This window comes from Hyla sarda, chromosome 5 (assembly GCF_029499605.1).
Source record: "Hyla sarda isolate aHylSar1 chromosome 5, aHylSar1.hap1, whole genome shotgun sequence".
In the NCBI taxonomy this organism is placed as follows: Eukaryota; Metazoa; Chordata; class Amphibia; order Anura; family Hylidae; genus Hyla; species Hyla sarda.
This window is the reverse complement of record NC_079193.1, coordinates 11258766-11326012: the sequence shown is the minus strand read 5'-3', so window position 1 is coordinate 11326012 and position 67247 is coordinate 11258766. Positions and strand designations below refer to the sequence as shown.

Genomic DNA, 67247 nt, shown 5'->3' with positions numbered 1-67247 from the left:
TTATAGTAGTTATATTCTTGTATATAGGAGCAGTATTATAGTAGTTATATTCTTGTATATAGGGAGCAGTATTATAGTAGTTATATTCTTGTATATAGGAGCAGTATTATAGTAGTTATATTCTTGTATATAGGAGCAGTATTATAGTAGTTATATTCTTGTATATAGGGGCAGTATTATAGTAGTTATATTCTTGTATATAGGAGCAGTATTATAGTAGTTATATTCTTGTATATAGGGAGCAGTATTATAGTTATATTTTTGCATATCTTGAAGGGTAACACATGCTCCAGCAATCCTATACAGGTAGGTATCGGACCACAATGCCTTCCTTTCAGGACTATTCAGCCTATTACAGTAATATGACAGGTAGAGCGATGGCCTCGGGCTTTGCTTTGTATATTTTGCTCTTTTAAGGTAATCACCTGAACTAATAAAATTCTTCTGTTGAACCGGAGACCGTGTCTATAAGAATGCGGATTCCTTTGCTTAATGTTATATGTAGAATGAATTTCATGATTCTCTTTGGAGAAGACACTATAATACCGCAGTGAGGACATGGAGAATGATGCTCCTACCTGGTAACATTATACACATACACGGTGAGATTGGGGCATTTCTCTGGGTACAATGATAATCTTGTTTCTAGATTTTTGTTCCTTAGCACATAATAGGACCACGTTACCATTACTGTAAGAAATACTAGCTGACCCAATTACACAGAGTACACAATCCCACCGCTGTGTTCCGGCCTCTATCTGTGCCAGGAGGCCATAGGTGTGGAGCCAGGAGGGCACAGAATGGGCAATGTAAGATGTGAATCATTCGGTGAGATGGAGTCACATTGCATTTCCCATCCTATTATATGAGGAGAGAAACTGAGAAAACAGAGAAGAAGAGAGGACAGGATCGGAAGAGAGGAGAGAAGAGGAAGAGGAGAGGATATGAGGGATGAAAGGAGAGGGAAGAGGAAAGGACAAGAATCAGAGAGTAAAAGACGGGAGAGAATGGGAGAAGAAAGGAGAGGACGGGAGAGGAGGAGACGGGATGGGAGAGGAGAAGAGAGGACAGAAGAGAAAAAGAGGATGGGAGAAGAGAGGACGGGAGAGAAAAAGAGGATGGGAGAAGAGAGGACGGGAGAGGAGAAAAGAGGACGGGAGAGGAGAAGGATGGGAGAGGAGGAGACAGGATGGGAGAGGAGAAGAGAGGATGGGAGAGGACGGGAGAGGAGAAGAGAGGACGGGAGAGGAGAAAAGAGGATGGGAGAGGAGGAGACAGGATGGGAGAGGAGAAGAGAGGACGGGAGAGGAGAAAAGAGGATGGGAGAGGAGGAGACAGGATGGGAGAGGAGAAGAGAGGACGGGAGAGGAGAAAAGAGGATGGGAGAGGAGGAGACAGGATGGGAGAGGAGAAGAGAGGACGGGAGAGGAGAAAAGAGGATGGGAGAGGAGGAGACAGGATGGGAGAGGAGAAGAGAGGACAGAAGAGAAAAAGAGGATGGGAGAAGAGAGGACGGGAGAGGAGAAGAGAGGACGGGAGAGGAGAGGAGAAGAGAGGACGGGAGAGAAGAAGAGAGTACAGAAGAGAAAAAGAGGATGGGAGAAGAGAGGACGGGAGAGGAGAAGAGAGGACGGGAGAGAAGAGAGGACGGGAGAGGAGGAGACAGGATGGGAGAGGAGAAGAGAGGACGGGAGAGGAGAAGAGAGGACGGGAGAGAAGAGAGGACGGGAGAGGAGGAGACAGGATGGGAGAGGAGAAGAGAGGACGGGAGAGAAGAGAGGATGGGAGAGGAGAAGAGAGGATGGGAGAGGAGAAGAGAGGATGGGAGAGGAGAAGAGAGGACGGGAGAGGAGGAGACAGGATGGGAGAGGAGAAGAGAGGACAGAAGAGAAAAAGGATGGGAGAAGAGAGGACGGGAGAGGAGGAGGAGATGGTGGGGTTACATAAGATAAGAATACCGCACCATGTACCAACTCATCTCTACTACCTCCATACACAACCAGCACTGCTCACACTCAGCCTTTACAACTGCGCCAAGGAAGTGTATTTATCCAGTGCCAGAGCAGCATTCGGATGCCAAGAAGCAGAACAATCCGCCCACAGTCCTCCTGTCTCCTCGCCCCATCAGAACCTACAGATAATGCAGCATCTTTCATGTTTGGGTTGTGTTCACATGTAAAATGATCTGCACAAATGGACATAAATGTGTCAAAGTACACAGGAGGCATCATCTATACTGCCACCTAGTGGAGAGGTTATCATACAGGAGGCATCATCTATACTGCCACCTAGTGGAGAGGTTATCATACAGGAGGCATCATCTATACTGCCACCTAGTGGAGAGGTTATCATACAGGAGGCATCATCTATACTGCCACCTAGTGGAGAGGTTATCATACAGGAGGCATCATCTATACTGCCACCTAGTGGAGAGGTTATCATACAGGAAGTATCATCTATACTGCCCCCTAGTGGAGAGGTTATCATACAGAAGGTATCATCAATACTGCCACCTAGTGGAGAGGTTATCATACAGGAGGCATCATCAATACTGCCACCTAGTGGAGAGGTTATCATACAGGAGGCATCATCTATACTGCCCCCTAGTGGAGAGGTTATCATACAGAAGGTATCATCAATACTGCCACCTAGTGGAGAGGTTATCATACAGGAGGCATCATCAATACTGCCACCTAGTGGAGAGGTTATCATACAGGAGGCATCATCTATACTGCCACCTAGTGGAGAAGTTATCATACAGGAGGCATCATCTATACTGCCCCCTAGTGGAGAGGTTATCATACAGAAGGTATCATCAATACTGCCACCTAGTGGAGAGGTTATCATACAGGAGGCATCATCAATACTGCCACCTAGTGGAGAGGTTATCATACAGGAGGTATCATCAATACTGCCACCTAGTGGAGAGGTTATCATACAGGAGGTATCATCAATACTGCCACCTAGTGGAGAGGTTATCATACAGGAAGTATCATCTATACTGCCACCTAGTGGAGAGGTTATCATACAGGAAGTATCATCTATACTGCCACCTAGTGGAGAGGTTATCATACAGGAGGCATCATCTATACTGCCACCTAGTGGAGAGGTTATCATACAGGAGGCATCATCTATACTGCCACCTAGTGGAGAGGTTATCATACAGGAGGCATCATCTATACTGCCACCTAGTGGAGAGGTTATCATACAGGAGGCATCATCTATACTGCCACCTAGTGGAGAGGTTATCATACAGGAGGTATCATCTATACTGCCACCTAGTGGAGAGGTTATCATACAGGAAGTATCATCTATACTGCCACCTAGTGGAGAGGTTATACAGAAGGTATCAATACTGCCACCTAGTGGAGAGGTTATCATACAGAAGGTATCAATACTGCCACCTAGTGGAGAGGTTATCATACAGGAAGTATCATCTATACTGCCACCTAGTGGAGAGGTTATCATACAGAAGGTATCAATACTGCCACCTAGTGGAGAGGTTATCATACAGGAGGCATCATCTATACTGCCACCTAGTGGAGAGTTTATCATACAGAAGGTATCATCAATACTGCCACTTAGTGAAGAGGTTATCATACAGGAAGTATCATCTATACTGCCACCTAGTGGAGAGGTTATCATACAGAAGGTATCAATACTGCCACCTAGTGGAGAGGTTATCATACAGGAAGTATCATCTATACTGCCACCTAGTGGAGAGGTTATCATACAGGAAGTATCATCTATACTGCCACCTAGTGGAGAGGTTATCATACAGGAGGCATCATCTATACTGCCACCTAGTGGAGAGGTTATCATACAGAAGGTATCATCAATACTGCAAGCTAGTGGAGAGGTTATCATACAGGAGGCATCATCTATACTGTCACCTAGTGGAGAGGTTATCATACAGAAGGTATCAATACTGCCACCTAGTGGAGAGGTTATCATACAGAAGGTATCATCAATACTGCCGCTTAGTGGAGAGATTATCACACAGGAGATATAATGACCCATCAATACTGCCACCTAGTGGAGAGATTATCACACAGGAGGTATAATGATCCATCAATACTGCCACCTAATGGAGAGATTATCATACAGGAGAAATAATGACCCATTAATACTGCCACCTACTGGAGAGATTATCATACAGGAGATATAATGATCCATCAATACTGCCACCTAGTGGAGAGATTATCACACAGGAGATATAATGATCCATCAATACTGCCACCTAGTGGAGAGATTATCACACAGGAGGGGAAATGCTACATCAATACTGCCACCTAGTGGAGAGGTTATCACACGGGAGGTATCATCAATACTGCCACCTAGTGGAGAGGTTATCACACAGGAGGTATAATGACCCATCAATACTGCCACCTAGTGGAGAGGTTATCACACAGGAGGTATAATGACCCATCAATACTGCCACCTAGTGGAGAGGTTATCACACAGGAGGTATAATGACCCATCAATACTGCCACCTAGTGGAGAGGTTATCGTAAAAAAAAATGCTTACATTGCATGTTGCATTACATTGCCCTTCATTCTTTCCCAGTACCTCCACAGTGATTCCTCATGTTATTACAACCTTGTATTCTCCTTCGTGTTTCACTTTGGGGATCGGGAACAATCCTGAGCTTGAAAACATTTACACAACCTCTCACAGCTGAGGATTTGTTACAATTGTAACCAGTCTGGTGAATCCGATGTCATCTCTATGAGAAACATTAGCTGTAAAATGTTATATAATCCCCAACCCTAATGAATAAATGGGTTGCTCAATGATGAATAAGAACATTCTTAATCAAAACCTGTATAGACCTAATACAGGAGGGTGAACTTGATGGACACTTTTGATCTTTTTCGACCTTAAAGGGGTACTCCGCTGCTCAGCATTTGGAACAAACTGTTCCGAACTCTGGAGCCGGCGTCGGGAGCTTGTGACGTCATAGCCCCGCCCCCTCATGACATCACGCCCCTCCCCTCAATGCAAGTCTATGGAAGGGGGCGTGACGCCTGTCATGCCCCCTCCCATAGACTTGCATTGAGGGGGCAGGGCGTGATGTCATGAGGAGGCGGGGCTATGACGTCACAAGCTCCCAGCTCCAGCGTTCGGAACAGTTTATTCCAAACGCTGAGCAGCGGAGTACCCCTTTAAGAACTATGTAGATAAAATGTAACGGACCTTCAATTGCGAGAAATATTAGGTAAAATATCGTTTTTCTTTAGTTTCTGGCTGTAAATAAGTGTGTGTCTATCCAGTCACTGTCAGCAAGCGGTGATCTTGAAAACAGAAAGAAAATAAAACACGATGGAGGCCATTTCTTGTTGTCTTTGTGCTATTTTTGTGGCGCAATTTGAGTGGTTTTCTTTATGATTTTTTTTTTGCACTATTATCATTATTATTTGTTGTTATTATTATTATTATTATTGTATTTATTATTAATATTATTGTTATTATTTATTGTTTTTATGATTATTATTTTTATCATTATTAAAAAAAAAATTTTTTTTTTATTTTTTTAGCACACTAAGCTAAAAAAAAAAATTATAAAAAATATAAAATAATGATAAAAATAATAATAATAAAAACAATAAATAATAACAATAATATGAATAATAAATAAAATAATGCGCAAATAGACTTATCGCATTTATATGTATGACTGGAGATATACAGGTATACTTTACTCCTTAGGATGTGGAGGGTCTGTTGTTGGGCGTCTTGTAAGGCAGTTTCCCCAACCAATGCTCTTCTAGCTGTTGAAAAACTAGCATGCCCAGAGTTGTAGTTTTGCAACAGCTGTAGGCGCTCTAGTGGTAAATCACTGCACTAGGGTAAAATAAATATGCGAAGTCTCCAGTTTCCAGTAGTTTATTAGGACATAAAAAAATAAATTAAAAAAAAAACATTTCTTAATGCATAAAAAATACAAAGAAAACGCCAACATGTTTTGAACTGTTACAGTTCTTACTCAGGGCATCATGATTAAGAACTATTAAAGTTCAAAACATGTTTGAGTTTCATTTTTTTTGTTTTGTTTTGTTTTTTATGGAGTAAGAAAAACCTTTCTTCTGCTTTTATTGATGTTCTAAGAAAACTTTTTTAATCTAGTGAAAGCGGGAAACGATTTGCCAATTTTCTTCTCTGCATTCATGATGGGGTGTTGCCCCGACGTGTGAACTCCGTGCTTCTAAGTAGATATCATCTAAATATATACAGTGGTCTCCAAACTGTGGCCCTCCAGCTGTTGCAAAACTACAACTCCCAGCATGCCCGGACAGCCGTTGGCTGTCCGGGCATGCTGGGAGTTGTAGTTTTGCAACAGCTGGAGGCACGCTAGTTGGAAAAACACTAGGGTGATCAGTATAGTCCAGACATGCTGGGAGTTGTAGTTTTGCAACAGTTGGAGGCACACTAGTTGAGAAACACTGCACTAGGGAGCTCAGTACAGTAGCTGGGCTGTCCGGGCATGCTGGGAGTTGTAGTTTTGCAATAGCTGGAGACATGCTAGTTGGGAAACACTGCACTAGGATGATCAGTACAGTCGCTGGGCTGTCCAGGCATGCTGGGAGTTGTAGTTTTGCAACAGCTGGAGACACACTAGTTGGGAAACTGCACTAGGGAGCTCAGTACAGTAGCTGGGCTGTCCGGGCATGCTGGGAGTTGTAGTTTTGCAACAGCTGGACACATACTAGTTGGGAAACACTGCACTAGGGAGCTCAGTACAGTCGCTGGGCTGTCCGGGCATGCTGGGAGTTGTAGTCTTGCAACAGCTGGAGACACGCTAGTTGGAAAACACTGCACTAGGATGATCAGTACAGTCGCTGGGCTGTCTGGGCCTTGCTGGGAGTTGTAGTCTTGCAACAGCCAGAGGTACGCTCATTGGGAAACACTGCGCTAGGGTGATCAATACAGTCGCCGGGCTGTCTGGGTATGCTGGGAGTTGTAGTCTTGCAACAGCTAGAGACACGCTAGTTGGGAAACACTGCATTAGGATGATCAGTACAGTTGCTGGGCTGTCTAGGCATGCTGGGAGTTGTAGTCTTGCAACATCTGGAGGCACACTAGGATAGGAGGCTCCTATCTACCTGTGCACCTTGCATTGCTCCCCCCCCCCCCCCCCCCCCCCCAGTCCCCTATCTCCAGTCTTTGCACTGACAGGCGGCTCCCTGCACCATCCCAGTTCAGCTCATTCCAACCTCCCAGGCGACAGCACATCCAAACTTACTGGAGACACTTCCCACCCTGGATACATGGGACCCTCACTCCTGACTGCAGGACGCTGATCCCGGGGGGCTCCCACATTCTGCACCTCAAGGTCAGTGATAAAGAAGGGGACTTCACCCTGTATAATGCAGCATTGTCCGCAGCCTTGATTTGCATTACACTGAGCCTGTCACATGGAGTGGGGGGGCTGCGGGGATCTATGCCCCTTTATACCGCGCTGGAGCAGAATACTGATGTGTGCGCTGCAGAGATTCCTCTATGGCGGTATATAAGGTCATTGCTATATGGGATGTTACGTCACCTTGGTGTATTAGCAGCAGGAATATATATATATTGTAGTGGACTCATCCTCAGTGATATATTGTATCTGTATATATATATATATATATATATATATATATATATATATATATATATTGTAGTGGACTCATCCTCAGTGATACATTGTATCTGTGTATATATATATATATATATATATATATATATAGTAGCGGACTCATCCTCAGTGATACATTGTATCTGTGTATATATATATATATAGTAGCGGACTCATCCTCAGTGATACATTGTATCTGTATATATATATATATATATATATATATATATATATATATATATAGTAGCGGACTCATCCTCAGTGATACATTGTATCTGTGTATATATATATATATATATATATAGTAGCGGACTCATCCTCAGTGATACATTGTATCTGTATATATATATATAGTAGCGGACTCATCCTCAGTGATACATTGTATCTGTATATATATATATATATATATATATATAGTAGCGGACTCATCCTCAGTGATACATTGTATCTGTATATATATATAGTAGCGGACCCATCCTCAGTGATACATTGTATCTGTGTATATATATATATATATATATATATATATATAGTAGCGGACCCATCCTCAGTGATACATTGTATCTGTGTATATATATATTGTAGTGGTCTCATCCTCAGTGATACATTATATCTGTGTGTATATATATATATATATATATATATATATATATATATATATATAGTAGCGGACTCATCCTCAGTGATACGTTGTATCTGTGTCTATGGGGTTGTGGATTTTTGCTGCACGCTCCATGTGCCGGCGTTCTCCGCAGCGACAGGTTCAGCAGCTATTAATGGAAAGAGATGTAGAAGGCGCTGAATTAGCTGCCCACCCGCATTGCTGACATTACACACTGCTATAAGTGTGCGGAGACACCAACTGCACTCATCTATGCCTCCAGCTGCCACAACTACAACTCCCAGCACTCCCTGCGACTGTACTGATCACCATAGTGCAGTGTTTCCCAACTAGCGTGCCTCCAGCTGTTGCACAACTACAACTCCCAGCATGCATAGACAGCCCAGCGACTATACTGATCACCCAAGTGTAGTGTTTTCCAACTAGCGTACCTCCAGCTGTTTCACAACTACAACTCCCAGCATGCCCGGACAGCCCAACAACTGTACTGATCACCCAAGTGTAGTGTTTTCCAACTAGCGTACCTCCAGCTTTTGCACAACTACAACTCCCAGCATGCCCGGACAGCCCAACAACTGTACTGATCACCCTAGTGCAGTGTTTTTCATCTAGAGTGCCTCCAGCTGTTGCACAACTACAACTCCCAGCATACCCAGACATCCCAGCAACTGTACTGCTCACCCTAGTGTAGTGTTTCCCAATTAACGTGCCTCCAGCTGTTGCACAACTCCAACTCCCAGCATGCCCGGGCAGCCCAGCAACTGTACTGATTACCCTAGTGCAGTGTTTCCCAACTAGCGTGCCTCCACCTGTTGCAAAACTACAACTCCCAGCATGCCCGGACAGCCTTTGGCTGTTCGGGCATACTAGGAGTTGTTGTTTTGCAACAGCTGGAGACACCCTGCTTGGGTAACAGTGATATAGGAGAACCCCACTCTTCTACAGGCTCGGATATTGCTTCATATCTGTACATCATAGTGTATACTGTATTATAGACAGTTGGGTAATATCACCCGCCAACCACCAGGGGGAACTACATCCTTCGCTGGGATTTGTAGTTTTGCAACAGCTGGAGGCACACTGCTTGGGGATACACTGATCTAGCAGAACTTCACTTCACTGCAGGCGGGATATTGCTTTGGATCTGTACATCATAGTGTATCCTATATTATAGACAGTTGGGTAATACCACTGATCCACCACTAGGGGGAATTACATCCCTCACTGTGATGTGCTTAAAGTAATTACACGAATTTAAAACAATAACAGAGCAGATTTCTTTAAAAAAAAAAAAAAAAACAGTGCCACCCCGGTCTTCAGGTTGTGTGTGGTATTGCAGCCCAGTTAAAGTAAATGGAGCAGAGTTGTAATACCACACTCAACCAGGTGTGATGCTGTTTTTTGGGGGGAAAAAATGTCCTATCCCTGAATAACCCCTGTAATAAAGAGTTTATGTTTCCATATCTTTTTGTAGCTTTGTGTATGGGGCGGGGACTAGACTTTTAGGATCACCATCAGAAAGAACGTTAGGGGTTAGGTTAGAAATTAGGAAAAAATATGCAAAGTCTGCAGCTTCCAGTAGTTTATTATAACATTAAAAAACATAAAAATAAAACCTTTTCTTAAAGCATAAAAAATACAAATGAAATGCTGACGTGTTTTGACCTTTTACAGTTCTTATTCATGGCACCATGTCAGGGGTTTACATATTTATTAATTTTTTTATAAAAATTGATCTTTTTCTGCTTTATTGATGTTCCAAAAAAAAAAAAAAAATGAAAATATTGCATTTTCTAATCTGCAAAAATCTGGAAACGTTGCCGATTTTTTCTCTCCATTTATCATTGTGAGTTTCCCCGACTTGTAAAGTCATCCGTGCTTCTAAATAGATATAATCAATTTCCTTCTAAACATATATTTAGAACAGTGGTCTCCAAATTGTGGCCCTCCAGATGTTGCGAAACTACAACGGCAATCCGGGCATGCCGGGAGTTTTAGTTTTTTGCAACAGCTGGAGGCGCCCCAGTAAAGAAACACTGCACTATGTAAAAAAAAATGCAAGTGGCTTTCAGTAGTTTATTAGGACATAAAAAAAACTGAAAAAAAAACTTTTCTTAATGTATAAAAAATTATAAATGAAACGCCGACGTGTTTTGAACTGTTTCAGTTCTTACTCATGGCACCATGAGTAAGAACTATGTTTCTTCAAAACATGTCGAGGTATTTTTATTTTATTTTTTTTATGGATTAAGAAAAATCTTTTTTCTGCTTTTGATAATGTTCTAAAAAAAAGAAAACTAAAGAATTTTTTTTTTTTAAATCTACTAATCTACTATAGAATTTTTTTAATCTTCTATAGTAAATATACGATATATTTACTTCTAAATATATACATAGAACACTGGTCTCCAAACTGCAGCGCTCCAGATGTTGCAAAACTACAACTCCCAGCCTTCCCAGACAGCCGTTGGCTGTCTGGGAAGGCTGGGAGTTGTAGTTTTGCAACATCTGGAGGGCTGCAGTTTGGAGACCACTGTTTCAGAAGATAAATTAATTCCCTGAGAAGTTTCTGTGGATTTGGTTGCGAGCTGACCTCCCTTAGTATTGTTTCCATTAGGATTACACTGGCATTAGAGAGCTCGGATACAGTTGGGTACAGTCCTTGGATACCTCACTCATCTCAATGTATAAAGGCACCCACTAAAATCAATGTCCGCCCATTGATTTCTGTCTACACGTGACGGCTACTCAATATGGGTCAGCGCTGCAAACAGATGCGCCATGTCGTATACATAAATACCTCATTTGCATAAATACATGCACGAATAAATTTATACATTTTCGGAATACTACTAATCATAGACCCCAATAAAAAATCAGGTTTACTCAATAAAGTGTTCTATAAAAAAAAGGCTTTCCCCATAATCAGAAATAGAGAGCAAAGGAAAAATACCAAAATATTCCTCCAAATATCTGTCAGATGTGAACGGTCAAATAAAAGCTTCACCGCCACATTGAGCAGAATGTACTGTAATGTGTCTAAGACCTTCATTGTGTGTCACCCAACACCCTCGGCCAAACATAGTGTCAGCTCAACCTGAGAGGCTCAATGTTATCAGCACCAAACAGGAGCGAAACCAGTGATGGGAGGGGATGAGAACCTAAGCACATAAGGAGACACACCGCCAAAATGTGCTGAAACCCTTCCGAGACCCCGGGTAACTATACACACTGTACATAGGACTATATAGTATGTCTCATAGTAGATAAGAATATAACTACTATAATACTGCCCCTATATACAAGAATATAACTACTATAATACTGCCCCCTATATACAAGAATATAACTACTATAATACTGCCTCCTATATACAAGAATATAACTACTATAATACTGCTCCTATATACAGGAATATAATTACTATAATACTGCTCCTATATACAAGAATATAACTACTATAATACTGCTCCTATATACAAGAATATAACTACTATAATACTGCCCCTATATACAAGAATATAACTACTGTAATACTGCTCCTATATACAAGAATATAACTACTATAATACTGCTCCTATATGCAAGAATATAACTACTATAATACTGCCTCCTATATACAAGAATATAACTACTATAATACTGCCCCCTATATACAAGAATATAACTACTATAATACTGCTCCTATATACAAGAATATAACTACTATAATACTGCTCCTTTATACAAGAATATAACTACTATAATACTGCCTCCTATATACAAGAATATAACTACTATAATACTGCTCCTATATACAAGAATATAACTACTATAATACTGCTCCTATATACAAGAATATAACTACTATAATACTGCCCCTATATACAAGAATATAACTACTATAATACTGCTCCTATATGCAAGAATATAACTACTATAATACTGCCCCTATATACAAGAATATTACTACTATAATACTGCTCCTATATACAAGAATATAACTACTATAATACTGCTCCTATATACAAGAATATAACTACTATAATACTGCTCCTATATACAAGAATATAACTACTATAATACTGCTCCTATATACAAGAATATAACTACTATAATACTGCTCCTATATACAAGAATATAACTACTATAATACTGCTCCTATATACAAGAATATAACTAGTATAATACTGCCCCCTATATACAAGAATATAACTACTATAATACTGCTCCTATATACAAGAATATAACTACTATAATACCGCTCCTATATACAAGAATATACCTACTATAATACTGCTCCTGTCACGATGCCGGCTGGCAGGTAGTGGATCCTCTGTGCCAGAGAGGGATTGGCGTGGACCGTGCTAGTGGATCGGTTCTAAGTCACTACTGGTTTTCACCAGAGCCCGCCGCAAAGCGGGATGGTCTTGCTGCGGCGGTAGTGACCAGGTCGTATCCACTAGCAACGGCTCAACCTCTCTGACTGCTGAAGATAGGCGCGGTACAAGGGAGTAGACAGAAGCAAGGTCGGACGTAGCAGAAGGTCGGGGCAGGCAGCAAGGATCGTAGTCGGGGGCAACGGCAGGAGGTCTGGAACACAGGCTAGGAACACACAAGGAAACGCTTTCACTGGCACAATGGCAACAAGATCCGGCGAGGGAGTGAAGGGGAAGTGAGGTATAAATAGGGAGTGCACAGGTGAACACACTAATTGGAACCACTGCGCCAATCAGCGGCGCAGTGGCCCTTTAAATCGCAGAGACCCGGCGCGCGCGCGCCCTAGGGAGCGGGGCCGCGCGCGCCGGGACAGGACAGACGGAGAGCGAGTCAGGTACGGGAGCCGGGATGCGCATCGCGAGCGGGCACTACCCGCATCGCGAATCGCATCCCGGCTGGAGACGGTATCGCAGCGCACCGGGTCAGTGGAGCTGCCCGGAGCGCTGCGGTAGCGAGAGAGAGGCGAGCGCTCCGGGGAGGAGCGGGGACCCGGAGCGCTCGGCGTAACAGTACCCCCCCCCTTGGGTCTCCCCCTCTTCTTAGAGCCTGAGAACCTGAGGAGCAGACTTTTGTCTAGGATGTTGTCCTCAGGTTCCCAGGATCTCTCTTCAGGTCCACAGCCCTCCCAATCCACCAAAAAGAACTTTTTTCCTCTGACCGTCTTGGAGGCCAGTATCTCTTTCACAGAGAAGACGTCAGAAGAACCGGAGACAGGAGTGGGAGAAACTAATTTGGGAGAGAAACGGTTGATGATGAGTGGTTTAAGAAGAGAGACATGAAAGGCATTAGGAATACGGAGAGAAGGAGGAAGAAGAAGTTTGTAAGAGACAGGATTAATTTGGCACAAGACTTTGAAGGGACCAAGATAGCGTGGACCCAGTTTGTAACTGGGGACACGAAAGCGGACATATTTAGCGGAGAGCCATACCTTGTCTCCGGGAGCAAAAATGGGGGGAGCTCTTCTTTTCTTATCGGCAAACTTTTTCATGCGAGATGAAGCCTGAAAAAGAGAAACTTGGGTCTCTTTCCATATGGTGGAAAGATCACGAGTCACTTCATCTACAGCGGGCAAACCAGAGGGCAAGGGAGTAGGGAGGGGGGGAAGAGGGTGACGGCCGTACACCACGAAAAATGGGGATTTGGAGGAAGATTCAGAGACTCTAAAGTTATACGAGAATTCGGCCCATGGTAGAAGATCTGCCCAATCATCCTGGCGGGAGGAAACAAAATGTCGTAAATAATCACCCAAGACCTGGTTAATTCTTTCTACTTGTCCATTGGATTGAGGATGATATGCAGAAGAAAAGTTTAATTTAATCTTGAGTTGTTTACAGAGAGCCCTCCAGAATTTAGACACGAATTGGACGCCTCTATCCGAGACTATTTGTGTGGGCAACCCGTGAAGACGAAAAATGTGTACAAAAAATTGTTTAGCCAACTGAGGCGCTGAAGGAAGACCAGGAAGAGGGATGAAATGTGCCATCTTGGAGAATCGATCAACGACCACCCAAACAACAGTGTTGCCACGGGATGGGGGTAGGTCTGTAATAAAATCCATACCAATCAGAGACCAAGGCTGTTCGGGGACAGGCAGAGGATGAAGAAAACCAGCGGGCTTCTGGCGAGGAGTCTTATCCCGAGCACAGACAGTGCAGGCTCGCACAAAGTCCACGACATCCGTCTCCAGAGTCGGCCACCAATAGAAGCGAGAGATGAGTTGCACAGATTTCTTGATGCCTGTATGACCTGCGAGATGGGAGGAGTGACCCCATTTGAGGATTCCGAGGCGTTGGCGTGGAGAGACGAAGGTCTTTCCTGGAGGAGTTTGCCTGATGGAGACTGGAGAAGTGGAGATCAGGCAGTCAGGAGGAATGATGTGTTGCGGAGAGAGTTCAACTTCTGAGGCATCCGAGGAACGAGAGAGAGCATCGGCCCTAATGTTCTTATCGGCAGGCCGAAAGTGAATTTCAAAATTAAATCGGGCAAAGAACAGAGACCACCTGGCCTGGCGAGGATTCAGCCGTTGGGCAGACTGGAGATAGGAGAGGTTCTTGTGATCGGTGTAAATAATAACAGGAAATCTTGATCCCTCCAGCAGATGCCTCCATTCCTCAAGTGCTAATTTAATGGCTAGAAGCTCTCGATCCCCGATGGAGTAGTTCCTCTCCGCCGGAGAGAAGGTCCTAGAAAAAAACCCACAAGTAACAGCATGCCCGGAAGAATTTTTTTGTAGAAGGACCGCTCCAGCTCCTACAGAGGAGGCATCAACCTCCAATAGGAAGGGTTTGGAAGGGTCAGGTCTGGAGAGCACGGGAGCCGAAGAAAAGGCAGACTTGAGCTGTTTAAAGGCGTCTTCCGCTTGAGGAGGCCAAGACTTGGGATTGGCATTTTTTTTGGTTAAAGCCACGATAGGGGCCACAACGGTAGAAAAATGTGGAATAAATTGCCTGTAATAATTGACGAACCCCAAAAAACGTTGGATAGCACGGAGTCCGGAGGGGCGTGGCCAATCTAAGACGGCAGAGAGTTTGTCTGGATCCATTTGTAGTCCCTGGCCAGAGACCAAGTATCCTAGGAAAGGAAGAGATTGGCATTCAAACAGACATTTCTCTATCTTGGCATAAAGTTGATTGTCACGAAGTCTCTGAAGAACCATACGGACATGCTGGCGGTGTTCTTCTAGATTGGCAGAAAAAATCAGGATATCGTCCAGATATACAACAACACAGGAGTATAAGAGATCACGAAAAATTTCATTAACAAAGTCTTGGAAGACGGCAGGGGCGTTGCACAGGCCAAAGGGCATGACCAGATACTCAAAGTGTCCATCTCTAGTGTTAAATGCCGTTTTCCATTCATCCCCCTCTCTGATGCGGATGAGATTATAAGCACCTCTTAAGTCCAGTTTGGTAAAGATGTGGGCACCTTGGAGGCGATCAAAGAGTTCAGAGATGAGGGGTAGGGGGTAGCGGTTCTTTATCGTGATTTTATTAAGACCGCGGTAGTCAATGCAAGGGCGTAGAGAGCCATCTTTTTTGGACACAAAGAAAAATCCGGCTCCGGCAGGAGAGGAGGATTTACGGATAAAGCCTTTTTTTAAATTTTCCTGGATGTACTCCGACATAGCAAGAGTCTCTGGGGCGGACAGAGGATAGATTCTGCCCCGGGGTGGAGTAGTGCCCGGGAGGAGGTCAATAGGACAATCATAAGGCCTGTGAGGAGGTAGAGTCTCAGCTTGTTTTTTGCAAAAAACATCCGCAAAGTCCATATAGGCCTTAGGGAGACCGGTTACAGGGGGAACCACAGAGTCACGGCAAGGGGTACTGGGAACCGGTTTTAGGCAGTCCTTGAAACAAGAGGGCCCCCAACTCTTGATCTCCCCAGTGGACCAATCCAGGGTTGGGGAATGGAGTTGAAGCCAGGGTAGTCCAAGGAGGATTTCGGAAGTGCAATTGGGGAGGACCAAAAATTCAATCTTCTCGTGATGAGGTCCGATGCACATTAGAAGGGGCTCCGTGCGGAAACGTATGGTACAGTCCAATCTTTCATTGTTTACACAATTGATGTAGAGGGGTCTGGCGAGACTGGTCACTGGGATGTTGAACCTGTTGATAAGAGAGGCCAAAATAAAATTTCCTGCAGATCCGGAATCCAAGAAGGCCATAGTAGAGAAGGAGAAGGCAGAGGCAGATATCCGCACAGGCACAGTAAGGCGTGGAGAAGCAGAGTAGACATCAAGGACTGTCTCACCTTTGTGCGGAGTCAGCGTACGTCTTTCCAGGCGGGGAGGACGGATAGGACAATCCTTCAGGAAGTGTTCGGTACTGGCACAGTACAGACAGAGATTCTCCATGCGGCGTCGTGTCCTCTCTTGAGGTGTCAGGCGAGACCGGTCGACCTGCATAGCCTCCACGGCGGGAGGCACAGGAACGGATTGCAGGGGACCAGAGGAGAGAGGAGCCGGGGAGAAAAAACGTCTTGTGCGAACAAAGTCCATATCCTGGCGGAGCTCCTGACGCCTTTCGGAAAAACGCATGTCAATGCGAGTGGCAAGATGGATGAGTTCATGTAGGTTAGCAGGGATTTCTCGTGCGGCCAGAACATCTTTAATGTTGCTGGATAGGCCTTTTTTAAAGGTCGCGCAGAGGGCCTCATTATTCCAGGATAATTCTGAAGCAAGAGTACGGAATTGTACGGCGTACTCTCCAACGGAAGAATTACCCTGGACCAGGTTCAACAGGGCAGTCTCAGCAGAAGAGGCTCGGGCAGGTTCCTCAAAGACACTTCGAATTTCTGAGAAGAAGGAGTGTATAGAGGCAGTGACGGGGTCATTGCGGTCCCAGAGCGGTGTGGCCCATGACAGAGCTTTTCCAGACAGAAGGCTGACTACGAAAGCCACCTTAGACCTTTCAGTAGGGAACTGGTCCGACATCATCTCCAAGTGCAGGGAACATTGGGAAAGAAAGCCACGGCAGAATTTAGAGTCCCCATCAAATTTATCCGGCAAGGATAGTCGTAGACCAGAAGCGGCCACTCGCTGCGGAGGAGGTGCAGGAGCTGGCGGAGGAGATGATTGCTGAAGCTGTGGTAGTAGCTGCTGTAGCATCACGGTCAGTTGAGACAGCTGGTGGCCTTGTTGCGCTATCTGTTGTGACTGCTGGGCGACCACCGTGGTGAGGTCGGCGACAACTGGCAGAGGAACTTCAGCGGGATCCATGGCCGGATCTACTGTCACGATGCCGGCTGGCAGGTAGTGGATCCTCTGTGCCAGAGAGGGATTGGCGTGGACCGTGCTAGTGGATCGGTTCTAAGTCACTACTGGTTTTCACCAGAGCCCGCCGCAAAGCGGGATGGTCTTGCTGCGGCGGTAGGGACCAGGTCGTATCCACTAGCAACGGCTCAACCTCTCTGACTGCTGAAGATAGGCGCGGTACAAGGGAGTAGACAGAAGCAAGGTCGGACGTAGCAGAAGGTCGGGGCAGGCAGCAAGGATCGTAGTCGGGGGCAACGGCAGGAGGTCTGGAACACAGGCTAGGAACACACAAGGAAACGCTTTCACTGGCACAATGGCAACAAGATCCGGCGAGGGAGTGCAGGGGAAGTGAGGTATATATATGGAGTGCACAGGTGAACACACTAATTGGAACCACTGCGCCAATCAGCGGCGCAGTGGCCCTTTAAATCGCAGAGACCCGGCGCGCGCGCGCCCTAGGGAGCGGGGCCGCGCGCGCCGGGACAGGACAGACGGAGAGCGAGTCAGGTACGGGAGCCGGGATGCGCATCGCGAGCGGGCGCTACCCGCATCGCGAATCGCATCCCGGCTGGAGACGGTATCGCAGCGCACCGGGTCAGTGGAGCTGCCCGGAGCGCTGCGGTAGCGAGAGAGAGGCGAGCGCTCCGGGGAGGAGCGGGGACCCGGAGCGCTTGGCGTAACAGCTCCTATATACAAGAATATAACTACTATAATACTGCTCCTATATACAAGAATATAACTACTATAATACTGCTCCTATATACAAGAATATAACTACTATAATACTGCTCCTATATACAAGAATATAACTACTATAATACTGCTCCTATATACAAGAATATAACTACTATAATACTGCTGCCTATGTACAAGAATATAACTACTATAATACTGCTCCTATATACAAGAATATAACTACTATAATACTGCTCCTATATACAAGAATATAACTACTATAATACTGCCTCCTATATACAAGAATATAACTACTATAATACTGCTCCTATATACAAGAATATAACTACTATAATACTGCTCCTATATACAAGAATATAACTACTTTAATACTGCTCCTATATATAAGAATATAACTACTATAATACTGCCTCCTATATACAAGAATATAACTACTATAATACTGCTCCTATATACAAGAATATAACTACTATAATACTGCTCCTATATACAAGAATATAACTACTATAATACTGCTCCTATATACAAGAATATAACTACTATAATACTGCTCCTATATACAAGAATATAACTACAATAATGCTTGTAGTGAGAAACAGCGTTCGGCACAGCCAACCGTGCAGCCTGATATTCGCCGGATTCCCCGGCGTCCTTGTCTCCCTGCACCTGCATGTTTTACTGCACGCCTAAGAAATAAAGAAGTTGACGCTAGCTGTCTGTGGTGAGTGCCGCTTATTTTCTATGCTCTCTCAAATGTTTGATAACTACAATAATACTGCTCCTATATATAAGAATATAACTACTATAATACTGCTCCTATATACAAGAATATAACTACTATAATACCGCTCCTATATACAAGAATATAACTACTATAATACTGCTCCTATATACAAGAATATAACTACTATAATACTGCATCCTATATACAAGAATATAACTACTATAATACTGCTCCTATATACAAGAATATAACTACAATAATACTGCTCCTATATATAAGAATATAACTACTATAATACTGCTCCTATATACAAGAATATAACTACTATAATACCGCTCCTATATACAAGAATATAACTACTATAATACTGCTCCTATATACAAGAATATAACTACTATAATACTGCATCCTATATACAAGAATATAACTACTATAATACTGCCTCCTATATACAAGAATATAACTACTATAATACTGCTCCTATATACAAGAATATAACTACTATAATACTGCTCCTATACACAAGAATATAACTACTATAATACTGCTCCTATATACAAGAATATAACTACTATAATACTGCCCCTATATACAAGAATATAACTACTATAATACTCCTCTTATATACAAGAATATAACTACTATAATACTGCTCCTATATACAAGAATATAACTACTATAATACTGCTTGTCACGATGCCGGCTGGCAGGAGGTGGATCCTCTGTGCCAGAGAGGGATTGGCGTGGACCGTGCTAGTGGACCGGTTCTAAGTTACTACTGGTATTCACCAGAGCCCGCCGCAAAGCGGGATGGACTTGCTGCGGCGGTAGTGACCAGGTCGTATCCACTAGCAACGGCTCAACCTCTCTGACTGCTGAAGATAGGCGCGGTACAAGGGAGTAGACAGAAGCAAGGTCGGACATAGCAGAAGGTCGGGGCAGGCAGCAAGGATCGTAGTCGGGGGCAACGGCAGGAGGTCTGGAACACAGGCTAGGAACACACAAGGGAACACTTTCACTGGCACAATGGCAACAAGATCCGGCGAGGGAGTGCAGGGGAAGTGAGGTATACATAGGGAGTGCACAGGTGAACACACTGATTAGAACCACTGCGCCAATCAGCGGCGCAGTGGCCCTTTAAATCGCAGAGACCCGGCGCGCGCGCGCCCTAGGGAGCGGGGCCGCGCGCGCCGGGACAGGACCGACGAAGAGAGAGTCAGGTACGGGAGCCGGGGTGCGCATCGCGAGCGGGCGCCACCCGCATCGCGAATCGCATCCCGGCTGGAGGCGGTATCGCAGCGCACCCGGTCAGTGGATCTGACCGGGGCGCTGCGGGAGCGAGAGTGTAGCGAGCGCTCCGGGGAGGAGCGGGGACCCGGAGCGCTCGGCGTAACAGTACCCCCCCCCTTGGGTCTCCCCCTCTTCTTGGAGCCTGAGGACCAGACTTTTATCTAGGATATTGTCCTCAGGTTCCCAGGATCTCTCTTCAGGACCACAGCCCTCCCAGTCAACCAAAAAGAAGGTTTTTCCTCTGACCTTTTTGGAGGCCAGTATCTCCTTTACAGGAAAGATGTCTGAAGAACCGGAGACAGGAGTGGGAGAGATAAGTTTAGGAGAGAAACGGTTGATGATGAGTGGTTTAAGAAGAGAAACGTGAAAGGCATTAGGAATACGAAGAGAAGGAGGGAGAAGAAGTTTATAAGAGACAGGATTAATCTGGCACAAAATTTTGAAAGGACCAAGATAGCGTGGTCCCAATTTGTAGCTGGGAACACGGAAGCGGACATATTTAGCGGAGAGCCATACCTTGTCTCCGGGAGAAAAAATGGGGGGAGCTCTTCTTTTCTTATCAGCAAACTTCTTCATGCGTGATGAAGCCTGTAAGAGAGAATTTTGGGTCTCTTTCCATATGGTGGAAAGATCACGAGTTATTTCATCCACAGCGGGCAAACCAGAGGGCAAGGGAGTAGGGAGGGGGGGAAGAGGGTGACGGCCGTACACCACGAAAAATGGGGATTTGGAAGAAGATTCAGAAACTCTGAAGTTATACGAGAATTCGGCCCATGGTAGAAGATCTGCCCAGTCATCCTAGCGAGAGGAAACAAAATGCCGTAAATAATCACCCAGGACCTGGTTAATTCTTTCTACTTGCCCATTGGATTGAGGATGATAAGCAGAAGAAAAGTTTAATTTAATCTTGAGTTGTTTATAGAGAGCCCTCCAGAATTTTGACACGAATTGGACGCCTCTATCCGAGACGATCTGCGTGGGCAACCCGTGAAGACGAAAAATGTGTACAAAAAATTGTTTAGCCAACTGAGGCGCTGAAGGAAGACCAGGAAGAGGGATGAAATGTGCCATCTTGGAAAATCGATCAACGACCACCCAAACAACAGTGTTGCCACGGGATGAGGGTAAGTCTGTAATAAAGTCCATACCAATCAGAGACCAAGGCTGTTCGGGGACAGGCAGAGGATGAAGGAGACCAGCGGGCTTCTGGCGAGGAGTCTTATCCCGGGCACAGACAGTGCAGGCTCGCACAATATCCACAACATCCGTCTCCAGAGTCGGCCACCAATAGAAACGAGAGATGAGTTGCAAGGATTTCTTGATGCCCGCATGGCCTGCGAGATGGGAGGAGTGACCCCATTTGAGAATCCCGAGACGCTGGCGTGGAGTGACGAAGGTCTTCCCTGGAGGAGTTTGCCTGATGGAGGCTGGAGAAGTGGAGATCAGGCAGTCAGGAGGAATGATGTGTTGCGGAGAGAGCTCTACTTCCGAGGCATCCGAGGAACGAGAGAGAGCATCGGCCCTAATGTTCTTATCGGCAGGCCGAAAGTGAATTTCAAAATTAAATCGGGCAAAGAACAGAGACCACCTGGCCTGGCGAGGGTTCAGCCGTTGGGCAGACTGGAGATAGGAGAGATTTTTGTGATCGGTGTAAATAATAACTGGAAATCTTGATCCCTCCAGCAGATGCCTCCATTCCTCAAGTGCTAATTTAATGGCTAGTAGCTCTCGATCCCCGATGGAGTAGTTCCTCTCCGCCGGAGAGAAGGTCCTAGAAAAAAACCCACAAGTAACAGCATGCCCGGAAGAATTTTTTTGTAGAAGGACCGCTCCAGCTCCTACTGAGGAGGCATCAACCTCCAATAGGAAGGGTTTAGATGGGTCAGGTCTGGAGAGCACGGGAGCAGAAGAAAAGGCAGACTTGAGCTGTTTAAAGGCGTCTTCCGCTTGATATGTCCGCTTCCGTGTTCCCAGCTACAAATTGGGACCACGCTATCTTGGTCCTTTCAAAATTTTGTGCCAGATTAATCCTGTCTCTTATAAACTTCTTCTCCCTCCTTCTAGAGTTCAGAGATAAGAGGTAGAGGGTAGCGGTTCTTTACCGTGATTTTATTAAGACCGCGGTAGTCAATGAAAGGACGTAGGGAGCCATCTTTTTTGGACACAAAGAAAAATCCGGCTCCGGCAGGAGAGGAGGATTTGCGGATAAAGCCCTTTTTTAAATTTTCCTGGATGTACTCAGACATAGCAAGAGTCTCTGGGGCGGACAGAGGATAAATTCTGCCCCGGGGTGGAGTAGTGCCCGGGAGGAGGTCAATAGGACAATCATAAGGCCTGTGAGGAGGTAGAGTCTCAGCTTGTTTTTTGCAAAACACATCAGCAAAGTCCATATAGGCCTTAGGGAGACCGGTTACAGGGGGAACCACAGGATCACGGCAGGGAGTACTGGTAACCGGTTTAAGGCAGTCCTTGAAACAAGAGGTACCCCAACTCTTGATCTCCCCTGTGGACCAATCCAGGGTTGGGGAATGGTGTTGAAGCCAGGGTAGTCCAAGGAGAATTTCGGAAGTGCAATTGGAGAGGACCAAAAACTCAATTCTTTCGTGATGAGGTCCGATGCACATTAGGAGGGGTTCCGTGCGGTAACGCACGGCACAGTCCAATCTTTCATTGTTAACGCAATTGATGTAAAGAGGTCTGGCGAGACTGGTCACTGGGATGCTGAACCTGTTGATGAGAGAGGCCAAAATAAAATTTCCTGCAGATCCGGAATCCAAGAAGGCCTTAGTGGAGAAGGAGAAGGTAGAGGCAGATATCCGCACAGGCACAGTAAGACGTGGAGAAGCAGAGTTGACATCAAGGACTGTTTCACCTTTGTGCGGAGTCAGCGTACGTCTTTCCAGGCGGGGAGGACGGATAGGACAATCCTTCAGGAAGTGTTCGGTACCGGCACAGTACAGGCAGAGATTCTCCATGCGGCGTCGTGTCCTCTCTTGAGGTGTCAAGCGAGACCGGTCAACTTGCATAGCCTCCACGGCGGGAGGCACAGGAACGGATTGCAGGGGACCAGAGGAGAGAGGAGCCGGGGAGAAAAAACGCCTCGTGCGAACAAAGTCCATATCCTGGCGGAGCTCCTGACGCCTTTCGGAAAAACGCATGTCAATGCGAGTGGCAAGATGAATGAGTTCATGTAGGTTAGCAGGAATTTCTCGTGCGGCCAGAACATCTTTAATGTTGCTGGATAGGCCTTTTTTAAAGGTCGCGCAGAGGGCCTCATTATTCCAGGAAAGTTCTGAAGCAAGAGTACGGAATTGTACGGCGTACTCGCCAACGGAAGAATTACCCTGGACCAGGTTCAGCAGGGCAGTCTCAGCAGAAGAGGCTCGGGCAGGTTCCTCAAAGACACTTCGAATTTCCGAGAAGAAGGAGTGTACAGAGGCAGTGACGGGGTCATTGCGGTCCCAGAGCGGTGTGGCCCATGACAGAGCTTTTCCAGACAGAAGGCTGACTACGAAAGCCACCTTAGACCTTTCAGTAGGAAACTGGTCCGACATCATCTCCAAGTGCAGGGAACATTGAGAAAGGAAGCCACGGCAAAACTTAGAGTCCCCATCAAATTTATCCGGCAAGGATAGTCGTAGGCCTGAGGCGGCCACTCGCTGCGGAGGAGGTGCAGGAGCTGGCGGAGGAGATGATTGCTGAAGCTGTGGTAGTAGCTGCTGTAGCATCACGGTCAGTTGAGACAGCTGGTGGCCTTGTTGCGCTATCTGTTGTGACTGCTGGGCGACCACCGAGGTGAGGTCGGCGACAACTGGCAGAGGAACTTCAGCGGGATCCATGGCCGGATCTACTGTCACGATGCCGGCTGGCAGGAGGTGGATCCTCTGTGCCAGAGAGGGATTGGCGTGGACCGTGCTAGTGGACCGGTTCTAAGTCACTACTGGTGTTCACCAGAGCCCGCCGCAAAGCGGGATGGACTTGCTGCGGCGGTAGTGACCAGGTCGTATCCACTAGCAACGGCTCTACCTCTCTGACTGCTGAAGATAGGCGCGGTAGAAGGGAGTAGACAGAAGCAAGGTCGGACGTAGCAGAAGGTCGGGGCAGGCAGCAAGGATCGTAGTCAGGGGCAACGGCAGGAGGTCTGGAACACAGGCTAGGAACACACAAGGGAACGCTTTCACTGGCACAATGGCAACAAGATCCGGCGAGGGAGTGCAGGGGAAGTGAGGTATACATAGGGAGTGCACAGGTGAACACACTGATTAGAACCACTGCGCCAATCAGCGGCGCAGTGGCCCTTTAAATCGCAGAGACCCGGCGCGCGCGCGCCGGGACAGGACCGACGGAGAGCGAGTCAGGTACGGGAGCCGGGGTGCGCATCGCGAGCGGGCGCCACCCGCATCGCGAATCGCATCCCGGCTGGAGGCGGTATCGCAGCGCACCCGGTCAGTGGATCTGACCGGGGCGCTGCGGGAGCGAGAGTGTAGCGAGCGCTCCGGGGAGGAGCGGGGACCCGGAGTGCTCGGCGTAACACTGCTCCTATATACAAGAATATAACTACTGTAATACTGCTCCTATATACAAGAATATAACTACTATAATACTGCTCCTATATACAAGAATATAACTACTATAATACTGCCTCCTATATACAGGAATATAACTACTATAATACTGCTCCTATATACAAGAATATAACTACTATAATACTGCTCCTATATACAAGAATATAACTACTATAATACTGCTCCTATATACAAGAATATAACTACTATAATACTGCTCCTATATACAAGAATATAACTACTGTAATACTGCTCCTATATACAAGAATATAACTACTATAATACTGCTCCTATATACAAGAATATAACTACTATAATACTGCTCCTATATACAAGAATATAACTACTATAATACTGCTCCTATATACAAGAATATAACTACTATAATACTCCTCCTATATACAAGAATTTAACTACTATAATACTGCCCCTATATACAAGAATATAACTACTATAATACTGCTCCTATATACAAGAATATAACTACTATAATACTGCCTCCTATATACAAGAATATAACTACTATAATACTGCTCCTATATACAAGAATATAACTACTATAATACTGCTCCTATATACAAGAATATACCTACTATAATACTGCTCCTATATACAAGAATATAACTACTATAATACTGCCCCTATATACAAGAATATACCTACTATAATATTGCTCCTATATACAAGAATATAACTACTATAATACTGCTCCTATATACAAGAATATAACTACTATAATACTGCCCCTATATACAAGAATATAACTACTATAATACTGCTCCTATATACAAGAATATAACTACTATAATACAGCTCCTATATACAAGAATATAACTACTATAATACTGCTCCTATATACAAGAATATAACTACTATAATACTGCTCCTATATACAAGAATATAACTACTATAATACTGCTCCTATATACAAGAATATAACTACTATAATACTGCTCCTATATACAAGAATATAACTACTATAATACTCCTCCTATATACAAGAATTTAACTACTATAATACTGCCCCTATATACAAGAATATAACTACTATAATACTGCTCCTATATACAAGAATATAACTACTATAATACTGCCTCCTATATACAAGAATATAACTACTATAATACTGCTCCTATATACAAGAATATAACTACTATAATACTGCTCCTATATACAAGAATATACCTACTATAATACTGCTCCTATATACAAGAATATAACTACTATAATACTGCCCCTATATACAAGAATATACCTACTATAATATTGCTCCTATATACAAGAATATAACTACTATAATACTGCTCCTATATACAAGAATATAACTACTATAATACTGCCCCTATATACAAGAATATAACTACTATAATACTGCTCCTATATACAAGAATATAACTACTATAATACAGCTCCTATATACAAGAATATAACTACTATAATACTGCTCCTATATACAAGAATATAACTACTATAATACTGCTCCTATATACAAGAATATAACTACTATAATACTGCTCCTATATACAAGAATATAACTACTATAATACAGCTCCTATATACAAGAATATAACTACTATAATACTGCTCCTATATACAAGAATATAACTACTATAATACTGCTCCTATATACAAGAATATAACTACTATAATACTGCCTCCTATATACAAGAATATAACTACTATAATACTTCTCCTATATACAAGAATATAACTACTATAATACTGCCTCCTATATACAAGAATATAACTACTATAATACTGCTCCTATATACAAGAATATAACTACTATAATACTGTTCTCATGTAGAATAATATGAACCTGAGTAAATTGTTGTACATTCGTACTATCTCTCTATGTTTGTAGCTGATTGTTGTGGTTTTTTGTAGATTTCGGTACCCTTGGCGTTGATTGGCGGTCACCATGGGGATAAAGACAGCCTTACCGCACTATGAGCTCGGCTTTTATGCTCTGGTCCTGACCTGCGCTCTGGTCTATTCTATGAATGGGATCTTTGAGGCGTCCCGAGGTATTTGTGATATATTTATTATTACTATAGTGCAGGTTATTTTATATCTCAGCCCGTCTACATTTATGGCGTCTTCTATTCTTGCAGATAATATGAATCGGAAATCATTCAAAGAGAATGTCAAAACCGGCTGGTATTACTTCGGGAGGAAAATGGTGAGAGAATAAGTGAAGCAGCAATAGAACGGGGCCACCTAGAGGCTGATTAGTTACTACAAGTCCCAGTATAGAAGTGCTGGAAAGTTTAGTTACAAACCGATAAAGCTAAAATTACAGATTACAACCCGCACATAAACAATCTAAGCTGGAATATAGAGTCACAGTATATATATATATATATATATATATATATATATATATATATATATATCTAACTGCACACTGAGGCAGACCCCGGTTTGTTTTTGCCCATATCATACACATTCATTATCACTAGTCCTTCTGCACCATCTGTTTTATCCGAGCACTGCTGCATCCATGTGTTTAAAGGGGTCCTGGAAAAAACTGTTCGTAACGCTGGTGCCGGCAGCTCGTGATGTCATAGCCCTGCCCCCCCCCCTCATGACGTCACGCCCCCACCCCCTCAATGCAAGTCTATGGGAGGGGGCGTGACAGCCGTCACGCCCCCTCCCATAGACTTGCATTGAGGGGGTGGGGCGTGAAATCATGAGGGGGCGGGGCTATGATGTCACGAGCTCCCGTCGTCGGCTCCAGCGTTCGAAACTGTTTGTTCCAGACGCTGAGCAGCGGAGGACCCCTTTAATTGTTGTAACTGGGTCATGTGCTTTTTTTTTTAACATGAAGGACTGTCATTCCTAGGGTTGTCATCCAGCTTTCCAGTCTCCTAAATTTGAATCTGCTTGGTGATGCAGCCTGGCTTCAATGTCCCTCTGAGACTAGGCAGATATGCCATTCGGGGTTCAGTAAAGCTGAGTCTCCTTAGATAATGTCACACATAGGACAGAGATTTATCAGTGCTTAGGTCATGACCCCTGGAGTAAGATCATGTGATTGTTGCAGGACACCGCAGACTTCGAGTGGGTCATGTGGTTCACGACATTCAGAAATTACATCATTTTTGCTCTCGCAGGACATGTCATCTTTGTCAAGATCTTCTCCCTCCTAATCCCTAAGGTTGGTTACTGCAAATAATGTCTAAAAGAGTTAATTATCCCTGTACTGTGACATCACTGTGTATTATCCCTGTACTGTGACATCACTGTGTATTATCCCTGTACTGTGACATCACTGTGTATTATCCCTGTACTGTGACATCACTGTGTATTATCCCTGTACTGTGACATCACTGTGTATTATCCCTGTACTGTGACATCACTGTGTATTATCCCTGTACTGTGACATCACTGTGTGTATTATCCCTGTACTGTGACATCACTGTGTATATTACCCCTGTACTGTGACATCACTGTGTATTATCCCTGTACTGTGACATCACTGTGTATTATCCCTGTACTGTGACATCACTGTGTGTATTATCCCTGTACTGTGACATCACTGTGTATATTACCCCTGTACTGTGACATCACTGTGTATTATCCCTGTACTGTGACATCACTGTGTATTATCCCTGTACTGTGACATCACTGTGTGTATTATCCCTGTACTGTGACATCACTGTGTATTATCCCTGTACTGTGACATCACTGTGTATATTATCCCTGTACTGTTACATCACTGTGTGTATTATCCCTGTACTGTGACATCACTGTGTGTATTATCCCTGTACTGTGACATCACTGTGTATTATCCCTGTACTGTGACATCACTGTGTATTATCCCTGTACTGTGACATCACTGTGTATTATCCCCGTACTGTGACATCACTGTGTTTATTATCCCCGTACTGTGACATCACTGTGTGTATTATCCCGGTACTGTGACATCACTGTATATTATCCATGTACTGTGACATCACTGAGTATTATCCCTGTACTGTGACATCACTGTGTATTATCCCTGTACTGTGACATCACTGTGTGTATTATCCCTGTACTGTGACATCACTGTGTATTATCCCCGTACTGTGACATCACTGTGTATTATCCCCGTACTGTGACATCACTGTGTATTATCCCTGTACTGTGACATCACTGTGTGTATTATGCCCGTACTGTGATATCACTGTGTATTATCCCCGTACTGTGACATCTCTGTGTGTATTATCCCTGTACTGTGACATCACTGTGTATTATCCCTGTACTGTGACATCACTGTGTATTATCCCTGCACTGTGACATCACTGTGTGTATTATACATGTACTGTGACATTACTGTGTATTATCCCTGTACTGTGACATCACTGTGTGTATTATCCCTGTACTGTGACATCACTGTGTATTATCCCTGTACTGTGACATCACTGTGTATATTATCCTTGTACTGTGACATCACTGTGTATATTATCCCTGTACTGTGACATCACTGTGTATTATCCCTGTACTGTGACATCACTGTGTATTATCCCAGTACTGTGACATCACTGTGTATTATCCCTGTACTGTGAAATCACTGTGTATTATCCCTGTACTGTGACATCACTGTGTATTGTACATGTACTGTGACATCACTGTGTATTATGTCTGTACTGTGACATCACTGTGCATTATCACTGTACTGTGACATCACGGTGTGTATTATCCCAGTACTGTGACATCACTGTGTATTATCCCTGTACTGTGACATCACTGTGTGTATTATCCCTGTACTGTGACATCACTGTGTGTAGTATTCCTGTAATGTGACATCACTGTGTGTACTATCCCTGTACTGTGACATCACTGTGTGTATTATCCCTGAACTGTGACATCACTGTGTATTATCCATGTACTGTGACATCACTGTGTGTATTATCCCTGTACTGTGACATCACTGTGTCTATTATCCCTGTACTGTGACATCACTGTGTGTATTATCCCTGTACTGTGACATCACTGTGTGTATTATCCCTGTACTGTGACATCACTGTGTGTATTATCCCTGTACTGTGACATCACTGTGTATTATCCCTGTACTGTGACATCACTGTGTGTATTATCCCTGTACTGTGACATCACTGTGTGTATTATCCCTGTACTGTGACATCACTGTGTATTATCCCTGTACTGTGACATCACTGTGTATTATCCCTGTACTGTGACATCACTGTGTATTATCCATGTACTGTGACATCACTATGTATTATCCCTGTACTGTGACATCACTGTGTGTATTATCCCTGTACTGTGACATCACTGTGTATTATCCCAGTACTGTGACATCACTGTGTATATTATCCCTGTACTGTGACATCACTGTGTGTATTATCCCTGTACTGTGACATCACTGTGTATTATCCCTGTACTGTGACATCACTGTGTGTATTATCCCTGTACTGTGACATCACTGTGTATTATCCCCGTACTGTGACATCACTGTGTGTATTATCCCTGTACTGTGACATCACTGTGTATTATCCCTGTACTGTGACATCACTGTGTATTATCCCTGTACTGTGACATCACTGTGTGTATTATCCCCGTACTGTGACATCACTGTGTATATTATCCCTGTACTGTGACATCACTGTGTGTATTATCCCTGTACTGTGACATCACTGTGTGTATTATCCCTGTACTGTGACATCACTGTGTATTATCCCCGTACTGTGACATCACTGTGTATTATCCCCGTACTGTGACATCACTGTGTATTATCCCCGTACTGTGACATCACTGTGTTTATTATCCCCGTACTGTGACATCACTGAGTATTATCCCTGTACTGTGACATCACTGTGTGTATTATCCCTGTACTGTGACATCACTGTGTGTATTATCCCTGTACTGTGACATCACTGTGTGTATTATCCCCGTACTGTGACATCACTGTGTATTATCCCCGTACTGTGACATCACTGTGTATATTATCCCTGTACTGTGACATCACTGTGTGTATTATCCCTGTACTGTGACATCACTGTGTGTATTATCCCTGTACTGTGACATCACTGTGTATTATCCCCGTACTGTGACATCACTGTGTATTATCCCAGTACTGTGACATCACTGTGTATTATCTCTGTACTGTGACATCAATGTGTGTATTATCCCTGTACTGTGACATCACTGTGTATTATCCCTGTACTGTGACATCACTGTGTGTATTATCCCTGTACTGTGACATCACTGTGTGTATTATCCCTGTACTGTGACATCACGTTGTATTATCCCTGTACTGTGACATCACTGTGTATTAGCCCAGTACTGTGACATCACTGTGTATTATCCCTGTACTGTGACATCACTGTGTATTATCCCTGTACTGTGACATCACTGTGTGTATTATCCCTGTACTGTGACATCACTGTGTGTATTATCCCTGTACTGTGACATCACTGTGTATTATCCCCGTACTGTGACATCACTGTGTATTATCGCTGTACTGTGACATCACTGTGTATCATCCCTGTACTGTGACATCACTGTGTATTATCCTGTACTGTGACATCACTGTGTATTATCCCTGTACTGTGACATCACTGTGTATTATCCCTGTACTGTGACATCACTGTGTATTATCCCTGTACTGTGACATCACTGTGTGTATTATCCCTGTACTGTGACATCACTGTGTATTATCCTTGTACTGTGACATCACTGTGTATTATCCCTGTACTGTGACATCACTGTGTGTATTATCCCTGTAGTGTGACATCACTGTGTATTATCCCTGTACTGTGACATCACTGTGTGTATTATCCCTGTACTGTGACATCACTGTGTATTATCCCTGTACTGTGACATCACTGTGTGTATTATCCTTGTACTGTGACATCACTGTGTATTATCCCTGTACTGTGACATCACTGTGTATTATCCCTGTACTGTGACATCACTGTGTATTATCCCTGTAGTGTAGGGCCCCATGCTTTCCTGCGGGGCCCCCTGGTGGTGGCTCTTATAGGTTGTGACATTGTCATTTGTCTCCCACAGCACAGGTCCTGGGTGTACATGCTCTATGGGATGGTGACCGTCCTGACTATTATGGGTAGTAACTACCTGATGCTGATCCTGTCGCACTGCCTGATCCTCTACACTTTGTCGCTGGTAAAACAGAAGTGGCTCTGCTACGCTGCCGGTCTGTGCAGCCTGGTATCCTTCAAAATGGAGCCTTTCACCACTTGGCAAGTATGTTTTCTGAGGTAGAGGAGCAGCCATGACTGAACATCAGGATTTATGATAAAGGTCGGGGCTGTGGAACTATAAATCCCAGCATGCCTCATCAGACAGGGGTTCTGCTACTGAGGCCTCAGCCTGCACCCGCCACTAGGTGGAGCTATGGATGAGGAGGTACTGTCAAGTCAATAGCAAAATCCAGCTGTTCAGATACAATAAATGACAAGGACTTGCTGGGATTTGTAGTACATCTGATGTGAACTGGAGCCAATACTTATATAAATTGTACCACCAAGGGATTGTTCTATTAAGCTAAAGAAACAGCAAGAAAGGCTTATGGGAAAACTTACAAAATGTTTCTAAGGTGGCTGCTGATACACAGCTCCAAATCCCCTGCATAGACATCAATAAGATTGTAGCTTCCTGCTGCTGCCTCTAGGGGGGGATCTCAGTGCATACTGTGTTATTACAAAGTTGGATGTATACACAGTATGTAGTGAACTCCAGAGCTCCCTCTAGCGGTGGTTGCAGGCAGCCAGAATTTTATCATGCACATCAATGTTCTTGCGGTTCTCCAGCTATTGCAGAACTACAACTCTCAGCATGCTCACAGGCCATGGTGGAATTTGTAGTGTACAAATGCGAGAACAGGCAGGTTGTTGAACATCAATGTGCATTACTGTATTGAGCACAATGAATAAACATCCACAGTGCAGGGGATAAGGCAAGTCCCTTTTTTTTCGCCCTGCACTGTGGTGGTTTACTCAGCAGGGTTCACTTACTTTTTCTTGCCGCTGTAGCTCCATCTGAGGCGACTGATCGTAGTTTTGTGTTTTCTACAGAATGGTTTTGTGTCGGGAACCTTCACACTCCAGGAGATCCTCTTCTATGGCGGCAGCGGCTTCACCATCCTGCGCTGCATGAGCTTCGCCCTGGAGACCTGCGACAGGAAGGAGGGGTACTACTCTCCCATCCAGCTCCTCAAGTATAACTTCTACCTGCCCTTCTTCTTTTTTGGCCCCATTATGACCTTTGACCAGTTTTATGAGCAGGTGAGATACACATAAAAAAGTATTTGCCCCCTTTTGTCTATGTAACAGTGCCTTTACTGTAACAGATCCTGTACTATGTAACATATCATGTTCTATGTAACAGACCCTGCACTATGTAACAGACCCTGTACTATGCAACTGACCCTGTACTGTGTAACAACCCTGTACTATGAAACAGACCCTGTACTATGAAACAGACCATATTCTATGTAATGGACCCTGTACTATATAACAGATCATGTTCTATGTAACAGACCCTGCACTATGTAACAGACCCTGTACTATGTAACAGACCCTGCACTATGTAACAGACCATGTACTATGTAACAGACCATGTAACAGACCATGTACTATGTAACAGACCATGTAACAGACCCTGTACTATGTAACAGACCCTGCACTATGTAATAGATCCTGTACTATGTAACAGACCATGTTCTATGTAACAGACCCTGCACTATGTAACAGACCCTGCACTCTGTAAGAGACCATGTTCTATGTAACAGACCCTGCACTATGTAACAGACCATGTTCTATGTAACAGACCCTGTACTATGTAACAGACCATGTAACAGACCCTGTACTATGTAACAGACCCTGTACTATGTAACAGACCCTGTACTATGTAACAGATCATGTTCTATGTAACAAATTCCCACTCAGGCTTACGCCCCCCTGGGACTAATTTCCCAAACTCGGGAACCCTAAATTTAAAATGTAACCTTTCCAAATTAAAAAGTGATTTGTGAAAAAACAAGATTAATGTGGGTTAAAACCGCAGTCATTGGTTCAGTTTCGGGTATTAAGTATATCCCATAAAATAACAGATTACTCAAATATTGCCCTTATCTAACCAAAATAATAATTTAGAAAAGATAGATGAGTCACATGATAAAATGATGATGTAAGGAATGGTCATGTGATATGTATACTCAGGGACGTCACTGACCTTGTGACGGATCATGCGCAGACGGCAAGTATGGAGATATCACAGATCGTGAGTCACATGATCAATGTAAACAAAGGACGTCTGGATTCATGTGACCGCCATAAACCCGGAAGCGCCGGTAATATCGGAGGCATGGAGTCACATGATCAATGTAAACAAAGGACGTCACGTATTATGCCTGGAGTCACGTGACTGCCCTAAACCCGGAAGTGCCGAGAATATCGGAGGCACGGAACGCAAGTCCGTATATTACCTGTGATATGAGGTAGTGATATTACAGGTTACCTGTAAGGTATGATGAATGTAATTGGCCACTTAGAGATACGCCTCATAACGGAAATGACATAGGTTTCCTCAGTCATGTTCGCGATTGGTGGAATTAGAACAGGCAATTATCAACGCCCACAAACAGAGGACATTTAATCCCTGTGATCTGGACTGCGCACCATTAGCACCTCATTGTGTACATTGTGCAGGATTGGGACAGTGTATCAAAAATAACATAAAGAGAGCTGAATAAAAGGGAAAATAACCCTATAAAGCTGAGATTACCTCAGAAACAGAGGGATCACTCTTGAATAAAACGGGAATATAACAAATTAAACCCGAAACTGAACCAATGACTGTGGTTTCAACCCACATTACTGTAGGGTTCCCGAGTTTGGGGAATTAGTCCCAGGAGGGCGTAAGCCTGAGCCTCATGAGTAATTTTGACTCATGTTCTATGTAACAGACCATGTACTATGTAACAGACCCTGTACTATGTAACAGACCCTGTACTGTGTAACAGACCCTGTACTATGTAACAGACCCTGTACTATGTAACAGACCATGTTCTATGTAACAGACCCTGTACTATGTAACAGACCCTGTACTATGTAACAGACCCTGTACTATGTAACAGACCATGTTCTATGTAACAGACCCTGTACCCCTGTAATAGACAGATAAATCATTTCAATCATTGCTTATAGAAGTCCCCTTAGACCAGTGTGTTCCAAACAGTGTGTCTCCAGCTGTTGCAAAGCTACAACTCCCAGCATGTTTTGCAGAAGCTGAAGACACACTTTTTGCAAACCACTGCCCTAAGGAAACTTAAAATGTGTGAAATAAATATAGTAAATAGTTTAAAAAAATATAATATAATATAACATATATATATATATATATATATATATATATTTATATATATAATACCCCCTCTTTTTTCCATTTAAAATAAAGAAAATATCTATTTTTGTGATGCCGCTTTTGATCTATCAAAACTGGAAATGGCATAAAGAAAACACCAAAGGTCAGAATCGTTTTCATATACCACAAAAAAAAATGGAACGAAAAGTGATTAAAAAGTATGATCTATGCGTAAATGTTACCAGCAAAAACAAATATTATGGTGCAAAAAAAATTTAAAATAATAAAGGGAACCCTGCGATAACACATCCTAGATCTGAATGAATGAACTAATCGTATGAAATACTTTCCTCTTTACATAGTTGAATTCGCTGACAACAAAATCACACAAAAATTATCAATGGAAATCATCAACACCTGGAGGTCTGGATATGGAGTCACCCTCAAAATCACAGGGGAAAACCCCACTACAGGCTGATCCAACTTTATGTAATGTCCTTAATACAAGTCCCAATGAGGCTCAGTAGTGTGTGTGGCCTCCACGTGCCCGTATGACCTCCCTACAACGCCTGGGCATGCTCCTGATGAGGTGGAGGATGGTCTCCTGAGGGATGTCCTCCCAGACCTGGACTAAAGCATCCGCCAACTCCTGGACAGTCTGTGGTGGATGGAGCGAGATGTCCCAGATGTGCTCAATCGGATTCAGGGGAACGGGCGGCCAGTCCATAGCATCAATGCCTTCCTCTTGTAGGAACTGCTAACACACTCCAGCCACATGAGGTCTAGCATTGTCTAGTATTAGGAGGAACCCAGGACCAACCGCACCAGCATATGGTCTCACAAGGGGTCTGAGGATCTCATCTCGGTACCTAATGGCAGTCAGGCTACCTCTGGCAAGCACATGGAGGGCTGTGCGGCCCCCCAAAGATATGCCACCCCACACCATTACTGACCCACCACCAAACCGATCATGCTGGAGGATGTTGCATGGAGCAGCAGAACGTTCTCCACGGCGTCTCCAGACTCTGTCACGCCTGTCACATGTGCTCAGTGTGAACCTGCTTTCATCTGTGAAGAGTACAGGGTGCCAGTGGTTAATTTGCCAATCTTGGCGTTCTCTGGGAAGTGCCAAATGTCCTGCACGGTGTTGGACTGTAAGCACAACCCCCACCTGTGAACGTCGGGCCCTGATACCACCCTCATGGAGTCTGTTTCTGACCATTTGAGTGGACACATGCACATTTGTGGCCTGCTGGAGGTCATTTTGCAGGGCTCTGGCAGTGCTCCTCCTGCTCCTCCTTGCACAATGGCCGAGGTAGCGGTCCTGCTGCTGGGTTGTTACCCTCCTACGGCCTCCTCCACGTCTCCTGATGTACTGACCTGTCTCCTGGTAGCGCCTCCATGCTCTTGACACTACGCTGACAGACACAGCAAACCTTCTTGCCACAGCTCGCATTGATGTGCTATCCTGGATGAGCTGCACTACCTGAGCCACTTGTGTGGGTTGTAGACTCCGTCTCATGCTACCACTAGAGTGAAAGCACCGCCAGCATTCAAAAGTGACCAAAACATCAGCCAGGCAGCATAGGAACTGAGAAGTGGTCTGTGGTCACCACCTGCAGAACCACTCCTTTATTGGGGGTGTCTTGCTAATTGCCTATAATTTCCACCTGTTGTCTGTTCCATGTGAAATTGATTGTCAATCAGTGTTCTTCCTGAGTGGACAGTGGGATCTCACACAAGTGTCAGTGACTTGGAGTTACATTGTGTTGGTTAAGTGTTCACTTTATGTTTTTTGAGCAGTGTTTATATATTGGTTTTATTTTTAAGTAGTAAAACATAATCCTACAGTTTGGGTATCATTATCACATTGAACTGATAAATTCAGATAACATGCATATTTCAAAGAACAGTAAACGGCATAGAAGCGAAACTACACACTCCCTCCAATATTTTGTTGTTTCATTTTTAAAATTCAACCTCAAACAATAACATTTTCTCTGTTTCACCGTATATTTTATGGTAAAATGAAGATTGTTGTTACAAAGGGAAATTGGTCCCACAAAAAACAAGCCCTCGTATGGCTCTGCACATGGAAAAAAAAGGTGGAAAAAATTCAAACATTTTGATTTCCCAGGTCACTAAGGGTTTAAAATATATATATATTCATTTTTTTTTCAGGGAAAAATATTTTTGGGGAAAGGGAAATTTTTTGTAAGTCCCACAAGGGGACTTGGACATGTGATTCCTCAGTTGCTCATAAAATATTCTTCCATACTTATGTAATAGAAAAATGTGGAATTTACCAAAAAATGAATCAAAAGTCATCTATTTTTTTTTTTAATTTTTTCCTTTTCATTCCTAAAAACTTCCCTTCTTTAAAAAAAAAATTTTGTTTAATTTTTTTTTTTTTTCAATGACTGCCTGAATATCCGACTACCCAGACCTATTCGGTCCCATTAATTCTCATATTGAAAGAATTTTAAATATTTCAGACTTTGCTTGCGGGAATCAAAATTAAAAAAAAATAATTCTATAATAAAAAAGAAAAAAAGATTTTTGTATAATTTTTTCCCCTTTATTTTGCTCTCTTTCTCCCATCCCAGGTTCACAACAAGACCCTGACCCGTAAAGACAATGAGATGCGGAGCATTCGTGTCCAGGCCGTGGTCCACGTGCTGCTCATACTCCTCGTGGACGTCCTATTCCACTTCCTCTACATTCTCTCCATACCGTCAGACTTGAAATGCGTGAAGAAACTTTCGGACTGGTCGCTGGGTGCGTAATTTTATTTATTTATTTTTCCTTTTTATTTTTTATTATTATATTATATATTATATTATTTTAGTATTTTAAATTCTTATATTATTTTTATTTTAAATTCTTATATTATTAATTTATTTTATAAATTATTATTATTATTATTATTATTAATTTATTAACTTTTTATTTTTATTTTATCTAACTTTGTTTTTACTTGATTTATTTTTTTAACTTATTTATCAAAGTCCAAATTTTATTTAAAGCGGCGTTTGATGTTTATGGTGTGGTTGCACATCATGGACAAAACCACGTCCACATGATTTTGCTGAAAAATTGCAAAAATAATTGTAAAATTTTGGTTTTGTAAAATTTTTAAAAAATTACTACATTGTCTGGCTATTGGACATGATTTGGTCCGCCCCGCATCCTAACACATCGCTGAGACAATTTCACTCCCTGGATATTTAGCATCTCTTTTTTTTTTGCATAACATTTTTCAAATAGTTCTTCAGTTACTGTGAATGAAATAAAAAATTTTGTGAAAAATTTTGTGAAAAGAAAAATAGTGAATTTTAGGTCATATAAAACACTTAGGCGAAGTTCACACTGCGTATTTATGAGCAATTTACACTCAAATTTTATGCTGTTTTTTTTAGATGGAATCGACAACAAAAATAAAGATTAAAAAAATTACCAGCTGATAAAAATGTGACCTGAATAGAATACATTAAAATTCATTACAGTGTGAACACAGACGAACAGACACAACTTTTGTTTTTTGCCTAAAACGTTTTTTTTTTCTTTTCGAATATGTGACCTATTTTTATTTGGGGTTTTATCCTCTGCGTTTTTCTCATTACGAGTCCCGTGATTCTTGTATGAAATATTTTTACTGAATAACTGTGGAAAAAAAATACTAGAAAAAATATACCCCTTTTTTTTTGTTGCCAACGGCGCATACGCAGCGTCAAATACCATGCGGATACACTCCCATGTGACCCTACACTTATTGGGGGGGGGGGGGGGGTAAGTCTATGGGAAGAAAAACAATACAATTTCTTGAAAATAATAGCCATACCCTCAGAATGCTGCGGTTTTGAAAAACTATCACTGAGGATAAAAACGCTACTAAAAAGGGTGAAAAAACAACCAAACAAACCAATTTCAGTATGTCTGCCTTTTTATATTTCTCTTCTGTCTACCAGATAACATGCGGTTGCAGCGAGTATTATTTTAGGAAAATGTCGTGTGTGTTTTCAGCCTGACAGTGTTGTATCCGTCTGGTCATGTACTTTTTCCCCATAAAGTTGGCGCCATTATATCGTCTTCTATAACACTATTTTTATGCCCGCAGCCGGCTTGGCGTACTCTAACTTAGTCTACGATTGGGTGAAGGCAGCCGTGATGTTCGGTGTTATAAACACCATCTCCAGACTGGACCATCTCAACCCTCCGCAGCCGCCCAAGTGTATCACCATGCTCTACGTCTTTGCTGAAACGTAAGTCACCCAGACCTGGTGCAAGGATTTTTGTCACCCTAGGTGAAAGCTAATTCTGCCGCCCCTTGACCCCGCCCATTGGGTCCATCCCTTAACATGTCCCACCTTACTACTGGGGTGACACACTGTAACAAACCCCCTCCTATGTAATCTCCTTACTACTGGGGTGACACACTGTAACAAGCCTCCTCCTCATGTAATCTCCTTACTACTGGGGTGACACACTGTAACAAACCTCCTCCTCATGTAATCCCCTTACTACTGGGGTGACACACTGTAACAAACCTCCTCCTCATGTAATCTCCTTACTACTGGGGTGACACACTGTAACAAACCCCCTCCTATGTAATCTCCTTACTACTGGGGTGACACACTGTAACAAGCCTCCTCCTCATGTAATCTCCTTACTACTGGGGTGACACACTGTAACAAACCTCCTCCTCATGTAATCCCCTTACTACTGGGGTGACACACTGTAACAAACCTCCTCCTCATGTAATCTCCTTACTACTGGGGTGACACACTGTAACAAACCCCCTCCTATGTAATCTCCTTACTACTGGGGTGACACACTGTAACAAGCCTCCTCCTCATGTAATCTCCTTACTACTGGGGTGACACACTGTAACAAACCTCCTCCTCATGTAATCCCCTTACTACTGGGGTGACACACTGTAACAAACCTCCTCCTCATGTAATCCCCTTACTACTGGGGTGACACACTGTAACAAGCCTCCTCCTCATTTAATCTCCTTACTACTGGGGTGACACACTGTAACAAACCTCCTCCTCATGTAATCTCCTTACTACTGGGATGACACACTGTAACAAACCTCCTCCTTATGTAATCTCCTTACTACTGGGGTGAAACACTGTAACAAACCTTCTCCTCATGTAATCCCCTTACTACTGGGGTGACACACTATAACAAACCTCCTCCTCATGTAATCACCTTTCTACTGGGGTGAAACACTGTAACAAACCTTCTCCTCATGTAATCTCCTTACTACTAGGGTGACACACTGTAACAAACCTCCTCCTCATGTAATTACCTTACTACTGGGGTGACACACTGTAACAAACCCCCTCCTCATGTAATTACCTTACTACTGTGGTGACACACTGTAACAAACCTCCTCCTCATGTAATCTCCTTACTACTGGGGTGACACACTGAAACAAACCTCCTCCTCATGTAATCTCCTTACTACTGGGATGACACACTGTAACAAACCTCCTCCTCATGTAATCTCCTTACTACTGGGGTGACACACTGTAACAAACCTCCTCCTTATGTAATCTCCTTACTACTGGGGTGCTTCAGATGCTAACAAACTTTATTGCTGCGGGCAGAGTGGCGCCCCAATCATGAGTGCGCTCTAGGTGGCTGCCTATTTTGCCTATAGGCAGAGCCCGTCCTGAAGTCACCACAGAGTCGACTCTACATGTCTGAATAGAGATCTGGTGTAGAACGATCTCTGACTACAATAAATGTGTTCATTCACCCATATGCAAAAAGATCCTTCTCATAACGCAGGTCTTGTCTGTAACCATGGAGACACATATTTCTGCAGAGGAGCTGAATACATAAAACACTAGAAGACGTCCAATCTAAATTATTAAGCAGTTTCATTTATTATAAGATGTATCAGAGCAATAAATAACATAACTACAAATATATACAAACATATAATGATGGATGAGTCAGAACCAATATGGCCAACACATCCCTAATCTGATCAAATGAGTCTATTTCTATGTACTGGGACGGTTTTACACAAACTTCTCATATCCAGCCTATAGGGGGCACAAGAGGAGATTGTTCTGTACTTCAGTAGATGGCAGTGGATGTGATGCGGCTTCCTTATAGATTTATTGATGATTTTCTTTTGCTTTTTCTTTGTTTCAGACACTTTGACAGAGGGATAAATGACTGGCTCTGCAAGTGAGTATCAGTAAGGTGTCAGCCGTATCTGTACGAGCCTCCGGACAACATAAGATCACTAAAACAGACCCCAGACCAGACCCCTAAACTAATACACAACCCAGACCAGACCCCTAAACTAATACAGACCCCAGACCAGACCCCTAAACTAATACAGACCCCAGACCAGACCCCTAAACTAATACAGACCCCAGACCAGACCCCTAAACTAAAACAGACCCCAGACCAGACCCCTAAACTAATACACAACCCAGACCAGACCCCTAAACTAATACAGACCCCAGACCAGACCCCTAAACTAATACACAACCCAGACCAGACCCCTAAACTAATACAGACCCCAGACCAGACCCCTAAACTAATACAGACCCCAGACCAGACCCCTAAACTAATACAGGTCCCAGACCAGACCCCTAAACTAATACAGACCCCAGACCAGACCAGTAAAATAATACGCAACCCAGACCAGACCCCTAAACTAATACAGACCCCAGACCAGACCCCTAAACTAATACAGAACCCAGACCAGACCCCTAAACTAATACAGACCCCAGACCAGACCCCTAAACTAATACAGACCCCAGACCAGACCCCTAAACTAAAACAGACCCCAGACCAGACCCCTAAACTAATACAGTCCCCAGACCAGACCCCTAAACTAATTCAGACCCCAGACAAGACCCCTAAACTAAAACAGACCCCAGACCAGACCCCTAAACTAATACAGAACCCAGACCAGACCCCTAAACTAATACAGACCCCAGACCAGACCAGTAAAATAATACAGACCCCAGACCAGATCCCTAAACTAATACAGACCCCAGACCAGACCCCTAAACTAATACAGAACCCAGACCAGACCCCTAAACTACTACAGAACCAAGACCAGACCCCTAAACTAAAACAGACCACAGACCAGACCCCTAAACTAATACAGACCCCAGACCAGACCCCTAAACTAATACAGAACCCAGACCAGACCCCTAAACTAAAACAGACCCCAGACCAGACACCTAAACTAATACAGATCCCAGACCAGACCCCTAAACTAATACAAACCCCAGACCAGACCCCTAAACCAATACAGAACCCAGACCAGACCCCTAAACTAATACAGACCCCAGACCAGACCCCTAAACTAATTACGACCCCAGACCAGACCCCTAAACTAATACAGACCCCAGATCAGACCCCTAAACTAATACAGACCCCAGACCAGACCCCTAAACTAATACAGACCCCAGACTAGACCCCTAAACTAATACAGACCCCAGACCAGACCCCTAAACTAATACAGACCCCAGACCAGACCCCTAAACTAATACAGACCCCAGACCAGACCCCCTAAACTAATACAGACCCCAGACCAGACCTCTAAACTAATAAAGACTCTATTCCAGATCCCATAAGCCCCTTGTAATAGGTAATTTTCGAGTGTAGTAATGACCTACTCTTAAGGTTCCTTGCTCCCCTATGTAGGTAGGACATCCCCCGCACGACCCCCATTAGGTAATTTACCCCCTTACTCTAGGTAGGACCCCTGTAGATAGCTTGTTCCGCCAGTGGGTATACTTAGTTTCCCCCCACCTGTACATTGCTCGCCCTGCAGTGACCACCATCATCTCCCACATCTAGGCTGCAGGCAGCTTCTTCTAGCAGCCACTTGAGGCCAGGGGCATCTCTACTTTTGGGATGCACACAATGATGTCACTCCCAATGCACAACCTAGAGGAAGAGATGTTACCGGCCTCTAGTGGCTGCAGGATTGGTGTTGACTGTGGCTCTGTGGCCTAGGGGACATAAAGTCTAGGACACCTGTGGTAGTGCTAAACCACAAGCTTCATAGCTCCTCATGCAGTGGCCATCTTTCTGACCGGAATGCCTTTGCATACTTTTTTATAAAAAAAAAAAAAAAAAAGGAAAAAAATGGGGTTGGCTAACATAAAAAAATGTCTTCCACAAGGTAAAGTTTTGCTTTAACATTGAAACAAAAAATATCTCTGGTCATGAGGGGGTTAAAAGAGTAGATGGCAAATTGTATTATACACTGTCTTCTCCCACACAGATACGTCTACGACTACCTCGGTGAGAATCATAATAACATAAAGAAGGAGCTGGTGGCCACTATTGCCACATTCCTGGTGACCACCCTGTGGCTCGGCCCCTGTGAGATCGTCTACATCTGGTCAATCTGCAACTGCTTTGGTCTGAATTTCGAGTTATGGGTACAGAAGTTTTTTGAGTTGGAACCATTTGCCAGCCTGGAGGTAAGTTGTGGGGATGTCTATAGGTACAGCCAAATAATTACAGAGAAACAATAATTGCGCCTATTATAATATTATACTTATTATGATACTGCCCCCTATATACAAGAATATAACTACTATAATACTGCTCCTATATACAAGAATATAATTACTATAATACTGCTCCTATATACAAGAATATAACTACTATAATACTGCCTCCTATATACAAGAATATAACTACTATAATACTGTCTCCTATATACAAGAATATAACTACTATAATACTGCTCCTATATACAAGAATATAACTACTATAATACTGCCTCCCTATATACAAGAATATAACTACTATAATACTGCTCCTATATACAAGAATATAACTACTATAATACTGCTCCTATATACAAGAATATAACTACTATAATACTGCTCCTATGTACAAGAATATAACTACTATAATACTGCTCCTATATACAAGAATATAACTACTATAACACTGCTCCTATATACAAGAATATAACTACTATAATACTGCCCCTAAATACAAGAATATAACTACTATAATACTGCCTCCTATATACAAGAATATATCTACTATAATACTGTCTCCTATATACAAGAATATAACTACTATAATACTTCTCCTATATACAAGAATATAACTACTATAATACTGCTCCTATATACAAGAATATGACTAGTATAATACAGCTCCTATATACAAGAATATAACTACTATAATACTGCTCCTATATACAAGAATATGACTACTATAATACTGCTCATATATACAAGAATATAACTACTATAATACTGCCTCCTATATACAAGAATATAACTACTATAATACTGCCTCCTATATACAAGAATATAACTACTATAATACTGCTCCTATATACAAGAATATAACTACTATAATACTGCTCCTATATACAAGAATATAACTACTATAATACTGCTCCTATATACAAGAATATAACTACTATAATACTGCCTCCTATATACAAGAATATAACTACTATAATACTGCTCCTATATACAAGAATATAACTACTATAATACTGCCTCCTATATACAAGAATATAACTACTATAATACTGCTCCTATATACAAGAATATAACTACTATAATACTGCTCCTATATACAAGAATATAACTACTATAATACTGCTCCTATATACACGAATATAGCTACTATAATACTGCCCCCTATATACAAGAATATAACTACTATAATACTGCATATATATATATATATCTTTGTTCCTATCAGGCAAGGCTTCCTGAGTCCATGTCCAGGAGGATCCGAGGCTTTTTCGGGGCAGCGAACTTCTGGGCTATTATTTTATACAACATTTTAGCCCTGAACAGTCTGGAATTCGCTTTGCTGGTGGCTAAAAGGATTCTCATCACAGGTAAGTGTCAGTCTATGACAGTGTTTCCCAACCACGGTGCCTCCAGCTGTTGCAAAACTACAACTCCCAGCATACCCGGACAGCCAAAGGCTGTCCGGGTATGCTGGGAGTTGTAGTTTTGCAACAGCTGGAGGCACTCTGGTTGGGAAACACTGGTCCATGATGTCTGTGTATCATTATATCTGTTTGTGGACATTTCACTGTTTGGACACTAGATGGCAGCAAAGTACACAGCAATCTTCTCAGTCTCTTCCTATGAGACATTTAGATCAGGCTCTAGTTTCCGCGTTGTAGTATTATTTACTGTATAATGTGGCGGTATACTTAGATTTGCCTACAGGAACATAAGGCTGTCTACTAACACAGGAGGTGGATTTTACAAATATTCAAGACTCCAAGAATCAATGTCATAAAGGAGTACTCCGGTTATTAAAATCTAGATAATTCATTGTACATGAGCTAAATAAAATGAACCATGATAATATTTATTATAATTATCAGTAATTTTCTCTTTCACATCCTTGGATATTTAAAGGGGTACTCCGGTGGAAAAGACTATTTTTTTTATTTTATTTTTAAAGGGGTACTCCCGTGGAAAACTTTTTTTTTTTTTTTTTAAATCAACTGGTGCCAGAAAGTTAAACAGATTTGTAAATCACTTCTATAAAAAAAAAAAAAATCTTAATCCTTCCAGTACTTTTTAGAGGCTGTATACTAAAGAGAAATTAAAAAAAGAAATGCATTTCCTCTGATGTCATGACCACAGTGCTCTCTGCTGACCTCTGCTGTCCATTTTAGGAACTGTCCAGAGCAGCATATGTTTGCTATGGGAATTTTCTCCTGCTCTGGACAGTTCCTAAAATGGACAGCAGAGGTCAGCAGAGAGCACTGTGGTCATGACATCAGAGGAAATGCATTTCTTTTTTGGATTTCTCTTTAGTATACAGCCTCTAAAAAGTACTGGAAGGATTAAGATTTTTTTAATAAAAAAAAGTAATTTACAAATCTGTTTAACTTTCTAGCACCAGTTGATTAAATAAATAATAATACGTTTTCCACGGTAGTACCCCTTTAAATCAACTGGTGCCAGAAAGTTAAACAGATTTGTAAATTACTTCTATTAAAAAAATCTTAATCCTTCCAGTACTTAACAGCTGCTGAATACTACAGAGGAAATTATTTTCTTTTTGGAACACAGAGCTCTCTGCTGACATCTCTGTTCATTTTAGGAACTGTCCAGAGCAGCATATGTTTGCTATGGGGATTTTCTCCTACTCTGGACAGTTCCTGAAATGGACAGAGATGTCAGCAGAGAGCACTGTGGTCGTGATGTAAGCAGAGAGCTCTATGTTCAAAAAAGAAAAGAATTTCCTCTGTAGTATTCAGCAGCTAATAAGTACTGGAAGGATTAAGATTTTTTTTTTTTATAGAAGTAATTTACAAATCGGTTTAACTTTCTGGCACCAGATGATTTAAAAAAAAAAAAAAAATGAAAAAAAAAAAAGGGTTTCCACCGGAGTACCCCTTTAATGTAGCAGCGCTGCAGTGTAAAGCATAAGGAGTTCACCAACCTCTGGTGTGGAAGGAGGTGGATATCTGACAGCTTTACACTCTAGCAGGCAATATTACTAAAGCTGTGGTTACTGGTTATAGTTGTTTCTGAATGGAGCAGAGTTGCAGTGTAAAGCATTGTGGGTATAAACTGCAGCAACCTATGAGGAGACAGGAAATGAATTTGGGACATTGTCAGATACAGTTGACCAGTGGTCTCCAACCTGCGGACCTCCAGATGTTGCAAAACTACAACTCCCAGCATGCCCGGACAGCCGTTGGCTGTCCGGGCATGCTGGGAGTTGTAGTTTTGCAACATCTGGAGGTCCGCAGGTTGGAGACCACTGTCCAAGAGCATTGTCTGGACCTTATACAGGTGTATCTATTTCTCAGCTGAGGGCAGGACTAGCTGTGTACAATGTATCAGTCTGGGGTCCAAGATGTTTAGCTCACAGAGCATTGTCTAGACTGGATACAATTGTATCTATTTCTCAGCTGAGGGCAGGACTAGCTATGTACAATGTATCAGTCTGGGGTCCAAGATGTTTAGCTCACAGAGCATTGTCTAGACTGGATACAATTGTATCACTTCTCAGCTGAGGGTAGGACTAGCTATGTACAATGTATCAGTCTGGAGTCCAGGATGTTTAGCTCACAGAGCATTGTCTAGACTGGATACAATTGTATATACTTCTCAGCTGAGAGCAGGACTAGTTATGTACAATGTATCAGTCTGGAGTCCAGGATGTTTAGCTCACAGAGCATTGTCTAGACTGGATACAATTGTATCACTTCTCAGCTGAGAGCAGGACTAGCTATGTACAATGTATCAATCTGGAGTCCAGGATGTTTAGCTCACAGAGCATTGTGTAGACTGGACACAATTGTATCACTTATCAGCTGAGAGCAGGACTAGTTATGTACAATGTATCAGTCTGGAGTCTGGGATGTTTAGCTCACAGAGCATTGTCCAGACTGGATACAATTGTATCACTTCTCAGCTGAGAGCAGGACTAGCTATGTACAATGTATCAGTCTGGAGTCCAGGATGTTTAGCTCACAGAGCATTGTCTAGACTGGATATAATTATCACTTCTCAGCTGAGAGCAGGACTAGCTATGTACAATGTATCAGTCTGGAGTCCAGGATGTTTAGCTCACTGAGCATTGTCTAGACTGGATACAATTGTATCACTTCTCAGCTGAGAGCAGGACTAGCTATGTACAATGTATCAGTCTGGAGTCCAGGATGTTTAGCTCACAGAGCATTGTCTAGACTGGATACAATTGTATCACTTCTCAGCTGAGCGCAGGACTAGTTATGGACAATGTATCAGTCTGGGGTCCAGGATGTTTAGCTCACAGAGCATTGTCTAGACTGGATACAATTGTATCACTTCTCAGCTGAGAGCAGGATTAGCTATGTACAATGTATCAGTCTGGAGTCCAGGATGTTTAGCTCACAGAGCATTGTCTAGACTGGATACAATTGTATCACTTCTCAGCTGAGAGCAGGACTAGCTATGTACAATGTATCAGTCTGGAGTCCAGGATGTTTAGCTCACAGAGCATTGTCTAGACTGGATACAATTGTATCACTTCTCAGCTGAGAGCAGGACTAGTTATGTACAATGTATCAGTCTGGAGTCCGGGATGTTTAGCTCACAGAGCATTGTCTAGACTGGATACAATTGTATCACTTCTCAGCTGAAAGCAAGAATTAAAGGGGTATTCCAGTAAAAAACATTCTTTTTTAAAATCAACTGGTGCCAGAAAGTTAAACAGATTTGTAAATTGCTGGGAGTTGTAGTTTTGCAACATCTGGAGGTCCGCAGGTTGAAGACCACTGCAGTAGACCATGCAGCTAAGCTAGAGTATCTGATTATGTTTGTAGGCACTAATGGAGCTGCAGTGTAAAGAATGGGGGTGATGGGGGAAGCAATAAGGAAAGGGGCAGATTTACAATTATTTTAGTTGGGTGATGTCCAAATAGATCAGAGCTAAAATCCAGCAAAGGCCGCTTTCGCACTATAAAGCTGTTACGTTAAAAGATCCGTTATAAACGTCCGTTACAAAATCCTATTAAAGTCTATGGTATTCTTTGATTATCCGTTATGACCCGTCATGACTAACGGACGTTTTTTGTGACGGAAGAATATACGGCACATGCACAAATTTTTTGTCTGTCACAAGAAACGGGTAAATTAACGGCCGTTATTTTTAACATTGAAGTCTATGGGTGACGGATGAGCCTTTATGTCATACGTTTGCAATTATAATATCCGTGATTACTTCTGAGCTCAGAAGAGGTGACATCAGCAGACTCCTGAGGGACTACTACTACTCCCATCATGGAACAATATATATATGCGCTGCGGGGGGGGGCAATATATATATGCGCTGCGAGAGGGGGGGGGACAATATATATATATGCGCTGTGGGGGGACAATATATAAGCGCTGCAGGGGGCAATACATATATAAATGTGCAGCAGGGGGCAAGATATATAGAAGCGCCCCCCCCCCCCCCCACAGCGGTTCTATATATCTTTCCCCACCGCAGCACTTCTATTTGAAAACCCCGCCGGGAGCCCTTAATGGCTCCTCAGTACCGGCCATTCAGGGCTCCCGGTGGGGAATAAAAAAAAAAAAGTAAAATATATTGCAGGTTGCGGAGCATGCCACCCGCTCCCCTGTTTAATAACTTCTAATCACATTGGGTCTCAGAAGTGAAACCCGGTGCGATCAATCCCTCAGCCCCTGCACTACAACCCCCATCATGGAACAGAGTCTGATCCATGATGGGGGTTGTAGTACAAACACTAATGTAGTCTCCCCAGCCACCGGCAGACTCCCGCAGCCAGGGAACTACTACTCCCATCATGGAAACAAGTCTGTTCCATGATGGGAGTAGTAGTAGTCCCGGTTGTGGGAGTCTGTAGGCAGAGGTGTTAAAACGGCCCGTACATGAGGATGTTATAAGGGGTCTTAACGGATGAATATGGACGTTATTTTATGGACGTTATTTCATCTGTTATTATACATCCGTTTTTAACCAGAAAATGGGTAAAAGACATTTACCTGTAACATTCTAATAAAAAACAAGATCTCTGCTTGCTGGAAGGTGATGGTAAAAGCCTTGTGCACATTTAGATTGTTGCTGGAGTCCTGATACACTGCGACGAGCTGCTCTCCTGTGTGAGGAGCACTGAGAGAGAACAGGTCTTCAGCTCTGAACATTTCCAGTCACTGACTGTAAACAGAGATCTTACAATGAGGGTAGGAACAGACGCTGTAGATTTTCTGCAGCAAAAACCTTTCAAAGGTAGAAGTGGATCCAACTGGAAGGGGAATATAAAGGACGGTGTTATATGTCCCCTCCCAGCTGGATCCACTTCTACCTTTAAAACATTTTCTGCAATGTATCTGCAATGTATCTAAGATGTATCTAAGATGTATCTGCATTGTATCTCTAATATATCTACAATGTATCTCTAATGTATCTACAATGTATCTAAGATGTATCTACAATGTATCTAAGATGTATCTGCATTGTATACATCTGACTCCCCGTTTCTCCTTCTTCCAGGCTTCCCGGTCAGCACCCTGTCCATATGGTTTGTGACGTACTGTGGGGTCCAGCTCATCAAGGAGAGGGAGCGGGTCCAGGCCATAGAAGAGGAGCAGAGCCAGAAGCTGAAGGCTGCCTGACCCCACAACCAAAGACCCCATAGATCTGCGCTCCTGACCGCGCCCCCCAAACCGCTAGAGCCAATAAATATTTTATATAAGGACGGATCCCATTATTGTGTCTCATCTACAGGGCCGGAGTCCAGGGACATCTCCTCCATATAAAGCTGCATCATGATGCTCCAAACACCTCCAGAGCTGCACTCTCTGTTCTATCATGTCTTATTCTCCAGTCACCTCTAGAGCTGCACTCACTATTCTGCTGTTACATCATGTCTTATTCTCCAGTCACCTCTAGAGCTGCACTCACTATTCTGCTGTTACATCATGTCTTATTCTCCAGTCACCTCTAGAGCTGCACTCACTATTCTGCTGTTACATCATGTCTTATTCTCCAGTCACCTCTAGAGCTGCACTCTCTGTTCTGCTGTTCTATCATGTCTTATTCTCCAGTCACCTCTAGAGCTGCACTCTCTGTTCTGCTGTTACATCATGTCTTATTCTCCAGTCACCTCTAGAGCTGCACTCTCTGTTCTGCTGTTCTATCATGTCTTATTCTCCAGTCACCTCTAGAGCTGCACTCTCTGTTCTGCTGTTCTATCATGTCTTATTCTCCAGTCACCTCTAAAGCTGCACTCTCTGTTCTGCTGTTCTATTATGTCTTATTCTCCAGTCACCTCTAGAGCTGCACTCACTATTCTGCTGTTACATCATGTCTTATCCTCTTGACTACAAAAAAAAGAAGGTTGTGTGGCGAAGCCACGGGGTGTCTCGAGGTGCGATGGTGAGGTGTAGGGGGCAGATGTTGTAGCCCAGGGGCAGGTGTTATTAACCCATAAATGTTCGTGACGCCAGGGCGTGGTTTTCCCAGTAACCACCTGAGCGGTAGCACCTCTGTCCCAATGGTAGGCAGGGCAATAAGAGTCCAAGGCCAGGTTAGGGTTAACGGTAGCTTTACTGAGGTAGACAGATGGTAACAGTCTTTACAGCTCGGCCAGGATCCCAGAGAGGTGACCAGTAACACAGGGGACCTCACAGCTTGCTGGGACTTGTAGTGACTCTGACAGACTATAGGTGCAGGCCACGCTGACTATAATAGACTTGACTGAAGATAGTGACAGCAGACAGAGATGACTTACTGACTTGTGGCTGTAATTTAGGTTGAGGCCTCCAGATGTGCTGGACACTGACCCTGAGACGTCTGGACTGGACATGACCTCAGGATCTAAGAGAGATTTTAATGGCCGCTCCTCTTATAAAGGCGGGGGGCTGAGCAAGAAGCCCATAGGCCAAGCTGCAGGTCACCTGGTTAGCTGGTGCTCTCTGGGTAACAAACACATCATGTGACCACATTATCATGTGACTAACTCAAAGGTCCTTAACCCGATAACGACCATGGACGTCTATGCTCGTCCAATGGCCGTTAACAGGGTATGACGCGTGCTCCCAACTCGAGCCTGCGTCATACCGGCCGGCCCCCAGCTGATTCCTTTAGCTGGGGGCCGGCATTAATAGCCGACATGCGGCGATCGTGGCGGGCGGCTATTAACCCTTTAGATCACCACTGTCAAAGTTGACAGCGGCATCTAAAGGTGCCTGCAGCGTGGGGGCGATCCACTACTGAGGTAGCCTGAGGGCTTACCTCTCCTGCTGCAGCGGCTCCAGTGCCCAGAATGATACAGCTTGGCAGGACCAGGCTTTATCAATCGAGCGCAGAGCACACAGATCAATGGGATTGTATGTAATCCCATTGATCTGTATGAGGAATCAAATGATTCTTCCTAAAAGTCTCCTAAGGGGACTAAAAGTGTAAAAACACATTAACCCCTTCCTTATTAAAAGTTTAAATCACCCCCCTTTTCCCAAATTCCCTGTAAAAAATAGAAAACATAATAAAAATAAACATATGTGGTATCGCCGCGTGCATAAATGTCCGAACTATAAAAATATTTATTGTAAATTAAACCGCACGGTCAATGGCGTACAGGCAAAAAAAATTCCAAAGTCCAAAATAGCGTATTTTTGGTCAATTTTTATAGCATAAAAAAAAAGGAATAAAAAGAGATCAAAAAGACCAATGAAAACAAATATGGTGCCAATTAAAACTTCAGATCACGGTGCTAAAAATGAGCCCTCATACCGCCCCCGTTCGCTGAAAAATAAAAAAGTTATAGGGGTCAGAAGAGGACAATTTTAAATGTATTAATTTTCCTGCATGTAGTTATGATTTTTTCCAAAAGTACGACAAAATCAAACCTATATAAGTAGGGGATCATTTTAACCGTATGGACCTACAGAATAAAGATAAGGTGTCATTTTTACCGAAATATTTACGACATAGAAATGGAAGCCCCCAAAAGTTACAAAATGGTGTTTTCTTCTTCAATTTTGTCGCACAATGATATTTTTTCTCGTTTTGCTATAGATTTTTGGGTAAAATGACTGATGTCATTACAAAGTAGAATTGGTGGCGTAAAAAGTAAGCATCATATGGAATTTTAGGTGCAAAATTGAAAGAGTTATGATTTTTAAAATGTAAGGAGGAAAAAACGAAAACGCAAAAACAGAAAAACGCTTGGTCCTTAAGGGGTTAAAGGTCCTTTATACATAACACATAACACTATACACATTATATATTACTATGGGGGAGACACTGCAGGAGAGCCCCTAGGACACAGAGGGACTCAACCTAACAGGACCTAAGGACTGTACGGAACTATATCCTGCACTGGGACATCACAGTTGCAGCAGCGCTCTTGGTCAAAAAATTGAGGCTCTTAGCGCACTTTTTGATCAAAACGTGTCCCCCCCCCCCCTTATCCACCACGCGGAGGTGGCCTCATTTCAGATGGGACCCTAACACTCATTTCTCTCACCTCTGCTGGACATATGGCCTCTGACTGGGTAACATGCTGGATCCACTATCAATTAAAAAAACCTCCTGTGAATAGGGAGGGGTGCACGGCTTTTTTTTTGCTGTGCAATTTAGGGAGAGTGACCCCCTCTGTAGCCGTGCACCCCTCCCTATTCACAGGAGGTTTTTTAATTGATAGTGGATCCAGCATGTTACCCAGTCAGAGGCCATATGTCCAGTAAGGGTCCCACCGTGTATTAGGTAGTTGTGCTGGCTATTTTTCTTTTTTCTCTTCCTCTAGTCACCTCCAGAGCTGCACTCTCTATTCTGCAGTTACACCATGTCTTAAACTCCAGTCACCTCCAGAGCTGCACTCACTCTTCTGCTGTTACATGGTTTATCCTTCAGCCACCCGCAGAGCTGCCCTTACTATTCTACTGTTAGATCATATGTGGTGACCCAGTATGGGAGGTTCTACTCCGTGCCCTTGCTGTCCTGTCAGGCAGCCTCCCTACAGTGTCCCCTGGGCCCCCCCCCATGTAAATATGTTTCTAATGTATTATACCATGTAATGTGTTCAGGAAGTGTTGTCACTTTACGACTGTTCACCATGTGACTTGTCATGTGATTGTTACCCAGAAGGTATCAGTGACCAAGTGATCCCCGGGGTGACCTATGGGCTCCCTGCTGGTCTCCCCCATATAAGCCCTGGGTGGGGCTTCTCTCTCTTTCCTTACAAGTCTTTGCTGAGGTCAAGTTGAGTCCCAGAGAGTCCAGAGTGATAGGAGTCCAGTCTGCGGCCACAAGAGGCTACAAGAAACCACAGTCTTGTCAGTCACAGTCATCATTTGTCAAGCCAGCATGGTCTGCATTAAATTGACCCCATGTACTACAAGTCCCAGCAACACCTTAATGTCTCTGAAGTCACTGGTCACCTCCGTGGGCCCTGGCTGAACTGTATAGACTTTACCATCTGTCACTCAGTAAAGCTTCCATTATCCGTAACTTTATTGCCCCCGTGCCTAGCCCAGAATCCAGCGGTATACCTTCTGGTTGTTTTAGGCTAAACCATGCCCTGGCGTCACGAATACAAGGGGTTAATGCCATCTGCCCCTAGGGTAACAACATCTGCCCTCATCACACCCCATACCACACATGTCCTATCTTCTAGTCACCTCCAGAGCTGCACTCACTCTTCTGCTGTTACATCATGTCTTATCCTCCAGAGCTGCACTCACTGTTCTGCTGTTACATCATGTCTTATCTTCCAGAGCTGCACTCACTGTTCTGCTGTTACAGCATGTCTTATACTCCAATCACCTCCAGAGCAGCACTTACTATTATGCTGTTACATCATGTCTTATCCTCCAGAGCTGCACTCACTATTCTGCTGTTACATTATGTCTTATACTCCAGTCACCTCCAGAGCTTCACTCACTATTCTGCTGTTACATTATATCTTATCCTCTAGTCATCTTCAGAGCTGCACTCACTATTCTGCTGTTACATCATGTCTTATCCTCCAGTCACCTCCAGAGCTGCACTCACTATTCTGCTGTTACATCCCATCTTATCCCCAGTCACCTCCAGAGCTGCATTCACCATTCTGCAGTTTCATCATGTCTTATCCTCCATTCACCTCCAGAGCTGCACTCACTATTCTGCTGTTACATCCCGTCTTATCCCCAGTCATCTCCGGAGCTTCACTCACTATTCTGCTGTTACATCATGTCTTATCCCCAGTCATCTCCAGAGCTGCACTCACTATTCTGCTGTTACATCCCATCTTATCCCCAGTCATCGCCGGAGATTCACTCACTATTCTGCTGTTACATCATGTCTTTTACCCAGTCACCTCCAGAGCTTCACTCACTATTCTGCTGTTACATCATGTCTTATCCCCAGTCATCTCCGGAGCTTCACTCACTATTCTGCTGGAGCTTCACTCACTATTCTGCTGTTACATCATGTCTTATCCCCAGTCACCTCCAGAGCTGCACTCACTATTCTGCTGTTACATCATGTCTTATCCCTAGTCACCTCCAGAGCTGCACTCACTATTCTGCTGTTACATCATGTCTTATCCCCAGTCATCTCCGGAGCTTCACTCACTATTCTGCTGGAGCTTCACTCACTATTCTGCTGTTACATCATGTCTTATCCCCAGTCACCTCCAGAGCTGCACTCACTATTCTGCTGTTACATCATGTCTTATCCCTAGTCACCTCCAGAGCTGCACTCACTATTCTGCAGATACATCCAGTCTTATCCCCAGTCACCTCCAGAGCTGCACTCACTATTCTGCTGGAGCTTCATTCACTATTCTGCTGTTACATCATGTCTTATCCCTAGTCACCTCCAGAGCTGCACTCACTATTCTGCTGTTACATCATGTCTTATCCCCAGTCACCTCCAGAGCTGCACTCACTATTCTGCTGGAGCTTCATTCACTATTCTGCTGTTACATCATGTCTTATCCCCAGTCACCTCCAGAGCTGCACTCACTATTCTGCTGTTACATCATGTCTTATCCCCAGTCACCTCCAGAGCTGTACTCGCTATTCTGCTGTTACATCATGTCTTATCCCCAGTCACCTCCAGAGCTGCACTCACTATTCTGCTGTTACATCATGTCTTATCCCCAGTCACCTCCAGAGCTGCACTCACTATTCTGCTGTTACATCATGTCTTATCCCCAGTCACCTCCAGAGCTGCACTCACTATTCTGCTGTTACATCCCGTCTTATCCCCAGTCATCGCCGGAGCTGCACTCACTATTCTGCTGTTACATCATGTCTTATCCCCAGTCACCTCCAGAGCTGCACTCACTATTCTGCTGTGCAGTACAGTGTATCTGTTCATGGTGTATACTCAGCAGGTCAGGCGTGGGTGGGACCATCTATATAAGATGATTACAAAGTATCAAACACAATGTATCAGGGCCAGTGACAGGATGGAGTATATATAGAGCGGAGCGGGGGCCGCAGATACAGGGGATGAATGAAAGGTCACATGTGACAGCTGCTGGGGGCCCTCAGACCGGTCACGGATCCCGGCGTCACCGGCTGCGGCTCAGCTATTCCCCCGGTGCTGCCAGCCCCCGGTCAGATCTAGAGGTGTCCATACATGGTCCTGGCCAAGGATTGCTGAAAAAATCTGCTATATATCAGTGTTCCCCAACCAATGTGCCTCCGGCTGTTGCAAAACTACAACTCCCTGCATGACCGGACAGCCGAAGGCTGTCCGGTCATGCTGGTAGTTGTAGTTTTGCAACAGCTGGAGGCACCCTGGTTGGGAAACACTAATTAATTGTTTCTATTCATGAAAGTCAGAAATGTTTTTTCTGATACAAAGCTCCAAATCCTCTCCACAGAAACATAATAAATAACACAGCTAAATGGAACAATTCTATTTCTACAATTCTACCACTAGGGGGAGCTCCTACCGACATGTATTGATATATTGATCTCTACAGCTCCTATTGAACTCAGTAACAAATCTATATAGTAACGTTCCCCAACCTGTGGCTCTCCACCTATTGCAGAACTACAACTCCCATCATTCCGGGACAGCCTTTAAGCAGTAAACATTCTCACGGGCAGCCACCAAAAATTATTATTTATTTATCCTATATAGTGCAGCCGAGACTGTTATTAGAGAATAATGAAGAGGTTCTTGTGTATGTCTTGTGCTTACCTGTTTTAGCAGATGTGGCAGGCATGGAGTTTTTTTTTTGCCATACTGATTGCAATTCCATCACTGAAATGATTTCCCAATGCTTCTTACATTTCCCATGAATCTTCTTGCTTTGCTGAGAGAGGGGATGGAGTCTGATCACTGCACCTGGTCATCTAATTAATCTGCCAGGTGGACTGATTCGACTGATTCGACTTGCAGTACTGTGTGTGATCTATAGGGAGAGCCGTTATAAAAAAGTGCAGGGCTGGGCCGCGATTGGTTTATACCTTCTTAGATGCCAAGACAGATAGCGCAGATCCCTATCTGGGGTCTCCAAACTGTGGCCCTCCAGCTGTATCAAAACTACAACTCCCAGCATTCCTGCCACAGCTGGAGGCACACTGATTGGGAACCACTGCTATAAGATCTCAGATAAGTAGTTAAAACTGTGAATGCAGCTTTGGAAGGGACTTGAGAATAAATTACAAGAACCTGCAAAAAAAAAAAAAAAATACAGGAATTGGGCTTTTTTGTGGGGCAATAATCTGTTCTGAGGTCATTGTACAGTAAAACTGACAATAAAAATTTATTCTACGGGTCAGTACGATTCAAACGATACCAAATATTGAGAATATTTGTGTTTTACTATTTAAAATAAATAAATATAAATAAATAACTTATTGAATAAAAATGAATAAATGAAATACATTTAATTAAATAAATTAAATAAAAAAAAGTAAATAAATAACTATCAAAATAAATAAATAAATAACTACCTATGAAAATAGAAAAATAAAAAAATATATCCCCGTGTTATGACCCCTTTACCTTTTTTATTTTTTCTACCTGCAGAGCCATGTAAGGTGCCGTAAGCTTTAGTTTGTTTTTTTTTTAGTTTTTTTTTTAGTTTTTTTTGTGTTTTTACCAATACCACTTTTACATAGTATTCACTTTTAGATCACTTTAAAAATTGTTTTTTTTTTTTTTTTTACCAGGATGGAATGTGACCAAAAAATCTGCAATTTTTTGTGTATGTGTGTATTTACGCCCTTGACTGTGCTGTAATAATTTAAAGGTGTACTCTGGGATACAAAAACTTATCCCCTATCTCTGAGTACCTGTTTAATGGTTCAGACCATTCTGCACCTGGCAATACAAAAAAATATTATTATTATATTATTCGTGAATTTTTATTTATTAATTATTTTATTTATTTTTATTATAATTTTTTTTAAATGTTTTTATTTATTCATTTATTTTTACACTTCTTTTTTCCCAGTTTCTTTTTATAAGCAATCATTCGATTGCTTATATAGATCATTGTGATGCCAATGCATTACATCGATCAGTTAGGTAAGCGCTCTATTAGTACAGCCTGACTTATTCACCTGCCTTACTGGAGGGGCAAGCTGTGCATAACTAGCTTGCCCCCTGACTGGTGAGCAGTAAGAGGTTAAGAAATATACAGGCAAGGTTTTTAGCCCCCTCCCCCGCCTGTAAAACTTGCAAATGGCTACAGTGGTATGTCCCATGGGTGGGGGGGGAAGGAGTGCACCAATCAGGGGTTTAATAGTTTCCCGGGCTTTCAGAGGCCCTCCCCTGGGTATTTATAGCTGTGGTGCCTCCCTTCCCCCCTCAATCTGCCCAGGACCCGGAGTTTTGTCTGCCGGTTGGTATGTATCTGCCCCTTATATTATGGCCCGGATGGAGCAGGAGGGTGAGGGTTGGCATGCTGGCTTGTGGCTGAGCTGGCCTCCCCTCCTGTTGCACCCTGGCGTTAGGTTCGGGAGGCTGGCGGACCTCTCGCCCTCTCACAGTCCCGCTCTCCTTTGACACCCCCCCCCCCCCCCCCCCCGCCTGTCCTGCCCGTTCCTTTACTCCTCTTCCCTGCCCCGTACCTTTAATCCTTTTCCCTGCCCGTTCCTCCAATCCACTTCTCTGCCCCTGGCCCGAGCCCCTTTCCCATGCGTGCTCCTTTTGAGCGCGCTTTGCCTCCTTCCCCGTTGCTGTCCCCTCCGTCTGCGGTGGCGGCCCCTGGGTTGCTGCGGCTGTTTTGTATAGCCTTGCGCAAATGGACGTTTATTAACGTCCATTTGCGTGTTCCCAGCTATAATGCGCGCTCAAAAGGCGAGCGCGCATCATAGCCGCTGGGTCCCAGTTGCTATTAGCAACCAGGACCCGTGCTAATGCCGGACATCGCCGATCGGGCAGTTGTCCGGCATTACCTTTTTTCGCCGCATCTGAATGTATGTATAGGCGTCCCGGCTGCTCAGTCGGGCTGATCGGGACCATCGCGATTAAATCGCGATGTCCCGATCAGCTGGAACGCAGCAGGAGGGTCACTCACCTGCCTCCTGCGCGTCCGCTCGTGGATTGATTGCTCCAAGCCTGAAATTCAGGCTTGAGCAATCAATCACTGATGACCCAGATCATTGCCATGTTAATACATGGCAAGTGATCTGTGTGTGCAGTGTTGTGGCTCCCTATGGAGCTATAGCATTGCGCACAAAAAAAAAAAAAAAAAAAAAATTTAACCCTTGCCATGATAAATGTTTGGATCACTCCTCCCCCCCCCCCTTTTTCCCCCATACATAAAAACATGAATTAAAATATAAATAAATAACTAATAATAATTAAATAAATAAATAAAATAAAAACTGTATTACATCAAGCATGTATATGGTATCGCTGCGTGCGTACATGTCCGTACTATCTGAATATGTCTTCGATTGCAGCATTCCTTCAATGGCGTATGCGCAAAAAAAAAAAAAAAAAAAATTTACTTAATTAATTAATTTAAAAAATAAATAATTAAATAAAAATAAAAAATAAAAAATACAAAAAAAAAAAAAAAAAAAAAAATTAAAGAAAAATTACAATAAAAAAAAAAAAAAAAAAAAAGTACAAACTGTGTAGATTTCAATACACAGGCACATGTGGTATTGCCACGTGCGTCAATGTCCGCACTATCAAGTTATATATCCTCATTTGATCCGCGTGTAAGCGCGAATTAAAAATTAAATATATAAATTCTACAGTCCCATATAGCGTATTTTGGTCGCTTTTCATACCTATAAAAAAAAAAAAAAAAATAATAAATAAAATATATATATATATATATATATATATATATATATATTTATATCGCAACTCTGTTTGACACGACAATTGTATCGCTGTAAACTTCGGATCTCGGCGCATGGTTCAGGCAGCCACTGCACCCCAAACCCTCCATCACCTCTGCGCCCCGATTTCCCGAAAAACCACCACTGCGGCCGCTGCTGTCCCTCTTCCTGAGTTCTCTGCTGCTGGTTTCCCGGTGCCATTCCGGGCGGCGGCAGAGTACCCGCAACCAGGTGGTCTCCAGCGTGCCTTGTTCAACGCCTGCGGTGGTGAAGTGGTTCCTCCTGCTTTTGTGCCTTCTCCATCTTCTGGACTTAGTGAGTGTGCTGTTGCGGGGGGGCAGGGGGGGCTCTATTTTCGTGCCTGCCCTTGGTGCTTTGGCAGGCCAGTTGTCTTCAACTGGCTAGCTGGGTTGGTTCCCTCTCCTTCCCCGGTTAGTGTGCTTATGGCTGTTCTGGTAGTTTCCACCTTTTGTTCCTGTGGGTTTGTTGGGTTTGGGTCTCGGATATAGGTGTATGTCTATGTTGGTCTCTGGTTGTGAGTTGGGTACGTCTTTTCTTGACGGGGTGCTTTGGTGTGGTATCAATTTCTGCGGTGCACGCTTAGGTGAGTGGTCTTTTGGCCTTACGCTCTGGATGACCGGGTTTTGTGGATTTAGCTCCTGAGGCTTGTTCCTTATTTTGAATCGGTGGCACCCAGTTACGGTTTTGTTTCTTTTGGTTTTCTCCCCCTTTGTTTGGTGTTTCTCTCCGTCACTAGTTGTAGTCCCTCTCCGCTGCTCTGTTTGTCCTAGTGTATTGTCTGATGTTTTCTCCTGTTTTGCTCCCGATCTTTGGTAGGCATGGGACTCCTGTATGTCGTGCTGGGTGCTTTAGCTGATGTGGCGGTGGGTAGGTTTCGCTTTGAGTCTCAGTTTGTCTTTCCTCGTGGTTTCTTTTGTTTGTGGTGGTTTTCCGGAGGGGGATTCTCCTGTGCTCTACGCTTGTTGGGGTGTGGTTTGTTGCAGTCTTCCGCATGCCGCGTTGGCGTTGGTCTGCAGTTTTCCTGTGGACGGGGAGTGATTGCGTTTTCTCTGCTTTGGTTTCCTCGGGGCTCGCTAGGTGCCCCTGTTCCGGTCCTTGCTGGTTTACTGTAAGTTCCGCATGGAATATGGTTCTGGGCGGAGTTTTTTCCTGCAGGTTGTCTTTGGCCGCCGAGGGTGTCTGGTATTTGGGCCCCCGCATATGTGCCCCTGGTACGCTTTGGGCTGACATTTCGGTTGGTTGGGGTTTTTTCAAGGGTCATGCGGTGGCCTGGCCTGCTTTCAGTTCCCTGCACGGGGAGCTCGCTTTGTTCTCGGATGTGGCTGGTTTGGTCGGTTGTTGGTGTGGTGTTTGGTTTTCCAGTGGTGCTGTGGGGTGGTTTACCCCTGGGTCTTGGTAGTCAGTGGGTTTCTGCCATGCTTGGGGTTTTGTTTGTGCTTCTCCCTTGGTGTTGGTTGTGGGACTTTGGGTGCTTGCTTCGGCAGCTCATGTTCTAGGCTTGTAACGTTACTGTGTGGGTTGCAAGTCCCCTGCGCTTGGTTGCGCGCTAATTTTGTGATGCTTTTCTTCTTTTCTAGTGTGTGATTTGAGTGATCACGGGGCGTGTTTTTTCTTCCTGTGCTCTGTCTGTTGCATCTAGTGCTTCGCTGTTTGGAGTTACAATTTCTTTCAGGGCTATGCTCCCTGGGTCGGTATTGGGTGTTGACGCTTTGTCCTGTTTTCTCTGGCTGTAGTTCCGGAGGGTTGCTTGTGTGGCCGGCCCGTGGGTCATCGGGGAGAGTGGTGTAATTTGTGGTCCGCTTTGGTGGCTCCTGCGACTTGGTCGCACTCACGGTACGGTACTTGCGAGTGGTTGGTGTTGGTGTGGAGGCCGGGATGTCTATCTACAGTCGTGGAGGGTCCCGGAGGTTCTAAAGGGTCTGTGGACAGGGGATAAAAACATAAAAAAAATAAATAAATAAATAAAAGTAATAAATAAATATTGGTTTCGGTACCTGGAATGCCCTTTGAAGTGACCTTACGAGGCTAATGTTTGATTTCCTGTTTCGTTTTAATAGGATGTGATGACGGAAGTTATCTGCTGTGTCACCTCTCCAAGGAGGTTCGAGATTTGGGCAGTGTTCTCAGTGTATCCAAATAACATTCTGAGTATGTGATGTGGGATTGTCACGATGCCGGCTGGCAGGTAGTGGATCCTCTGTGCCAGAGAGGGATTGGCGTGGACCGTGCTAGTGGACCGGTTCTAAGCCACTACTGGTTTTCACCAGAGCCCGCCGCAAAGCGGGATGGTCTTGCTGCGGCGGTAGTGACCAGGTCGTATCCACTAGCAACGGCTCACCTCTCTGGCTGCTGAAGATAGGCGCGGTACAAGGGAGTAGGCAGAAGCAAGGTCGGACGTAGCAGAAGGTCGGGGCAGGCAGCAAGGATCGTAGTCAGGGGCAACGGCAGAAGGTCTGGAACACAGGCTAGGAACACACAAGGAACGCTTTCACTGGCACAATGGCAACAAGATCCGGCAAGGGAGTGCAGGGGAAGTGAGGTGATATAGGGAAGTGCACAGGTGAACACACTAATTGGAACCACTGCGCCAATCAGCGGCGCAGTGGCCCTTTAAATCGCAGAGACCCGGCGCGCGCGCGCCCTAGGGAGCGGGGCCGCGCGCGCCGGGACAGAACAGACGGAGAGCGAGTCAGGTAGGGGAGCCGGGGTGCGCATCGCGAGCGGGCGCTACCCGCATCGCGAATCGCACCCCGGCTGGCAGCGGAATCGCAGCGCCCCGGGTCAGAGGACGTGACCGGGGCGCTGCAGCGGGGGGAGTGAAGCGAGCGCTCCGGGGAGGAGCGGGGACCCGGAGCGCTCGGCGTAACAGTACCCCCCCCCTTGGGTCTCCCCCTCTTCTTAGAGCCTGAGAACCTGAGGAGCAGACTTTTGTCTAGGATGTTGTCCTCAGGTTCCCAGGATCTCTCTTCAGGACCACAACCCTCCCAGTCCACTAAAAAAAAATTTTTCCCTCTGACCTTTTTGGCAGCTAAGACTTCTTTGACCGAGAAGATGTCCGAGGAGCCGGAAACAGGAGTGGGAGGAACAGATTTGGGAGAAAAACGGTTGAGGATGAGTGGTTTGAGAAGAGAGACGTGAAAGGCATTAGGGATACGAAGAGAAGGAGGAAGAAGAAGTTTATAAGAGACAGGATTAATTTGACACAAAATTTTGAAAGGACCAAGATAGCGTGGTCCCAACTTGTAGCTAGGGACACGGAAGCGGACATATTTAGCGGAGAGCCATACCTTGTCTCCAGGGGAAAAAACGGGAGGGGCTCTTCTTTTCTTATCCGCGAACTTCTTCATGCGTGATGAAGCCTGTAAGAGAGAATTTTGGGTCTCTCTCCATATGATGGAAAGGTCACGAGAAATTTCATCCACAGCGGGCAGACCAGAGGGCAAGGGAGTAGGGAGGGGGGGAAGAGGGTGACGGCCGTACACCACGAAAAATGGGGATTTGGAGGAAGACTCAGAGACCCTGAAGTTATACGAGAATTCGGCCCATGGGAGGAGATCTGCCCAGTCATCCTGGCGGGAGGAAACAAAATGTCGCAAATAATCACCCAAGATCTGGTTAATTCTTTCTACTTGTCCATTGGACTGGGGATGATATGCAGAAGAAAAATTTAATTTAATCTTGAGTTGTTTACAGAGAGCTCTCCAGAATTTAGACACGAATTGGACGCCTCTATCCGAGACAATCTGCGTAGGCAACCCGTGAAGACGAAAAATGTGTACAAAAAATTGTTTAGCCAACTGAGGCGCAGAAGGAAGACCAGGAAGAGGGATGAAATGTGCCATTTTGGAGAATCGATCAACGACCACCCAAATAACAGTGTTGCCACGGGAAGGGGGTAAATCAGTAATAAAATCCATACCAATCAGAGACCAAGGCTGTTCGGGGACAGGCAGAGGATGAAGAAAACCAGCGGGCTTCTGGCGAGGAGTCTTATCCCGGGCACAGATAGTGCAGGCTCGCACAAAGTCCACAACATCCGTCTCCAGAGTCGGCCACCAATAGAAGCGGGAGATGAGTTGCACAGATTTCTTGATACCCGCATGACCTGCGAGATGGGAGGAGTGACCCCATTTGAGGATTCCGAGGCGTTGGCGAGGAGAAACAAAGGTCTTTCCTGGAGGAGTCTGCCTGATGGAGGCAGGAGAAGTGGAGATCAGGCAGTCAGGTGGAATGATGTGTTGCGGAGAGAGTTCAACTTCTGAGGCATCCGAGGAACGAGAGAGAGCATCGGCCCTAATGTTCTTATCGGCAGGACGAAAGTGAATCTCAAAATTAAATCGGGCAAAGAACAGAGACCACCGGGCCTGGCGAGGATTCAGCCGTTGGGCAGACTGGAGGTAGGAGAGGTTCTTGTGGTCGGTGTAGATAATAACAGGAGAACTTGATCCCTCCAACAGATGCCTCCATTCCTCAAGTGCTAATTTAATGGCTAGAAGCTCTCGATCCCCGATGGAGTAGTTCCTCTCCGCTGGAGAGAAGGTCCTAGAGAAAAAACCACAAGTGACAGCATGCCCGGAAGAATTTTTTTGTAGAAGAACAGCTCCAGCTCCCACTGAGGAGGCATCAACCTCCAATAGGAAGGGTTTGGAAGGGTCAGGTCTGGAGAGGACGGGAGCCGAAGAAAAGGCAGACTTGAGTCGTTTAAAGGCGTCTTCTGCTTGAGGAGGCCAGGACTTGGGATCAGCATTTTTTTTGGTTAAAGCCACGATAGGAGCCACAATGGTAGAAAAATGTGGAATAAATTGCCTGTAATAATTGGCGAACCCCAAAAAGCGTTGGATAGCACGGAGTCCGGAGGGGCGTGGCCAATCTAAGACGGCAGAAAGTTTGTCTGGATCCATCTGTAGTCCCTGGCCAGAGACCAAATATCCTAGAAAAGGAAGAGATTGGCATTCAAACAGACATTTCTCAATTTTGGCATAGAGTTGGTTGTCACGAAGTCTCTGAAGAACCATACGGACATACTGGCGGTGTTCTTCTAGATTGGCAGAAAAAATTAGGATATCGTCCAGATATACAACAACACAAGAGTATAACAGATCACGAAAAATTTCATTGACAAAGTCTTGGAAGACGGCAGGGGCGTTGCACAGGCCAAAGGGCATGACCAGATACTCAAAGTGTCCATCTCTGGTGTTAAATGCCGTTTTCCACTCGTCCCCCTCTCTGATGCGGATGAGGTTATAGGCGCCTCTTAAGTCCAATTTAGTAAAGATGTGGGCACCTTGGAGGCGATCAAAGAGTTCAGAGATGAGGGGTAAGGGGTAGCGGTTCTTAACCGTGATTTTATTAAGACCGCGGTAGTCAATGCAAGGACGTAGGGAGCCATCTTTTTTGGACACAAAGAAAAATCCGGCTCCGGCAGGAGAGGAGGATTTACGGATAAAGCCCTTTTTAAGATTCTCCTGGACGTATTCGGACATGGCAAGAGTCTCTGGGGCAGAGAGAGGATAAATTCTGCCCCGGGGTGGAGTAGTGCCCGGGAGGAGGTCGATAGGGCAATCATAAGGCCTGTGAGGAGGTAGAGTCTCAGCTTGTTTTTTGCAGAAAACATCCGCGAAGTCCATATAGGCCTTAGGGAGACCGGTTACTGGAGGAACCACAGAGTTACGGCAAGGGTTACTGGGAACCGGTTTTAGACAGTTCTTGGAACAAGAGGACCCCCAACTCTTGATCTCCCCAGTGGACCAATCCAGGGTTGGGGAATGAAGTTGAAGCCAGGGAAGTCCAAGGAGAATTTCCGAGGTGCAATTGGGGAGGACCAAAAGTTCAATCCTCTCATGATGAGATCCGATGCTCATAAGAAGGGGCTCCGTGCGGAAACGTATGGTACAGTCCAATCTTTCATTATTTACACAATTGATGTAGAGGGGTCTGGCGAGACTGGTCACGGGGATGTTGAACCTGTTGACGAGAGAGGCCAAAATAAAATTTCCTGCAGATCCAGAGTCCAAGAAGGCCACTGTAGAGAAGGAGAAGGCAGAGGCAGACATCCGCACAGGCACAGTAAGACGTGGAGAAGCAGAGTAGACATCAAGGACTGTCTCACCTTTGTGCGGAGTCAGCGTACGTCTTTCCAGGCGGGGAGGACGGATAGGACAATCCCTCAGGAAGTGTTCGGTACTAGCACAGTACAGGCAGAGGTTCTCCATACGGCGTCGTGTCCTCTCTTGAGGTGTCAGGCGAGACCGGTCGACCTGCATAGCCTCCACGGCGGGAGGCACAGGAACAGATTGCAGGGGACCAGAGGAGAGAGGAGCCGAGGAGAAGAAACGCCTCGTGCGAACAGAGTCCATATCTTGGCGGAGTTCCTGACGCCTTTCGGAAAAACGCATGTCAATGCGAGTGGCTAGGTGAATAAGTTCATGTAGATTAGCAGGAATTTCTCGTGCGGCCAGAACATCTTTAATGTTGCTGGATAGGCCTTTTTTGAAGGTCGCGCAGAGGGCCTCATTATTCCAGGACAATTCTGAAGCAAGAGTACGGAATTGTACGGCATACTCGCCAACGGAAGAATTACCCTGGACCAGGTTCAACAGGGCAGTCTCAGCAGAAGAGGCTCGGGCAGGTTCCTCAAAGACACTTCGGATTTCCGAGAAGAAGGAGTGTACAGAGGCAGTGACGGGGTCATTGCGGTCCCAGAGCGGTGTGGCCCATGACAGGGCTTTTCCGGACAGAAGGCTGACTACGAAAGCCACCTTAGACCTTTCAGTGGGAAACAGGTCCGACATCATCTCCAGATGCAGGGAACATTGGGAAAGAAAGCCACGGCAAAACTTAGAGTCCCCATCAAATTTATCCGGCAAGGATAAGCGTATCCCAGGAGCGGCCACTCGCTGCGGAGGAGGTGCAGGAGCTGGCGGAGGAGATGACTGCTGAAGCTGTGGTAGTAACTGTTGTAGCATAACGGTCAGTTGAGACAGCTGTTGGCCTTGTTGCGCTATCTGTTGTGACTGCTGGGCGACCACCGTGGTGAGGTCAGCGACAACTGGCAGAGGAACTTCAGCGGGATCCATGGCCGGATCTACTGTCACGATGCCGGCTGGCAGGTAGTGGATCCTCTGTGCCAGAGAGGGATTGGCGTGGACCGTGCTAGTGGACCGGTTCTAAGCCACTACTGGTTTTCACCAGAGCCCGCCGCAAAGCGGGATGGTCTTGCTGCGGCGGTAGTGACCAGGTCGTATCCACTAGCAACGGCTCACCTCTCTGGCTGCTGAAGATAGGCGCGGTACAAGGGAGTAGGCAGAAGCAAGGTCGGACGTAGCAGAAGGTCGGGGCAGGCAGCAAGGATCGTAGTCAGGGGCAACGGCAGAAGGTCTG

General features: G+C 44.3%; 1 protein-coding gene across 2 annotated transcripts; it reads left to right on the top strand.

Annotated features, from left to right (window-relative positions):
• Positions 1-7184: 7184 nt before the first annotated feature.
• On the top strand, positions 7185-50644 carry HHATL (hedgehog acyltransferase like). Of its 2 annotated transcripts, XM_056518854.1 has the most exons (13): positions 7185-7334; positions 18759-18890; positions 26636-26775; positions 26863-26930; positions 27795-27908; positions 31766-31960; positions 32791-33000; positions 37687-37858; positions 39198-39342; positions 41251-41286; positions 43352-43553; positions 44809-44950; positions 50089-50644. In XM_056518854.1, exons 3-13 carry the CDS (start codon positions 26670-26672, stop codon positions 50208-50210), a joined length of 1512 nt encoding a protein of 503 aa, XP_056374829.1. In that variant the 5' UTR covers positions 7185-7334; positions 18759-18890; positions 26636-26669; the 3' UTR covers positions 50211-50644. The 2 variants fall into 2 exon arrangements, with proteins under 2 accessions (XP_056374829.1, XP_056374828.1); XM_056518853.1 differs by lacking the exon at positions 18759-18890 and having other exon boundaries at positions 50089-50642.
• Positions 50645-67247: the final 16603 nt, after the last annotated feature.

Coding starts and splice junctions, on each gene's coding strand:
- HHATL (XM_056518854.1), top strand. CDS start 26,670: ATGGGGATAAAGACAGCCTTACCGCACTATGAGCTCGGCTTTTATGCT. Junction 26,931..27,794: donor ATTACTTCGGGAGGAAAATG/GTGAGAGAATAA, acceptor TGATTGTTGCAG/GACACCGCAGACTTCGAGTG. Junction 44,951..50,088: donor TAAAAGGATTCTCATCACAG/GTAAGTGTCAGT, acceptor TCCTTCTTCCAG/GCTTCCCGGTCAGCACCCTG.